At 36.0% G+C, this 72,089-nt stretch overlaps 2 protein-coding genes and 2 pseudogenes across 2 annotated transcripts; 3 read left to right on the top strand and 1 right to left on the bottom strand.

Moving 5' to 3' along the window:
• Nucleotides 1-10,257: 10,257 nt before the first annotated feature.
• LOC116135873 (probable glutathione S-transferase) lies at nt 10,258-11,820 on the top strand. The gene is made up of 2 exons (XM_031421580.1): nt 10,258-10,626; nt 11,304-11,820. The coding sequence occupies exons 1-2, from the start codon at nt 10,315-10,317 to the stop codon at nt 11,679-11,681; spliced, it is 690 nt and encodes a 229-aa protein (XP_031277440.1). The 5' UTR covers nt 10,258-10,314; the 3' UTR covers nt 11,682-11,820.
• Nucleotides 11,821-19,371: 7,551 nt separating this feature from the next.
• LOC116135858 lies at nt 19,372-23,316 on the bottom strand (annotated as a pseudogene).
• A 22,867-nt stretch (nt 23,317-46,183) lies between these two features.
• LOC116135857 lies at nt 46,184-47,504 on the top strand (annotated as a pseudogene).
• A 4,835-nt stretch (nt 47,505-52,339) lies between these two features.
• Nucleotides 52,340-53,766, top strand: LOC116135881 (probable glutathione S-transferase). Its single transcript, XM_031421589.1, has 2 exons — nt 52,340-52,700; nt 53,374-53,766. Exons 1-2 carry the CDS (start codon nt 52,389-52,391, stop codon nt 53,746-53,748), a joined length of 687 nt encoding a protein of 228 aa, XP_031277449.1. The 5' UTR covers nt 52,340-52,388; the 3' UTR covers nt 53,749-53,766.
• Nucleotides 53,767-72,089: the final 18,323 nt, after the last annotated feature.

The following is a 72,089-nucleotide window of genomic DNA, read 5'->3' as shown; positions in this document are numbered from 1 at the left end:
TTGTGGATGTACAAAGAAGAGTACGATGGTGCCTGCATTTCTTAAATACTTTCTGGGCAGGTATGTCTACTACCCAATTACTGAAAGTATGCTGCTTTTTTAATGGGTATGTAAATTCCAAAACTACTTTGAAACTTTTGTGGAACAATATGATAATGCATTGCGAGCTAAATGGAAAAAGAAAGGGGCTGATTTGGATCTTTCAAATATTGGATACCATGCATAACGAATTACCCCATTGAGAAACAATTTCAAAGTGCATACACAACTCGCAAGTTTAAAGAGTTTCAAGAAGAATTGAGGGAAGATTTTTGTGAGTTATCTTTTCTAAAAAAATGTGATTCATACGAGGAGTATCAAGTTTTGGAGATGTTTGTTTGGAGATAGTGTCGCCGTGTTTCGTATGCGTATACTTTGAAGAAAGTTCGTGTGATATTCATTGTACTGTCATTTGTTTGAGTTCAGGGGGATTTTATGCAGACATGCCATTATGGTGTTGATTCATAAGGGTTTCACACGTTTTAGAAAAAGTACATTTTATGGTGTGGAGGAAATGTGAACAATGTCATACAAAAATTAAGGTCAGTTATAATAGGTGGAGCACCACATTGAAGAATAACGTTTTGATAAGTTGTCTAATTTAATGCTGACAATAGCGGATATGGCATCAACAATGAGGAAGATTATAATATGATGACAGAGTTTATGATTAAGATGAGGAAAAGTTGGAGCAAAAGGAAAGTGAGGGGGCTTGGTACAAAGTGAACATCTCTTCCACAACGGTGTGACTAGTCAGATGGGACATCCTGTAAGAGGGACTAGTCTAATTATTAGTCCACAGGTAGCTCATAGCAAAGTTCTCCTCCATGTAGACGAAAGTAATCAAGGTTGAAGAAATTGTACATAGGGTCAAAAGAAAAAATTACAAAACAAAAATTGATGAGTTTATCCATTATTTGAGTATTTTTTTGAAACATTATTTACTTATTTGAAGTTTAGAATAAATCGACTTGATTTTAATGTTTTAGATACTTTTTAGGAAAAGGATCATCTGTAAACGACAAAAGGAACAGTTTATTTTATGTACTTTCGTGGCCGATGCGGAAACTTAAGTGTTGTCGAACGATGTTGTTACTACCCAGGTATGTGTATTTCTTGTATAATTGTAATTGCCTTAAGTTTTCTATAACGTGTGCTAAATTGTGGTTGTTAAACAATGACAAATGTCCACTGGTTTGGTTCCAAATCTTGCAAGACAAAGTAATTTCTATATTGGACAGGAGTTGTAAATGAGGAACATGTCTCGTTGAAGATGTTTGATATTGTTACCAGGTAAAGCTATAGAATTGTTTGGTAAAATTTTATGCTTTGGTTAATTTCTGCAATCAGTTGATTTGTATGCTTATTCAGTTGTTTTATTTTTGTATTTTCGTCATTGGTTGTGTAGGGTATGATTCAATATAATGACATTAATGTATTATTATGAATTTTTAAGTATATATATCGTCACAGGCAGAATCCGTTGTACATGGAATTTTCGATATGCATTTCATTTGAGATTTGAATTTTGATGTCTTTCGGTATGTCAGTATTACATATACATAGCATTCAAAAGAGTTGTTCACATAGGTATAACAAAGACAATCATTTATAACAAAAGACAATCTTTATAAAACATCCGTTGAAATCAATCTTTTTATAAACAAAGGCAAAAATAACTTCATACAAGCTAAGTATTTGAGTACATAATCATAATCTTCATAGTGCTTTTCCCAAGAATGTTGACAAGAGCTGTTGAAAAAATCTTCATCATGGTGCAAGGGGTAGGGTTGACTGAGGAGGAGGAGGCTGTTGAGAAGTTCTTCATCATGCTGAAAATCTTGTCATGTGTTCCCCAATGATGTCAACTGTTTCTTTTATCTGATGCAAACGTGTTGAAATCACTTTGCAATTGATCATGTTGTTCTTGCATTTGCCTCTCAATATGTGAAAAAAGCTCCTCTTGAAATTTTCATCCGCTCAAATCTGCTTTCTATTTCCTCTAAAGTATGAGAAGGCATATCTTCTACATTCTAGATGATCCAGGTTCAATCTCGTTCTTCTTCTTTTGCGCACATAGACTTGTCCTTCATTACCCCTTCTGGAACACTAACACCTTCCTAAACCGTTGCATCTCCCTCCATTTCATCCCTAATCACAAACCATTGTCCTGCCTATTCTTTTTAATCAAACCCATTTTATTCAATGTCACATACCCCAACACATTATTGTAGAAAACTTAATCTTATTTGTTGCCATCATCAGGGGTGATCTCAATATTCAACTTCTCACATATTAACGTAACCAAGCATCCCCAATATATTTCTCCTTTTTCTGCTTAAATCTCTCCCACTTCTTAATCAATAACTTCGCTGAATTAACTTGCCTCTGCTACTACTGCTTCCATGAACATTAAATCCTTAACCGTCACATTACCATTTGTCTCTTTCTACCGTTATTGTGAAAGTCAGGTATCTGTGAAATACTCTCATAGCAGATTCTTTAACTTTGTAGATTTACACCTATGTGGATGGTAGTCCCTATCCCCGAAACACAATCCAAGCTTTTTGTAATCCCAGTTCTAGATAAGTTTTCCAAACCTTCAAATCAAATCCTATCCAAGTTGCTAAATCTGTGTCTCACTACAAAGTTATGATTCTTTAATCTAAAAAACATTGTATACGCCGTAAATCATCACCTATTCTCCACAACTTCAAACTACCAAAAAACTCATATATCAAATGCTTATATCCATCATATTCATACTGACCAATTTCCCATCAAATTACTATCCAACCTTGTTTCATCACCTAAACCTAAACTTGTTAGAAGTCCTAAATCCAAACTTCTTCCAAGGCAAATATCTCTTTTCGACACACTCTCGTATTGTTTTTTATGTCGTAAGTCTCGAAATTGAATTGCAGATGAGGATGTGCCTTTGTAGGAATAGTTGTATTTTTTGCTCTCAATTTTCTGCTTTCTCTAAACCTGTATACATAAAAAAGCGTTATCATAATCTGCCAAAGACAAGAGCACAAGACAAAGAGCACCCCTTTTATTCAGTGATGTTTCTATGGCAACTATGTTTTCGTAAGTTCACCGAGCCAATCACTCTTAACATATACACTTTGAGATAAGAACTCAATTTATACAGCATAGAAAGGACTGTGTGAGTTTGTGCATATTTGACACTAGAAGTAGTTTTGAACTCAAAATGACCTACATTTTTCAGTGAACAAACTGTTTTGAGCTTAACTCTTGCCTCATAGTAATCATTAGAGTCAGGCATCAATAGTTACAAAGGATGTCACAACAATGAGATGGATCTGTCATGTAGTAAACTGTGGACTATGAAATTATTATAGTTGTAATGTTGGCAACTGTACCAGTTGATCCTATGACATTCTGAAAATGAAACATGAAATACTCATGCATTGTGGACAAGCCTAAATATCGTTTCCAAGCAAAAAACCAAAAAAATTAAAAAAATTAAAAAAAAAAAGAAAAGAAAATTAACATACAAGTTACAGTTTGTTCCCATCAACCAAAAAAAAAAAAAAAAAAAATGCGACAACTAAATAAAATTGTGAATGGTTTCCAGGATTTACTACCCTTAAACACTGAGTCCAACCATAGCTTATGTCACATATCCCTTTGTGAAATAGATGCCACATGATTTATTGCAAAACAAATTGATTCTAGTTGTTCACCAAAACAGCTTCCTTATGCTGGTCTTATATCGTCCTTAACAGCGTTTCAAAATCATATAATCAGGGTGACATGGGTACCAAATTCTGTAATACTTTCTTTTGGTGTTTATGTGTTTCTATTCTATGCTTGTGTCCATTTACTCATTTCTTCAGGTGTTTTAAGTTGGACAGAGGATGTTGAAGCTAAGTAAAGAATTCGGAGTCCTTTCAAATTTCCAGTTTTCAAACTTTGGGATTCTTGGATTACCTTATTGGCTCTCCTTCCCTTTGGAAAGGGTTTACTCTGTGTGAGTGTTTTCATTTTTAAAAATTGACATCATGTGCTCAACCAGATAAATCAAATGAATACTTCTATTTATCAATCACACAAACCAGCCAAGGGATTCTAAATGTCTGCTTAACCAGATAAATAAAATGAATAAATGAAATCTATATAAACTACATTAAGTGATATTGTCTAAAATAATAAAATGGCCATAGTAAATGAATCTCATTCTCTACTCTGATAGTATGTAAAAAGTAATAAATCTCTCCAAATAGATAATTAATCATTTAAACCTGATACTGAATACATAAGAGTTGATGCAAATTGAGCTTGTCCAAAGTAATATGATTTTATATATCATATTCACAAACTAAATGTCATTGGAAAAGTATTATAACTGCTTTGTGCATATCTATTGCATTATAAATTTTTTTTTTCATTGTAAGGAAAGGTCCATATATTGCCTTGAACATTGGACGACCAATTCAAATGCTGCCAAGACAATACAAGCACACTCTCTTGTCCCAAATCTATTACTTCCAACGGAGGTTTCAAAATAACTCCTTTTGATTGCAGTGAATGCAAAGAAAATACAATGTGAAATCTAATAAACTGTTGATTCAATGTATATTGAATTAATCTAAAGGCGACAGCTACAATAGTAACACTAACGAACCAAACCAGATAAAAAAACTTATTAACCTAAACACTAAAACTAATTACTTTATTTTGACTGATACTGTCTATAGCACAATAAACTTAAAACTATTTTTTTCTTTCCCTCTTCGTCTCTATAACAATGTGCATTTAAAATAAACTAGATTCGAAGTATTAACAATGGTAGAACACTTCTATTTATCAATCACACAAACCAGTCCCACCAAATTGACTGGATTTCTCTTTATTAGCTCAACTCCATTCAACACAAATGTAGAATCCAACACATTCATCCAACCAAAAAAAAAAAAAAAAAAAAAATTGAAAAACGAAAGTGTCTAATTACCAATGGCCAATGAGGAAGACGAAGAACAAGCGCAGATGAGGAAGACGAAGAACAAGAGGGCGAAGACGAAGAACAAACAATAACACAGATGGAAGACAAAGAAGATGCTAATGGCTGTGTGTTTTAATTTTAGAAACTTCCCCAAAATGTTTTAACCTAATACACGTGAACTTTTTTTTCTAAATTTTAATTAAAGTACGGACGGGCGTCCGTAAGTAATGGACGACCGTCCTTTACTTAAGGGACGGCCGTCCAATCCTTATGGACGTCCGTCCATACATAATGGACGGGCATCCATTCCTTACGGACGGCCGTCCAAAGTTTCTCTTTAGTTTTATAAAACCAAAATAATGGACGGCTGTCCATTCCTTATTGATGCATGTCCAAAAGTAAGGGACGACCATCCACAATTTGTGGACGGGCATCCCCAAAGTTTTTTTTTTTTAAATTTTCATATTTTGGTTAAGGACGGGCGTCCCTTTTTTGCGGGCGCCCGTCTATAACGGATGAACGGCCGTCCCTAAATGTTTTTTAATTTTTTAAAAAGAATTGTTAATGGACTGTCCAATATTTAGGGACAGCCATCCATAGCCTATGAACGGCCGTCCCTAATTTTGATAAAAAAAATTTATTCCATTTTACTTATGGACGGGCGTCCTTTAAATGGGGACGCCCGTCCGTAGTAACTGGACCCTCGTCCATTTAATATAAACAGTGGTCCATGTAAGTGAACGGCCGTCCATATTTGATGGACGACTGTTCACCATCCATATTTGATGGACGACCGTTCACCGTCCATATTTGATGGACGACCGTTCACTAGAAAAATATTTAATAACGCGTCTGGATTGCTAGTGTGAGTCAAGGGACACGTAAGCCGGTACACGTTTTCGGTGCAAAAATGCCGGTGTCCATAGCGTTATTGTTTGTTTATATATTAAATTTTAATATTTTAAAATTTTTTAAACTATAAAAAATACTCAAATGGGATAATCTCATAATTTTACTTTATTGTGGTGAGACTGTCTAACTAAACAAAGATACCTATTATTAAGTTTGAAAGCCACATTTTATAATGATATTTGTTAATGAATGATAATGAATAAATTATTTTATAGTGATAGTTGTTAATGAATGATAATTATAGTGATAAAAAAAATCAAAGAAAGAATTTTATAAATATATGACCACACGTCATTATGACATTGGAGAGTCTCAAATAGGCCTACAATCAGACCGAGCAATTTCCAAATAGTTCAAGCTCAGCTCGCCTGAAGTTCGTATTCGGCTCGAAATCTGTCAAATCAAACTCGAACTCGAACAGTTCGAGTAATGTTCGAATCGAGTATCAAACATGGTAGTACTTGGCTCAAAAGTTCGCAAATAGTTGAAAATTAGTTAACGAGTTTTTGAGCTCTTAGGCTCGCGAACAGTTCGAGCTCTACGGAACATTGAACGAGCTTTTGAGCTCTAAAGTTCGCAAACAGTTTAAAATTCGCGAGCCTTAACGAGCTTTCGAGCTTTGAGGCTCGTGAACAGTAAAATACATATTGATGATGTATATTAATTATATATTTATATATATTAATTGCCTCTTTAAGATTATTTCAAAAACTTTGATATTTATTTTTAAAAATTTACCCTCATTTTAAATAATACTGAAAAATACCATTGATTTGTCTGAAAATTTTAAAAATTTCCATTAGTCCATTATATATTTATTCATTATAATTTGTTCATTTATAAATACAACAAATTATAATAATAGTACTTATTAACTTTAGCCTTTAGCTATGTTATGTACATTAAAGAGAAAACAAATACATATATATGATGTACAATTGTACATATATTCTCAACACTCTTTTCTTAAGTATATGTATATAAAAATTCTTACTAGTAGTAATAAACTTGTAAAATAGATCTATTTATCATAATTCATAAAGAGATTCATTGCTCTTGATCTTGTTTCATCTTAATTGTTGAGTGGCATTTCACCCGTAATCACAACTCATCCACTGATTTTTCAGCATTAGTCTGGACTCGGATCAATCACATCTTACTTCATCTTAATTGTTGAGTGCTCGATAAAAATGTTAGACATTTGTGTCACATATTCATTTTTTTTTTTTTTTTTTTTTTTTATATAGGATTCCATAAATGTGTAGCATAGTTAAAATGCAATTCCAATTCGATCAAGTCAAATAATAATTTTAAATTGGGGTCTCTGAAATTCTGAATGCTTTTTTATCGGATATAAATTACATGTAGTTCTCATCTATATGTACAAATCACTGTAATTTTGTGAGTTGTATAGTTTTATGTACATAACTGTTCGCTTGGTTTAATTGATTCATATTGAGATGGATGAAAACTCGGATGTTGGCATTTCATTTTGTTTTTGGGGGATAAATGGTGGGATCTTGTCAATAATAGTATTTAGTTGCTGTAGGTTGAGGGGCAAACCGATGAAGTTATTTTTGGCCATTTGCAATTGCATGCAACTGCCTTCCAATTATACACTCCTTTAGATGAGACAATTGATGAAGTTTTGTTATTTTTGAGGTACTGAGCCATCTGATTTTGATATACACATGGAGGAGGGGGATACAACCGAAGTTCTACATGATGCAGGAAGTTTTACTTGTATAGTTGTGTAACTTGCGTTGTTTAAATTTGATCAAAAAAAGGCTACTGGGAGCAATTTTCAGCTTGTTTATGGTGCTGCTGACTACTTGATTATCATTGTTTAGTTTAGTTTGATGATGCCATTGCAATCAGGATCTATAATTTGATTTTAAATTTGATCATGCATTCTGGAACTTTAGAGTCTATGGAAATTTGATTTTAAAACTGAATATAAATAAACTGATGCAATTACAAGTTGAGATGGAATAAGAATTTGAGTAGTTATTCGAGCTCTAATTCAAACTTTGATGTGAGTACAAATTTGGGCTCCTCCTCGAACTCAAATTTGAGCCTTAGCTCGAACTCGAACACAACTCGGATAACAAACGAATTGAACTCGAACGAACTCGAACACCCATCAACTTACCAAACTCGAATACGAACATGGTTTTACTAGGCTCGACAAATTCGAACGTGAACTCTATCAAATTTTCATGAACCAAACTCGAACCCAACGGTGTTCAGCTCAGCTCGGCTCGGCTTGTTTGCAGGCCTAGTCTACATACATTTGGAAAACCTAATTGGTTTGTCGCATAAGACACTATGTGTTTGTTTTATTATTTTGAGTAGAATTTTTGAAAAAGTTGAGTTGGGTTGTTATTATGAGGTATGATCTAAAAATTAACAAAAATACCCCATAGGTTTGTTAATTTAGCTAAACACCCCCAACAAAAAAAGTTTAGAAATTGACAAAAACACCCCCACCCATACACATTTGCCAGATTTTGACCATCACCGTTGGAAGGTGGTCAGAATCTGCTGTAATGGCGTACGACCAGCTAGATCTGACCGATCGTGTGTTGATATTAGGGGTGGACGGGTCCGGGTACCTGCCCAAAATCAAAGGAACTGGAACCGGAACCGATCGGTTCCTTTGATTTGGAACCAAAACCAAAACAGTCGGTTTCGGTTCCTAAAACCTAGAACCGGAACCTATGTTACAGGCTCCGGTTCCGGGTACCTAGGAAAATATTACCCCCTATTTTAAAAAAATGACAAATAAACCCTTATAAAATTACAATTACACCCCTAACAATTTTATGAAATGACAAATACACCCTGCAGACTTTACAAAACCCTCCCAAAATTAAAATTACATAACACATTAAATTACACAATAGCATAACATAATAAGTTAATAACATATCAAGTTTCATTCTCCCAAAATTATATTTTGATATATGCTCACATGATGTTAACTGTATTATTATTAAATAATTTTTATGCCATACAATTTAAACAATGTTTTAAGTTTTTAAACTTAAATATAAGTATCAAGTTGAATTAAAATGTTCCATCGAAGAATATAATAGGCTAAATAGAGATTCTAAAGTGAAAAAGTATTGACACATGACATAAGTATCAAAAGAGTTATTTAATTGGACATATGGGTAATTGTCGCTACTAAATAATGATAATATTATCAAAATAATTTAAACAAATTATTCATACATTTTTTATCAAGTAAAAGGTAAAAAATAATTAACTTTCTTAATTCACTTAAGTGGCATTTGATAATTTATTTGACGATTGAATATGTCTAACTATTGGATAGGCCTAAGACTTAAGTGCAAAATATTAAATAATATATTTGTTTATATTTACTTGATGTTTGATTATAAGTATTTAATTATTTTTTTCACTAATAATCAATATTTAAAAGTTATTATTTAACATAAATGTCTTAATATATATTAGTTTCTTAATCAAATAATAAGTGAAATTTAAATATTTATAAAAATATTTTGAAGAACTGATTTTTTTAATGAAAATTAATAAGACTTTTGATACTAAGACAAACAAACCAAAAGTTTCTTATACATTTATTGATATGTAAAGTATAAAAAAAAACCCCTCACATGCAAAATATCCAAAACCCCCTATTCTTTAATATTATCTCAATTTAATCCCGGTTTCGGTTCCTTTGATTTGAAACCGGAACCGAAACTGCACAATATCAGTTCCAATTTTTTGGAACCGGAACCGACCCTGTTACAGATGGTTCTGGGTAGGAACCTGATTTGACACCTGGGTACTTGTCGGTTCTGGTTTTATCCTAAAATTTTGCTCACCCTTAGTTGACATGGCCTTTTCTGGCTAGATCTACAATGGATCTGGCCGGAAAAGGCTAGATTAGCGCACTATCGACCAAATCCAGTCGGTAGTACGTCATTATGTCAGATTTCGGCCACTTTCCAATGATAGTGGTTGGAAGTTAATAAATATGGGTAAGTGGAAGTGTTTTTGTCAATTTTTAAACTTTTTTTTTTTAAGGATATTTAGTTAAATTAACAAATTTAGAGAGTTTGAATATAGTCAAATATAATATAATACAGTAAACACGTTATGGGTGTTGTTTTGTGCGATTTTTAATTCCTAAGCATAACTTTTATTGACACTACTTGGCTCTGATAACATATATACCAGGATCTTTAAAACAAAGTGATTGAAGCAAAATAATGCAAAAGAAGTAATTAAAAGCAAAGTATATTGAAATAAAAAATTGACCTTAATACTCAATTAGTCAAAATTGCCGTCCGGTGACTTTTGTATGTAAGTATCTGGAAATAGGACTAGGCAACTCACTAACAGAAGCAGCAAAATTATAGATGGCAACACAAGTGAAACTCTTTGGATTCTGGTGCAGTCCCTTTTCGTTTCGAGTAGAATGGGCCTTGAAGCTGAAGGGTGTTGATTACGACTACATTGAAGAAGATATCTTTAACAAGAGCTCCACGCTACTGGAACTGAATCCAGTTCATAAGAAGGTTCCTGTGCTTGTTCATGATAACAAAGGCATCTCTGAGTCTTTTGTTATTCTTGAGTATGCCGATGAGACTTGGGAACAAAATCCATTGCTGCCTAAAGATCCTTATGTAAGAGCCACAGCACGTTTCTGGGCTAAATTTGCTGAAGAGAAGGTAACTATTCTATTCATTCGTCTTCTTGTTAATTTTACAACTCTTGTGCAGTTGAAATTTTCTTTAGATTAGAAGAAAAATTAGCCAAGATCTCTAAACGAATTCGTTTTAAAACTTGAAAATTTTATGAGATTAGAGTATCTTCAGAGAAAACATTGCAGTTAACCAGAAAATTTGCCCCATTATCTTTAGAAGAAGCTACTGCAACCTTATCTGGTTTCCTCTGTTACACTGCCCTTTGGCCCACTGTCTTCTTTTGTTTTTTTGTGTCTTTGCTTGCTCAATCACCAACAACACCTGTGAATTGCAAAAACGTATGGAGCTCGCGATTGTTATTATAGAATCACATGTATTTTATATATGGAATCTAGTTTCTATTAATTCAGATTTTAGATAATCCAGTTTGTAAGTTTCTGTTTTACTTTCTCAGCATAATTTATCTCTTCCAGATACTGTAGAATTGGAGAAGAGTTGGTGGCGAAGCATTAGTCCTGAATAGATTAATTTTAATGAATTTTTATTCACCTAGTTTTTCATCGCCTATTTGATTTTGCCCATCTTTCTGTTAATTTCTAACACGCTAAGGAATACAGCTCATCAAAATTGAATAAATAATTTTAAGAAATGATCCATCATCCGGATATAATTTTATGACCGTTCTGTTATGGTTGGTTTAGCTTTTGTATGCTGCATGCACTGCAATGTGCTCCAAAGGAGAGACAAAAGAGAAGGCAGTGAAAGAGTCAATAGAAGCATTGGAAAAGATAGAGGGAGAGTTCAAAGAAAAGAAGCATTTTGAAGGAGAGAGCATTGGGTATTTGGATTTGGCAGTTGGATGGATTGCTTACTGGCTACCCGTCTGGGAAGAAGTTGGGTCTATGCAGATTTTTAACCAGGAGAAATTTCCAGCCATTACAGCTTGGATAGCCAAGTTTCTCAGCCACCCAGTCATCAAAGACAATCTACCACCCACAGACAAGATGCATGTTTACTTCGAGGGGCGTAGGGATGAAATGTATAATAACTACTTCAAGCCAAAGCCAGAGGAGAATTAATGTTCAAATCAAGCTTGGAATGAAATAAATTTTTTCTTTAAAGTGTTATTTTTATGCTAAAAGTATTGAATTGTGTTATCGTGATGGCTTGAAGTGGTGATGTTTTATGATTAAATTAAGCAACGTCGTTTTGAGCAAATGAGGAGTTAATTCTGAGCGTTGATTAACTGAAGATCCAACTGTTGGAATGAGTTCCTTGGTCAATCATATAAAAGCATACCAACAGGGCAGATCGAGAGCTACAACGTTTTATATCTCTCTCTTCTTCATCGAGCAAAATTGGGTCTGTTAAGGTTTACTAATTTTGTGGATTGAATCTTGTAACTGGTGATTGAGTGGCCGGTTTCAGGTCATTCGGGTGTATTAGTATACATAGATCATTAGGGATTCCAAGGATAGGGTCTCTAGGGTGAGTTACAGATTTAGAGAAGGATTGAGGGGTTTGATATACTGCGTGTAATTTGAACTGAGTTCTCGGTAAATTTTAGTGCAGCGAGTTCGCTTGTGTCCCGAGCTCAACGTGAACGTTGCTTACTCGAACTGAGTAAGTGAACCAAAGTAAATCTTGGCGTTCTTGTGTGTGTGTGTGATCTGTTTGATTCTTTAATTTTTTGTTTGTTTTTGGTTTGTTTAAGGCGTGAGACATAACAATGGTATCAGAGCTTAGGTTACAAGATTTGGGGAAAAATCGAGTCTCAAATTCGATATGAAATTTCAGGGTTTTCTAGTGGCTGTCAAAAATTTGGGGCTTTCTCGATTTTAGGGTTTCAAAATCCAATTGGGAGTTTGTAGAGTCTAATCCTGATTGAATTAGCTCAGATTTTATAAAGGGTAGAAATCTAGGAACAGTCCTAAGTCCTTGAACTAGTAATCTCACCATACAAAACCAAACACTCTACCATGACAAACACCACCACCCAAATGAAAATCTCCCAATATGATGGGAAGATTGACTTCGGGAGCTGGAAATAAAAAATGAAAGCACTGCTTTCTCATAACAAGGTGGCTCTCGCACTGGAAAGTGACCACAAGAAGTGGTCGGAGGAAAAGTTAAAGAAGAAGGAGGAAATTGATGAAGAAGCCTACAACTTAATAGTCATGAACTTGTCAGACAACGTCCTCAGAAAGGTAGATGGAATCGAAACACCACTTGGCTTATGGGGTAGGCTTAATTCTTTATAGCACTACAATCAACCTCTAATTTGGCTTTTTCAAAAGGTGTTTTATTTTCTTATAAAATGGACAGTTCTAGGAGTATAGAAGAAAACCTAGATGAGTTCTTAAAAATGACTCTGATCCTGAAAGGGTTAGATCAAGAACTAAGAGAGACTAGCCTAGTGATGATTCTATTAAACTCCTTGAGAGATGACTACCAAGTAGTAAAAAATGCTTTACAATACTCTGGTACTATACCAAATCTAGACCTAATAATAGCAGGGCTCAAGGCTAGAGAATTAGAACTAAAAGTCCAGAAAAGAAATGGCACAAACTTGTTCGTTAAGAGCAGAGTAGAGTCTAGTAAGACAAGAAAAGGAAATCAGACAAATCAGGGGACTAGAAATAAGAAAAAATGGAAGGGAAATAATAAAAACAAAACAGAAACAAGAAAATGTTTCTTTTGCAACAAAAGTGGTCACATTAAAAAGAACTGTTTTGAATGGATCAAGAAGCAAAAACAGGGCAACACAGAAAGCAACATAGCCTCCACTAAAAACCTGTTAGATGAACCTGAGGTCCTTATAGTGTTAATGACTAACACTGTTAATGAGTGGGTGCTGGACTCAGGGTGTTCATTCCACATAAGTCCTAATAGGGACTGGTTCCAAGAGATTGAAAACACTGATCATGAAACTGTTTACATGGGAAACAACAATGCATGTAGGGTTGGAGGAATAGGCACTATAACACTAAAACTGAACACTGGGAAGTTGGTTAAACTAAGGTTAGATATATCCTAGAGCTTAAAAGAAATTTGATCTCTCTAGGTACCTTACATGAATAAGACTGCTACTATAGAGCAGAGAATGGATGTCAAATATTTACAGGAATCAAAATCTGATCCTAAAGAGAGAGAAAAGAAATGGCCTTTATATACTCCGTGGGAACCATCTCCCAAAATGTTTCAATCTTGTGCTTGTATCTAATAACTTGTCTACTATAGAGAAGTGGCATCTTAGATTGGGCCATATGAGTCAAAGAGGAATGGACATCTTGAACAACCAAGGGCTGTTTGGTAAGGATAATGTCTCATCACTGGATTTCTGTCAGAACTGCATTTTAGGTAAACAATATAGGAACAGTTTTCCTAAAGGGATACACCGAGCCACTAGTCAATTAGAATACATCCACTCTAACTTGTAAGGGTCTGGGAGAGTTAAGTCTTATGGGGGAAACTGCTATTTTATGTCTCTGGTGGATGATTACAGTCGAAAGGTGTGGGCTTACCTATTAAAATCCAAAGATCAAGCCTTAGCTAAGTTTAGGGATGAAAAACTCTTAGTAGAAAGCCAAATGAATAAAAGAGTTAAGGTTCTCAGAACTGACAATGGGTTGGAGTTCTGCAATCAAGAGTTTGATAAATTTTGTAGTGATCAAGGGGTTTTGAGGCATAGGACAGTGAAAACACCCTTTAGTAGAATAGGGTGGCTGAGAGGATGAATAAAACCTTATTTGAAAAGGTTAGATGCCTACTAATCACCTCCAATCTCCCCACCTCCTTTTGGGGAGAAGACCTAACCATTTCAACAGATCTAGTGAATAGAAGCCCTTTCATTGTGATAAACCTAAATTGTCTAGAAGAGATGTGGACTGATAGAAGGCCAGACTTGAGTCACTTGAGAGTATTTGGCTGTGTAGCCTATGCACATTCAATTGGAGAAAAGCTTGAACCAAGATCAACTAAGTGCATTCTCTTAGGGTATCAAGAATGGACTAAAGGTTACAGACTATGGGACAGGGAATCACCAGCGGTTAGGATTATTGTGAGCAAAGATGTAATATTCAATGAAGGGGTCTTTCCTTGTAAGGTTGCTAACAATTAATGATGCAGGCTTAACTTCAAGCACATAGGAGACTTCGAATCAGACAGAGGTTACACAAATTGAGGTGAAGCCTTCTGCCCTACCTCAACACTCATAAGAAACTGCAGCCACTCAAGAAGCTGAAGCTATTCTGGAACCAGAAGAAGAAACTAGACAATCTGATCCAAACCAAGAAGATGGAACTAAAACAGCAGCAAGTCTTGAGCCACAACTAAAGGACTTATAAGACTATCAATTTCTAAGAGATAGAACCAGAATACAGGTGAGGATCCCTACTAGGTATTCATATGCTGATCTCATTTACACTACTCTTCTTGCAGGTACTGAAGAGTAGAGAATAGAGCCTCAAACCTATGATGAAACCATGGGCTCAAAAGAAAGGAACAAATTGAGGATTGCTATGGAAGCTGAGATGAAGTCTTTAGAGGTAAGCAAGACCTGGACCCTTGTACCAAAGCCAAAGGATTAAAAGGTAATACAATACAAATGGTTGTTCAAATTAAAAGAAGGTATTACTGCTAAAGACCTCCTTAGGTACAAGGCTAGATTAGTAGCCAAAGGTTTTATCCAAAGGGAGGGAATAGACTTCAATGAAGTCTTTTCCCAAGTAGTCAAATATAAAACCATAAGACTGATGCTGTCCATAGTAGCCCACTAGATTTGCAGCTTGAACAGTTGGATGTTACAACTGCTTTCCTACATGGAGACCTTGAGGAATAGATCTACATGAGTTAGCCAGTAGGTTTCATAGATCAAAAGGCACCAAACCATGTCTATTTATTGCTTAAGTCTTTATATGGCCTGAAATGAATCCCCCAGGCAATGGTGTAAAAGGTTTGATACCTTTATTGTGAGTATAGGGTTTACAAGGAGTAAAGACGATAACTATTTCTATTTTGCACTTAGGGATAGCCTGTCAATTTACTTACTCTTGTATGTAGATGACATGCTACTAATAAGTAAATCCAAGCTCCTAATATGTGAGTTAAAGAATAAACTCAGGCTGAATTTGAAATGAAAGACTAAGGGGATGCAAAGAAGATTTTAGGTATGCAAATTGATAGGAATAGGAATAAGTGTGAGCAAGAGTCCACCAATGTTCTTACTTGCATAAGTTAGTGGAAAATTTTGGAATGGTAGGTTCTAAACCTGTCTCAATGCCATTGGCCAGTCATTTTATATTGAGTAAAGCTCAATGCCATAAAACGGATGCATAATTAATTAGAATGGAGCTGGTAACATGTCGAACGCTCCAAATTACTAACCTAACTACTAAATTGCATATAGGATGAGCAAGGGTCGATACCACAGGGAATGATTTGATTAAATCCTATATTCTAACCAATAACCACAACGAAAACAACAGAAAGATAAAATAAAACAAGATCCTAAACAGTAAACATGACAACAAAATAATGAAAGGGGTTGTAGACAATGCAATATAAAGTGAAACGAATAAATCTCCAATGGTAGAAAATATCAGATTAAAAACAACTAGTTCTCGGTTCAAATTCCATCTAAACATGCATTGGACACGAACTAATCGTAACATCATTCTATCTCATTATTATGGAATTATTGACCCTAGGAAACAACAAGCTTTGTTACCTAAATTTTCCTTTAATTGTCCTTACTGAAATAAGCTCTTCAATTAGATCCTAACCCTTGAACAACCTAGAATAAGCTCTCTAGGTTTAATACAATGGCAGCCTTAAGAATTAGGAAAATAGATCAATCCAAGTAACAGTCATGCAAGATCAGATTATTTAACTTAGGTTATGTAATTCAAGGTGACAAACTAAAAAGTTGTCTGTAATCATCTATCATCATGTGTTACTCATTGAATAGAAACAGGACAATTACGTATCACAATTCCTAATTCTAACAGATAAAATTCTGATTAAACAATTTAGCAAGCCATTACTAAATCACCCAAACAAGAATCATAAACAATTAAAACAGAATAACATGAACAATTCCAATAAGAACAAGATTAAGAACAATGTTATTGAAGTTAAGTTATACCAGTGACATGAATTCAAGCTTCAAAATCCCCTTGAACTGCAAAAAAAAGATCAGCCGCACATCTTGACGTAGAAAGTAAAAAAACTAAAACCTAAGCTCTACTGTTGTTCTCTCCTCGTTTAACCTAACAACTCCTAAATAAATAATGTGTTTTTTTCCTTAATTCTGCCCCATGAAAAACGAAAATTACTTTCCTAGACCTTTCCTAAATGATAGACTTCCAAAACTGTCAAAATCTTATCAGATATGGAAAATAGAATCTGTAATCCAGCTTGCACCAGGATTCTCACAATGTAAGAGAACTTTTCTGGGCTTGGTCACTTTATAAAACTTGTAGTCCTGGATGTGTAGATGAATTTGGGCTTTTGAATTGCCTACTTTCGATATCTGAAACTCCAGTTAGGCCCATTCAAAGACTCAATACTCACCAGGAAATCCTTCCGCGAACAGGATTCCAGGTCCGGTTTTGCAACAACTAATGAGGGCCCAAACGAACTCGGATTCTCGCCCATAATACCTTTCTGGAAGGCTTGATTCATCTACTTTACTTTTTTTGAAGAACACTTTTGCAATCGAGAAATCTGACTCCCTGAAAAACCTGAAAAACGCAGCACTGGTCAGAATAACAAAAATCTGGAAGTTCCTAATCTTTTCTCAATTATTTCATAAAGTCTATCCAAATATGCCAAACTTACAAAATAAACTCTAATAAACTCAACTAGGCATAAAACATAACAAAAACATAATATGGAAGGAATAAAAAATTATATAAATTACACTCTTATCAAGAGCCTATACCCTATGCAAATGTGATTGGATCCTTGATGTATGCTATGATTAGTACTAGGCTAGATTTATTTTTTGTGATATCTATGCTTAGTAGGTTCATGTCTAATCTTGGTATGGAACACTAGACAACCTTGAAGTGGGTCCTTAAATATGTTAATGGTTCATTGAATATTGGATTGGAGTATTGTAAAAGGACTACTTCACTTGAGTTGATTGGTTTTGTAGATTCAGATTTTGTAGGTGATAGTGACACCAGGAAGTCAACTACAACATACTACTTCACCCTGGGTGGAAATTGTATCAGTTGGAAGTCACAACTGCAGCCCATAGTTGCACTATCATCGACCGAAGCTGAATAGATGGCTGTAGCTAACGTATTTAAAGAAGAAATATGGCTTAAAGGGATCCTATGTGAAGCAAATCTGACAGATCAGAAGCCAATCATATTTTCAGACAGTCAAAGTCCGATCCACTTGAGTGAAAATCCGATGTACCACGAATGAACCAAACATATAGATGTGCACTACCACTTTGTTAGGGACCTAGTCACTAGAGAAGAAATTGCACTAAGAAAGGTACCTATTGAAGATAATCCGGCTGACAAGGGCATGAAGACTGTCACCCCTGCCAAGTTCAAGCATTGCTTGAACTTGCTGTTTATAAAGTAAGTAAGGGTGACAAGAGTGACAAGAGCCATGAAGGATTCAAAATGAGCAAGCTGCACTATAACTATGGTTCAATCCATCAAGGTGGAGATTGTTATTGTGATGGCTTGAAGAGGTAACGTTTTATGATTAAATAAAGCAACGTCGTTTTGAGCAAATGGGGAGTTGATTTTGAGCATTGATTAACTGAAGATCCGATGGTTGGAATGAGTTCCTTGGTCAACCATATTAAAGCATACCAACAGAGTAGATTGAGAGCTACAACGTTTTATATCTCTCTCTTCTTCATCGAGCAAAATTGGGTTTGTAAAGGTTTACTAATATTGGGGATTGAATCTTGTAACTGATGATTGAGTGGCCAGTTTCAGGCCATTCGGGTGTATTAGTATACATAGATCATTAGGGATTCCAAGGATAGGGTCTCTAGGATGAGTTACAGATTTAGAGAAGGATTGTGGGGTTTGATATGCTATGTGTAATCTAAACTGAGTTCTTGGTAAATTTTAGTGCAGCAAGCTCGCTTGTTTCCCGAGCTCAACGTGGACGTAGCTTACTTGAACTGAGTAAGTGAACCACGGTAAATCTTGGCATCCTTGTGTGTGTGTGTGTGTGATCTGTTTGATTCTTTAATTTGCTGTTTGTTTTTGGTTTGTTTAAGGTGTGAAACATAACAAATTGGTATTGAAATTAATGGATGCTGTACTTGTAAATTAATGTTATATATCTACTGTTTTCATCGTATCCTGTGGTTCATGTCCCATAAGTAATCTAGCATCAACTTTAGCTTCAATATTTAGTATATCAAACTAAATTTGCTTTACCATAAATATTTATTTTTAAAATTACAGTTACAGGATGATTAGATAGAACATTTTTCAAAGGTAGAGCTTATTAACAACCAATTTATGTCTTCATAACAGGGTTTTTAGTGGTGTGGCTTTTTCTTTGGGCCATGCTTTATTGTTGCAATGTTGCGCCTTGATTCTCAGCCTGTTTACTTGGGGCTCTTGTTGTCTCATTGACTTGTATTGAGCATATTGTATGGAAAACTTTTGCTCTCTTACAAATTTGTTGCATTGTATCATGTTAAGGAAGATTTTTTATATGAAGAGAATATTTTCTAAAATGAAAAGTAAAAATTATAGAACAAATTGGTGGCAAGATAGATAAACCATCATAGATGAAACATTTATTTTGATTGTTGCCATAAAACTTAGGAATGCGCTCTAGTAGTCTAGTCCTTCAACAACCCCATTCGTACTAAGGGCTTTATTTCTTAACCTCCACATACATAATCGTCCATACAGACGTATTTTGTTTACAATCATACAATTAGGGCTTAGCTCAGTGTCTCTGCCTTTCCTCCCTCTCCCTCTGCCTCTCCCTCTTGCTTTGACTCTCTCGTTGTGAGCTTGACCTTGGAGCGAAAATTGTCATCTCAAATATACTCTTTTTCAATCTCCACGCAGCTTCCCTGGATATACCAAACGAGTTCTTGATTACATCCAATGGTAGCGCTCTAAACACTGAGACACGTCTAGCCAGCTGGCTGGTCTGGGTGAGTCCATTAGTCTTGAATGATACCTACTCGAATCTATCGCAGCTTGCTCTCTTCACCACTGCAAAGTTTTGTGGAACAACCACAAGCTGACCCTCACGAATTTCCTCATCGAATACAGATTGTCCATTCTCTAAGACAATTTGAATCCTGCCATTGCCCCTTGTGATGTACACTATGCTGTGAGCATTCATGTTCCAGTGAGGTGCCAGGATAGCATTATGAAAACATGCATGTATATACGTAAACTAAGCTAAAGTCTGATGGATCTCTGCAGAAATACAAAGCTAGGCTGGTGGCAAAGGGTTTTCAGCAAACTCCCGGGATGTATTACTTTGATACTTTTTCTCTAGTTGTAAAAGCAGCCACAATCATAATCATATTCTCTTTAGCAGTCCATCATAGTTGGTAAATCCAGCAGCTAGATGTTAATAATGCATTTCTGAATGGGGACTTAACGGAGCAAGTTTTTATGAGTCCTCTTGAGGGGTTTTCTGTATTAGCTCATCCACATCAACCACAGCAGGTTTGTAAGCTCTGTAAAACTTTATATGGTCTCAAACAAGCTTCTAGAGCTTGGTTTGATAAACTAAAACATGCTTTTTTGAGTTGGGGTTTTCATAATAGTTTATCGGATGTCAGTTTATTTTTTTATAAAAAGGAATCTACTGTGATGTATTTGTTAGTGTATGTCGATGATATATTAGTCACAGGCAATGACTCTTCACTCATATCCAAAGTAGTTCAAGACTTGAATAATCAGTTTACATTGAAAGTCTTGGGAGCAGTCTATTATTTTTTGGGTTTCGAATTTCAAAGAAATGATTTAGGGTTGTTACTTACACAGGCAAAGTATGCCCAAGAACTCTTTGAAAAAGCTAGAATGGCAGATTGTAATCTGTGTACTACACCCATCGCAATTGGCACTAAGCTTGGAAGAGAAGAGGAGACTTATTTGAAGAACCAACTCTCTATCGAAGTATCATTGGTGGCCTACAATATTTGACCCTCTCTAGAAATGACTTAGCTTTTGCAGTGATTAAACTAAGTTAGTTTTCACAGTTTCCAACTAGTGTACATTGGACAGATTGCAAGAGAGTTTTGCAGTATATCAAAGGTACTAGTCATTTTGGCCTTCTATTTGGTAAACATGATCATTTACGTCTTGAAGCTTATGCTGATGCCGATTGGGCAAGTGATGTGAATGATCGGAGATCCACAAGTGGGTATGCAATTTTTCTTGCAAATAATCTCATCCAATGGAGTTCCAAGAAACAAAAAGTGGTGTCCTTGTCATCGACTGAAGCTGAATATCGCTCACTAAGTCAAACAGCCACTGAAATTGTTTGGGTACAGCATCTGTTCAAAGAATTAGGTCTTGAAATTAAACACATTCCTATAATATGGTGTGATAACACAAGTGCAAGGGCGTTATCTTCTAATCCTATATTTCATGCTCACACCAAACATATGAAGATTGATGTACACTATGAGGGAGAGTTGGTAGCAGGAAAGAATTTGGCTGTTCAATATGTTGCTTCCGAATACCAAAAAGCTGATATTTTAACCAAACCATTGTCAGGTTCTCGGTTTACAATGTTGAGGGATAAGTTGAATGTAACCTCTATACTTCCCTAACCAATGCAGAAGTGTGCTGGCTGTAATGATTGATTTTCTGATGTTAGCCAATGGATAAGTATTCTGATTATGCAGAAATATGCTGAGGTTTTAGTTCTGAGTTTTAATTCTGAAGTATGCTGATTATGCAGAAATGTGCATATGCAGATGTGGGCTGATTATGCAGAAGTGAATTAGCAGAAATGTGCAAATGCAGATATGGACTGATTATGCAGAAGTATGTGCAGAAGTGTGTCAATGCAGAATATATGCAGAAGTGTGCAAATGCAGAAGTATGTGCAGAAGTGTGTAAATACAGAATATGTGCAGAAGTATGAGTTTTTATTTCTTTAGCTTTAGCTTTAGCCGATGCAGTGTGTGTGTGTTTTGTTTTTTTTTTCTTTATGATGTTAGATGTTTGAACATGTTGAGATGAGATCAGTACTTAATCACAATGAAGTAGGCTGAGTTTATGGGAGAATGTTTGTATAAGAAGAGAGTTGAAGAAGTTTCAAACAGATGGAAGAAGGTTTAGTTTATGGGGGAATGTTAGTATAATAAGAGAGTTGGAGGATACCAAACGGTGTAGTTTTCAGCTCACATATTGTAAACCTCAAAACGACATAGTTTTGAGCTTTGTCACTTTACTCTTATGTATAAAAGAGCTCATCCTACCCTGTGAAGTACTCCTTTCTTAGCACTAAGTTGCAGTAATCTAAGGATGGGAAGGTTTAAGGCATTGACGCTAGAGACGCGTCCACCACGTGGGTTATAGACATCAGCGCGTGATGGGTCATTGATGTTGTATGTCAGCGTCATTGTGCAGAAGGTTTCCTCTAAACCATTTCTCTGTCTTCGCTCTCTTTCTTCTTCGTATTCTTGTTCTTGTTCTTGTTCTTGTCTGTGTGGTGTTAGTACCTCAAGGTCCTCCTGAACTCTGACACTAATGCCTCTCTGCCTCTTCTCTTTCTGCAGTCTTCTGGCTAGCTGAGTGTCTATGTTGAAAGATTGTGCAAGTATCTCCTCGTCGAAGGCGCTCAAGATATTGTTGCTTTGCTTCTCCTGCTGCTTTGGCTTTGGCTTCGGCTTCGGCTCCAGCTCTGACCACCACCTTGACTTTCTTGTTGTAGGCTTCCACCCAGGACGAATTTCTACAAAAAGAATAATTTACTGAATTATAGACAATATTGCTATATATACTAAGTAAATTCATTGAATTAATGTTACTTTTGTTACCCTAAGGTACTGGTCGAGCTGGTTCTCGGAATTGCCAACGTCTGCAAGTGCGACCAAAACAAGCTTGGACTGGCCATTGTTATAAATCTAGTGAGCTACTCCTGCAGGCAATGCAATGACATCACCCTCCCGGATATGCCTGAACTTTTGGTGCTGTTCTCCTGATTGCTGACTCCTTTCTGATCTTGAGTGCTGTGACCGTGACCGTGACTGTGATTCTTCTTGGAATGTCTCAGGACAACCTGGGAATACAGCTCCATGAATGCCACTACCTGAATTGACCATTATAAAAATGTTATTGTCATATGTTAGGATAATATCAAAATGTAATTACAGATGTATATCACATCTTAATGTTAGAAAAAATAAGCATTGAATTTGCCTTGAACAACGTAGACTAGCTCAGGAGCATTGTTGTATGAAGGGACTAAGAGGCCTCTGCTCTGGATAGTGTGGCGAAACACAGCGACATTAGCGCATTGTAGTTGTTCCTCATTCTGGTCCCAGAACCCGGTAACACCAGCCTCAGATTCAATCCTCCTCTTGGGCTCAAGAGCATTGAGGTTCTGGATTTGGCATTGAGTCTGGAAGCGTTGCTGCTGTTGCCGTTGCTGTGAATTTACAACCTGTTCTATCTGAGCGAAACTGCAATGAAATAGAAGAAGAAAGCCAAGACTAAAAGAGAGCAAAGAAGAGTAACCCCATGATTAGCTGGGTAGAGAGAATAGAACTAGAGATTGTTGTGAAGAAGATGATTACAGAGAGTGTTATTTATTGGTGAAAAAGTTAGTAGATGGTTAAGGAATTGGCGAATGGTTATGTTGAAGTATTTTTGGTTTTTATGCATGCAAAAGTATCATTAAGTCCTAGCTCGTTAAGACATAATAGATGCTTCAGGAGTACGTGGTGGTGTTGAACTCAGAATATTTCATGCAATAGGGAATGTTCTTTCGAATGAATTTAGATAGACTTCGAGCCTCTGGGGGCAATGGAACATCTTCGAATAATAATAGAGATCGCTCGATATGACGTGTTACATTTTTTCCTGATCTTGTCTCTATTTTTTTTTTTTTTAATGGAGTGTAGGGTTAGTTTGTACGTATCTTACCTAATCTTTGAAGTCTATTGAATACTTTATAAGCTCAAAAGACTAGATAAACCAGAATGTTATTGTAATAAGAATCCAAGAACTCAAGAGAAAGAAGCAAACCTCTTTGACCCCATGCCAAACCCTTGGGGTTATCTTGCCTCTATTTACATGTTGCAGTAACTTGAAAATTAGTTTTTAAGGTAACTTTTAAACTAGTAATGTTATGTATAAAATATAAAATTTTAAATAGTAATATAAAGTTTCTTGTATAAATTAATATGAAAATAATTAGATGACTTTAAATAAAAAAATTGATTAAGAAATTATTCTTATATTATTTCTTTTTACTTATTCAATAATAATACATTGTTTTTATACATATGTAATCATCCACTTATTTTGTATTATACAAACTTTTATATCTTTTAATATTATTCATTTTAGATAGAGATCATACAATGCACGAAGCTAATAAAATTTTGCTCTGTTGGCAATTATTTATAATTTATTTATCCCCTTGATAATTAGGAGAATAGGTTTGATGAGAGAAAAAAAGTTTTTATACATATATTGGGTGCCTTCACATAAAAATCTCATGTATGGCAGTCTCTTTTCGATTTAACTAAAGTTACGGGATGAGTGCTTTGCAACTTGCAGAAATATTAGAGGTTCGAAATATCAAATGTAAAACCTTGATTATGATTGTTATCGAATTAATAGAATCAATGAGAAAATGTTTATGAAATTAAAGTGGGCATTGTATTTCGCCTATTTTCTTCTGTTCAACATTTTTTGTCCATATTTGATGTTGATGCAAGTATTTACATCAACCAGAGATATGTGATTGACACTGTTAGAATCACATAGAATGTGTGCATAACACGAATGTGTCAACAATGACAGTGAATGTGCAATAATTAACATAAAATACTGAAGAACAAAAGGGTGAAAAGGAATTGAAAGAAAAGACGAAATTCTAGAATACTTTGGAGAGAATTTTTATTATTGAACTTAATTGAATGAGTTTACACGATTGGAAATTTATATACAAAGCTGGAGAGACTGAGTGAGCTAAGAGCTGGAAGACACAATTATTGAGTACACAAAAACGACATCGTTCTTTGTGAGAGAAATAGGAGAAATTACAGATTGGTCCCTCAATTTTTGATTATTGCTCTTTTCAGCTTCTTACCAACACTCCCCTTAAACTAAACTGCAGTTGTTTAGCTACAAAGTTCTTCCTTATATCTGTGGCCAATATGCTCTTATAGATTGGACTACTCTAAGCCAACTTGTCTATAAACCAAGCTGTATTAATGAAAGATAACTTGATCTGAGCTGGAATTCAGTACTAGCTAAATCAATGGAAAGACAACTAAAACTGAACTGCAATTGCAATACTAAAGCAAATAACTAAATTACGATTATGAGCTTCACTCCTAAACCAACTGAACCAACCGAATTTGAACTGCAAGCTAAACCAAACAACTGAATTCAGCAAACTAAAACTGATCTGCATCTGAATAGTGAACTACATCACTCTACATAACACTACTCTCTATAGCACTCCTCTGCACAACAATTGAACTCAGCCAACTAAAATTGAATCTTCATCTGAATAGTGAACTACATCACTCTACATAACACTACTCTGCATAACACTCCTCTACATAACAACTGAACTTAGCCAATTGAAATTGAATCAACATCTGAATAGTGAACCACATCACTTTGCATAACACTACTCTATATAACACTCCTTTGCATGACAACTGAACACAGCCAACTGAAATTGAATCTGCATCTACATAACACTACTCTATATAACACTCCCCTGCATAACAACTGAACACAGCCAACTGAAACTAAATCTACATATGAATAACACAGCCACCTAAATGCACTTGAATACCTAAATATAGCAAACTAAGTCTTCATTTTAATAGTGATCTACATCACTCTGTGTAACACTACTTTTCATAACACTCCTCTGCAGAACTCCTTCATTGAAAGATATCAATTCTGCACAATACCAGAAAAATACATGACAAGTGCAATTGTAAAACCAACACAGATTCTGGAAGAAATAGCAACTGCATCATGATAGGTTAAAAAGCTATGTTAAGTGGCCTTAACTTCAGTAACAGTGAGTTTTTATTTGAGTTCTTGAAATTGAGAAATAGAGAGAGCCTTGGTCAGTATATCCACAATTTGCAGCATGGAGGGGACATACTGTACAGTAAGCTTTTTGGCCAACACCTGATCCGTTATGTAGTGTGTGTCAATCTCAATATGTTTGGAGCACACATAAAAAACTAGATTAGCTGTTAATGCTCTAGCACTAATATTATCACACCAAATAATAGGAGAAGAGCTTAATTCCATACCCAATTCAGATAACAAACTTTCTAGCCAGGCCAATTCAGTGGCTATTTGAGCTAATATTCTATATTCAGCCTCTGTCAATGAAAGGGCAACTACCTTTTGTTTTCTAAAACTCCATTGAATTAAGTTGGAACCTAGATAGATGCAATAGCCACTTGTGGATCTCCTATCATCTAGATTACTACCCCAATCAGCATCAGCATAGCTTTCAACACACAAAGAGGCTACTGGCTTGAAGAGGAGAACATGAAATTGAGTCCCACATACATGCTTGCCACTAACGCTCAGTTAGAGCTTGAAGAAATTGGCTCAATTTGTTCATAGTAAAGCTGATGTCTAGCCTTGTTAATGTCAAATATTGGAGAGCCCCAATGGTGCTTCGATAAAGGCTAGGATCCTGAAACAACTCACTGTTTGAGGTAAAGAGTTTAGCGCCAGTAGTCATAGAGGTATGGCAAGAATGTGCATCCTGTAATTTGGTTTTGATAAGGAATCTGATATGTACTTTGTCTACTTTAGATGAAGACCTTCATCAGTTTGGGTGGCTTCTAAACTAAGAAAATATATGACAGACCCCAAAGTTTTCAAGGCAAATTGGTTGTTTAAGTCTTGAACCAACTAAAGTATAGCAGAATTGCTTGAACCAGGGAGTAATATGTCATCTACATAGATGAGTACATAAAACACTTGATAAGAATCTTTTAGAATAAAGAGACTTGAATCCGAAACTGAATTACATAATCCTTTATCAAGTAATGCTTGCTTGAGTTTATCAAACCAAGCTCGTGGTGCTTGCTTGAGTCCATAGAGTGCCTTATTGAGTTTACAAACATGAGAAGGATATTCAAAACTTTCAAATCCTTTAGGCTGCCTCAGATAAACTGTTTCACTTAAAGTGTCATTCAAGAAGGCATTGTTAATATCTATTTGCTGTATATCCCATCCATAGGTGACAGTGTAATATCTGCTTTCTAATCAAGTACTCATAAAATATACATAATGAAATTACATATAAGATAGTAAAAGAGTTGGGCCCAAATTTTTCTTTTATTAAACATATACATTCTTTATACAAAGTTTGGATTATGTACAAAAGTTATCAAAAACATGATGGACAGTGTAACCATTTCTCCTCGCGTGCCGACGCCCATCTGACCGCGTTCTCACCTAGATCCTGCAACCACAAAGGAAACAACGGGGCGAGCACAAAATAATGCTCAGTAAGTAAATCCTCTACTCGATTGTCCCCGTAATTCTTTCTCTTAATTCTTTCCTTACACTTTTTCTCATTTCATTTATTTTCTCTTTCACACAGCACCAGCCCACTCTTCGTGATTTTCGAGTGGAGATCACAAAGCACCAACCCGCTTTTCGTAACTATTGGATGGAGATCACAAAGCACCAACCCATTTTCATCACTATTGGGTGGAGATCACAAAGCACCAACCCGTTTTTCATATTTTCTCATTCTTTCTACTGTTAGAGTAGTTCATACACATAGTTCTCTACTCTTTTTCAAGCCACTTCTCAATGCACAATTAATCTTCTCCACTAATGCACTCATGAAATGCCAACATGCAATGTTGCAAGAATTAAGGTTTACTACTCGTGATTCTCTTAGGCATTTCATCAAACAACTAGTGTGAATGCATAAACTCTACTTTATCTATGGTTCCATCCCTCTCTTGAACCATCCAAAATGGGAGGAAACTCCCTCACATAACTATAATTCTAGTCATAAAAGAATACTCCCAAAGAAAATACTCAATCTCCTCCAACTTCATTTCAAACTACATCCTCTCATCACTGCATATTCATCACATATTAACACTTCTCATCAATGAAGTGTATTCAACAACCATACAACAAATACTCATCTCAACCCAATTTCTCAATAGCATAACATACACATGCATATATAAATCTCTACTTAATCTCTACTAAAAAGATTTCTCAATTTCAACTTGGGATGGATTTACTTACCTTGCAATGGAGAGATCACACTTGCAATTTCGCTTCCTTTAAAATGCTCGTCTCTTTTCTACAACTTTACACAATAAAACCATAAGCCTTCAATGTACAAATATATGCAAAACTTCACATCTAAAGCAAGAATCCTTACCTTAGGATGCCTAAGATTGATTCTCTACCAAGATCCAACTAAAAACCCTAAAAAATCCTTGAAAGCTTGAAGGAAAAGTTGAGAGGAAATGGAGAATGAAAGAGGCGGTGGAAGATGAAGAATGAAGGGTTTACTAAGCTTAACCCTTTTTGAGCTAAAATTATCTTCATTCATTCCCATATTGCCCTTGCTCTTCCTTGGAAATTTCATCCTTGTCCTTTAAATCATTACAATCTCACCCCCACTCTAACATATTCTCCATAAAATTCTCTTACATTTTACTCTCTACTTTTCCTGCTAATTAAGGGTAGAAAAGTCATTTGACCCATATGGAGAATTCTCTAGAAACCTCAAGAAACTTTTCTGTTGTCCCGTCGCCACGGCGAAGAAAGTTTCGTCGCCCCGACGAAAAATTACAGAGCTGACACCGCAAGTACAAAGCCAATGTCGCCGCGGCGAAGACTCTTCTTCGCCCTGGCGACGACCGAAACTCACACTTCGCCAAAACTCAACCAAAATCAGGGCAAACACTCAACCAAACCAACTAAGGGCCAACCAACTGAAAATAATGACATACAAGCTCAAATAAGAACAAAGCAAAAAACATTCAAACATACAACAGAATTTACTACATACCTCAAGTGGGGCGTTACAGACACCTAGGGTGAAAATAATTCTGATTGTACAAGGCTTAATAACGGGGTTAAATGTCTCAAAATAATCTACCTCGGGGTTTATTGAAAACCTTTTGCAACCAGCCTGGCCTTATATTTTTGGAGAGTTCCATCAGCATGAAATTTTGTTCTAAAAACCCATTTGTTACCCACCACATTCATATCAGCTTCCTTTGGAACAAGAGTCCAAGTACCATTCTTTATGAAGGCATTGAATTCGTCTTGCATTGCACTCTTCCATTCAACATTTGCAACACTTTAGAGACTAAATTAGGTTCATGATAGATAGGTTTGGAAATAGTTAAAGTAGTTGTGGTTGTAGAAGCAACAACTTTAGATTTGGTTGTCATTGGGTGAATGCTGGTGGTTGTGGTTGTGGTTGAATGTAGCTGATTATTTGTGTTGGTGGCTGATGTGGAAAGTAAACTGAAATTGGGTGGTTTGGAGAATTGTGAAGATGTTAAATCAACAACAAGTGGGCAAGTAGGCAATTGCTCTTTCATGTGATGGTGAGATGGCAGTTCTGATGGCTTGAGGGAAGTTGTGGCTGAGGAAACTAGGTGGTAGCAAGTGAGATCTATTTCAAGGGGACACAATGATGTATTTTGGAGCTGGTTGTAAGGAAGGGAAAGAAGTATGAATGGTTGTTAGGAAGGGCTGTGTTTGTGAACTAGTATGTGAAATAGTAGGAGGATTTTCAAGAGTGTTAAAGGTGTTGTGGGAATTGGTTTCAGAATTTTGATGGGAAGGATTAGTAATGTGTAGGTCAAGGTTGGACAGGTGATTATTGGTAGGATGAGTTTGATACTGCACTGTAGAAATTGAAGGAGAATCACCTGTAGAACAAGTTTTGCTCGAATAGATTTCCTTACTAGCAAAATCAGTTGTTGGTGGCATAACATTATAAGGAAAACTAGACACTAAAGAGTTATGATCTGTAGAGGTGAACATATTAGAAGGTACCGATGACTGATTTGCAGAATCAGGATAAAGACAAGACTCTTTAGAGAAAGGAAACTCTAACTCATTAAATTGAACATTAGGAGTGATAAATATATTTCCTTCAAAACTGAAACATTTATAACCTTTATGAATCAGGCTATATCCAACAAAGACGCATTTGGAAGAGTGAAAACTAAACTTATATTTGTTGTAATCCCTTAAATAAGGGAAACATGTGCACCCACAGACTTTCAGAGAAGAGTAGACTGGCGTTCTATTAAATAAGACTTGGTAAGGTGAGACAAAGTTCAGGACAGAGGTAGACATTCTGTTTATAAGAAAGATAGATGTGTCAAATTCAAGCCACCAAAAATGCAAGAGCATGGATGCATGAACTAATAGTGTAAGACTAGTTTCTATAATGTGTCTATGTTCTCTTTCGCCCCTCCTATTTTGTAGGTGGACATATGCACATGAGTGCCTAAATTGTATCCTTGCAGTTGCAAGATAGGAAATCAATCCCTTATATTCTACCCCTTGGTCAAATTGTAAACATAGGAGTTTACAATTGAATTGTCGTTCAACAAGATGGTGAAACTTAATGAACACAGATTGAACCTCTGCCTTGGTTCGCAAGGGAAACATCTAAGTGTATCGGCTATAATCATCTATAAAGTGAATATAATATCTATAAGCTTCTAGAGAGATAGTTGGGCTTGGTTGCCAAATATCACTGTGAACAAGTTCTAATCGTTTGGTTGCTCTAGATTGTGATATAGGAAAGTGATTCTTGTGAAGTTTGCCTAACTTACAGGCATCACAAAAAGGTTAAGAGGATAGTGATTCTGTTGAAACTGATTAAGTAGTACTTTTATGCAGATGAGTCAAAATTCTCTAAAGGGCATCAATATGAGGATGGCCTAATCTATTGTGCCAAAGAGATATCTTGTTCTCTTTGTTATTGCTAATATGAAGTGCAAATGGTGGATTGTTTTCATGATGATGACAGTTTGTACAATCATTGATTGATTGATAATGACGCAACCATGTTTTGTTGGTGGTGACATGTGATTCACAGCAAGAAGTATTAGACAATATTATGAACATGTTTATGAGATAGTAATGAGGTAGTTTTATTAGGTTGAAAGGAAGTACATAGGTTCAGGTCAGATGAGCCTGAAGTACAATTATTTTGATCAGGTTGAATAACCTGTTTGTTAGAGCAACTAAGTTGACCCAAAGGATTAATCTGCTCAGGTTGAACAACCTGCTTATTAGTACAACTGAACTGACTAGAATTAGTTTCAAACAACTCTAAAGGCTTGTGATCTAAAGTGACAGCAAAGGATTGAGACAAACTAGATTGATTGTGCACATCAACTGAACATGATGGTAGAGTAGGAGGGATGTGCAATTGATATAAACCATCTTTAAGTCCTCCCTTGAGCAACACTGTTCTGGTAGCTTTGTCCTTAATAGTGCAAGAATCAGAGTCAAACTCAACAACAACCTTATTATCTATAGTTAGTTTGGAAATGCCGAGTAAGTTTTTTGTAATTTTAGGCACACAAAGAACATCTTTCAGGTGAACACATTTTGATTGTAAAGAACTAGGTAACAACGTAAGACCAATATGAGATATGGAAAGAGACTCAGCATTGCCCACTTGCAATTGTTCATTACCTTCATAACTCATGTTGGCTGTTAATTATGTGGATCAAATGTGACATGATCAGTGGCTTCTGAATCCATGTACCAAGCTGGATCAAGAGGTGTGGTTGAAGTGATGTGTGATACTTGCATATGAGGAAGAGATGCAGTTATTGAATGAGAGGCAAGATAAACCTGATTAGGAGAGTGCAATTGTTGACTAGGAACTCTGAATCCTTGCTGCTTAGGAGGAAAGATTGAATGATGTTGCTGAGCAGGAAGCTGCTGAATTGGTTGCTGTATGACAGTATTCCCATCTCGGTGAGGACATGGGCCAAAATAGTTGGTAGATGGATAAAGTTGCTACTAACTACCACTAGATACTCCAATGTTCTGATGGCCAACAATGAAGAAGCTAGGATTCTATCCATTAGAGTTGTTACTACCATGACCCATACCGATCATGCTTTGTTGACCAGTACCAACCATATTTTGGTGACTGGTGTTAGCAAAACCAGAATTAAACATACCAGGACTAGTATCAACAATAGAAGGAGATCCAGAGAACTGAGGTGGTGCTCCATTGTAGTTAGCATTGTACCAATGGTAGCATTGAGGTGTCGTGTGTCCAATCTTGCAACATAATTGACAAATCGGTTTGCCTCCACCATTATTTCTGCCTCGACCTCTAACATTTCCAACAAACTAGGAGGTCGATAGGGAGAAAAGGTAGAGTTGAATGCACCAGGTTGATTTCCATAATCAAAGGGACAATATAGAACATTTTGGGAAGCTGATGAGTGGTAAATCTATGGTGATACTAGTAATGAGTTCTGTAGGGATGACAATTGATTAAAAGGACCAAGAGCTTCCTTAGATGCACCAGTAGGACCATATGGCAACAATATAGAATTAGGGAACACATATCTGTTATTAACACAACTAAGAGTAGCAACGTTGACTGAGTTATGAGGAAAGTCAATAAAGTTGAACTTCTCAAGCCTCAATTCATATTTTTGCAATAAGAGTTGTGCCTCCTGTAGTGAAATGGAATAAAACTTTGATTCAATTCTGGAAGTCAGGTTTACAAGTACTGTATCAAATTCTGGTCCCAATCTATCTAAAACGTATTGGAGCAAATCTTCATCTGAAATGACTTGACCACTTGCTGACAGACTCTGAGCAATTGCCTTCATCTTTTTAACATACGCATTCACATTCATATTACCTTTTTGAGTATTTTGTAGAAGGTTATTCAAATGTAAGGCTTTGGCCTTAGAGTCACTTAAAAATTCATTTTCAAGGGTAAACCAAATATTGGTAGCAAATCTACACTTGGACACATTACTAAACATACACTCAAAAATTGATGCTAAAAGCCATGTGACAAGAAACTTATCTGTCTTTTTCCAGGCTACATAACCCGGATTAATTCTTTCTTTTCCTAAGGTTTCTTTAGTTCCATCTTCACCTAATTCATTCTCAAGATTACTATCTGAAGAAATAAGAGGTTCAAGACATCGAACTTGACCTGTTAAGTGTTCTTTAAGGTCATGAGCTCCGACGGCTGACAAGACTTGTGATCTCCAGAAGCAATAATTGTCTCTATAATTATCTCTTGTTAGCTTTGGACTAATTACTTGAAGGCTAGACGAAAAGATTGAAGAGTAACCACTTGTTGAGATACCAAACATCTTCTCTGAGCTTATATTGAAGTTGTTGTTTCTAGAAATCTTTGCCATTGACATTAGTCTTTGGCTCTGATACCATGAAAAGGAATTGAAAGAAAAGACGAAATTCTAGAATACTTTGGAGAGAATTTTTATTATTGAACTTAACTGAATGAGTTTACACGATTGGGAATTTATATACAGAGTTGGAGAGACTGAGTGAGCTAAGAGCTGGAAGACACAATTACTGAGTACACAAAACCGACATCGTTCTTTGTGAGAGAAATATGAGAAACTACAAATTGGTCCCTCAATCTTTGAATATTGCTCTTTTCAGCCTCTTACCAACACGGTAAAATGGTTCAATTGCTTCTAATGCAAAACCTACGTCTAGTGTTATGTTATTGAGTGTATTTTAGATCAATGATCTGAGTTACAAAGAGTTATCCTAATGAGTTCTCTATTTCTCAGTCTCTATCTCTCAATCTCTATTTTCTTTGTCCTCTAGAAGTAAATTAGGGTTGGCTTTATATCACACTCGTTATAAGGTTGAGTTGGAAATAAACTCCAATTCAATAAAACAGGGAAGAGCGTCACCTTCAGCCTTGAATATAAGATGCATATCATGATATTTATATACCAATTGGGGATTTATCTGCTCCAGATTTCCTGCACAACATTTGGAAACAAAAACTATCGAGTTGTGACAATAATTGTTTTCAAATTAAACTATATTAACGTATTTAAAAAAACAAAACAAAAACAAAAATTGGGTGTGAAGAGTATTATTCTAAGTAGCAACAAGTTAGCTAATATAAGTTAGTTAATGTGGGTCTTCAGTGGTCTCCTTATAATTGGTGGGATTCTCTTTCTTAAGAGATTATCTGTATTTCCATCATCGGTATTCGCAAATGACTAATTTAGTTGATTTACATCAACTTGTATTTAATATTGTAGTTTCTTCTGCTTAAGCTAAAACAGATCGTGCATTTTGGTTTTGCTTCCTTTTATTTAGTTGATGTATGTTGTGTGTGATTTTGTCAGAAGTTTGGAGATCTCAGAAATTAGCAGAGTTGTAGTTCAACCTAGAATCAGCGCGATGCTCAACAAGTTCGACCTAGAATCAATTCGATCTAGAATAAGCTCGACTCAGCTAAACCTTGTTGCGGCAACAAATCTTAATAGTTGTTCGACAGATTAGAGGATAAGCATCAATCTCTGATACTTCGGAAGAGATAAGACCAACATCAACGGTAGCGTGATCTTTATAATCGCTGAAATCACAGGATTGCATACCAAGTTTGATCGCAATCCCAGATTTATCTCTCTTTCCTTACTAAAATCTTGTATAAATAACCCCTCAAACGATGAGAAAAGGGTTAGCAAATATTGTAGGATTGGGGAAGAGTTGGTGGTGAAGCATTATTCCTGAATACATTAATTTTAATGAATTTTTATTCACCTAGTTTTTCATCGCCTAATTGATTTTGCCCATCTTTCTGTTAATATCTAACACGATAAGGAATACATCTCATCAAAATTGAATAATAGTTTTAAGAAATAATCCATCATCTGTATATAATTTTATGACCGTTTTGTTATCGTTAGTTTAGCTTTTGAATGCTACATGGAGAGACAAAAGAGAAGGCAGTGAAAGAGTTAATAGAAGCATTGGAAAAAATAGAGGGAGAGTTCAAAGAAAAGAAGCATTTTGAAGGAGAGAGCATTGGGTATTTGGATTTGGTAGTTGAATCATTTGCTTACTGGCTACCTATCTAGGAAGAAGTTTGGTATGTGTAGATTTTCAACTAGGAGAAATTTCCAGCCATTACAGATTGGATGGCCAAGTTTCTCAACCACCTAGTTATCAAAGACAAACTACCACCCAAAGACAAGATGCATGCTTACTTCGAGGGCACAGGGAGGTCATATATAACTACTTCAACCCAAAGCCAGAGGATAATTAATGCTCAAATCAAGCTTGGAATGTATAAAATTGTTATTTAGAGTAACTGTTATTTTATGCTAAAAGTCTTGAATTGGTAATGAAAGAAATGGAGGTTGTTCTGGTAACTTAATGCTCTATATCTACTGTTTTCATCGTATCACGTGGTTCATGTCCCATAAGTAATCTAGCATCAACTTTAGTCAATATTAAGTATATCAATCTAAATTTGTTTTATCATATATATTCATTTTAAAAAATACAGTTATAGGATGATTAGATAGAACATTTTTTAAAGGTAGATCTAATGCTTGGAAACTCTGACCAGAGGAGAAGTCAGTTTCTAAGCTATAAGGATTGTCCACGGATTGTGAACGGGAATTGGGGATGTGGTGCTTTTGGAGGAGATCTTAGACTAAAGGCAATAGTTTAGTGGCTTTTGATGGATTATAGTAATTACGCCTTGATTTTAGAGTACTGTGATCATGGTATGATTTCTGAATTACTATGATTATGACTTGATTTGTGCAATTAAAGATTATCTGTTTTCCTGATTTCATGTAATTATGTATGCATTGTATTACCATACTTACATTTGTATCTTTGTCTAAATAGGACAAAGCCCATTACATAAAATAATATACAGAAGACTTTTTACATTTTCTTCTTTCTTTTAGGCATACTCTGACAACCTTTGTCTCTTCTCTTGCCACTTTTGCCACTCTTTTCCATCTCTGACATGGTATCAAAGCATCTCATCCTAATCCAGCTTCCGCTCTTCTAAATTTTTTTATGTCCCTGCAAAATCAAATAGATACTCAATTAGATTTCTTATCTAACCACTCTTTTTTGTCCCTGCAAAGACGCACAAATACTTGGTTAAAATTTATCAATCCTCTCAGAATCCAAATGACAACCAACCAAAACACAAACCCCACAACTCACAGATCAAAGCTCTCCCTTACAAGCCCAAAATGAACCCACTATTACTCCAGTGTTAGCCTCAAATCCCACATCTAGCCTCATTTCCACAAATGGCCCAAACCACACAACTGATCCAAACCAAACAATTGGCCCAAACACCATGACTAGCCCAAACATCACAATCATCTCAAATCCCACCTTTAGCCCAAACATCACAACTGGCCCAAAACCCATTTACAATTTCGAGCTACAATCTGAGACCATTCACCTTCCATATGCTTTCGGCCATTGCTCATCACTCTAAACAAGGGGATGTATTGTTTTTGGCAACCATAGATGGGTTAGAAATTGTTCTCATCAAGCAACAATTAACTGGATCTGAAAGTTATAGCACTTGGGCTTGCGATTTCAGATGAGCCCTCATGAACATAATAAAAAAAGGCTTTATATATGGCATTGTTCAAACACCAACTGAGATACATCTCCATCGTCACTGGAAGAGATGCAGCATGCTTGTTCACTCTTGGATAGGCAATTGCCCTTCCTCAAAAGTTGCGACCGGATTGCCACCCATAGAGATCGCAGTTGAAATGTGGAAGAACATACAAGAGATGTACGAGAAGCTATACTTGGTTAAGATTTTCACCATTCGGTAACTCGTCAAAATTAGCCAAGGCAACTTCACGGTTACAACTTATTTCAGCTAATTGTGTGCTGTGTGGAATGAACTAGATGCGGCTAAAGAAACCCTTGATAGGCCATTGGCGACTCTCTTTAAATATTAGCGAATTCGTGACTAACAACAACTGAGTTCTTTTCTTCTTGGCCTTAACGAGTCTTTTCTACCTTTTAGAATCCAAATCTTTGGCATCTCATCTCCACCTAGTCTTTGTCGCATTTTCCAGTTGGCCGTCCAAGAGGAGAGCCAACGAAAGGTTGCCATCGATAGTGCTCATTCTGGGAATGTTGTGGCTTTTACCAATGAATGAACGGTGTCCATCGTGCCGTCAATTGCTAAGAGAAATTTTTGGGTGAACGGCTAGGGTTATCCAATTTAGCTAAACACTCTTTTTTATATGACAACATGAAGGGTGGGGATCAAATCCCTTTATCCAACAGCCAGTAATTATAATCTCTCTTACAAAGATCTAATGGTCCATATGCTGCCACCTCACACATAGGTTTAACCAGGTCAAACAAGCCCAATGGGTCCAATGGGCTCAATTGGTCACATGGGCAATAGATCATCTAGGTCTAGATCCTTTAAAACTTGAAAAGGCAAAATGTATTGTGACTATTGCAAGAGACGAAATCATGCTTGAGAAAATTGCTAGAAATTACGTGGGGCTCCTAGTACTACCACCCAAGACAAAAGTGGAAATCCATTAGTTTATCAAGTTAACAATGTCTTTGCTAGAAACCAAATGACCACACCACTGATTAGCATGGAATAGTACAATCAACTGCTTCAGATGATGAATCAAATTCCACTAATGCCCTCGACTTCCTATGCAGGTACATCTTTCTATCTAAATTCTATTCAAGATGATATTTGAATTATTGATTCAAGGGCTAGTGATTATATCATTTCTAACGCAAATTTTTTCTCTCATTAATCCACTACATCGTCTATTTCCGTCCATTTGCCGAACAAAAATACTGCCCCAAGCACACGCATAGGAACTGTTCACCTCAATACAAAGTTAGTTCTTAAGGATGTACTTTTTGTTTCTACTTTCCATTTCAATCTTATTTATGTCTCCAAAATTTTCATTGATAATAACGGTCTCTTAAAATTCCTCCCTAACACATATGAATTTCATGACCCTTCGACTGGGACACTGATGGGCTTGAATAGAGTTAATAATGGTCTGTACTACTAAACCCCTGATGGTTTTAATGATTTTCAAAATTTACCCTCATGTATTACAAGTAATAAAATTGTTCATTGTAACACAAATATCAATAAAAATTTCTTCATTCTCTATCAAAGATGAGGTCACAATGCGTCTATTCTTCAACCAAAATGTCCAATTTGCCCTCTAACGAAACCGTCTCACATCACCTTTCCCCACAACACATCTACTACCACACAACCATTTGCCTTACTCCATCTTCATATCTGGGGCCTCTATCACATTCCTAATCATGATGGATAAAGATTTTTCGGTACAATTGTTGATAATTTCTCTTAGGGAACATGAGTTTTTCTAATATAGTAAAAAACACAAACTCTCACCCATTTTAGTAATTTTTTATCCATGGTCACAACTTAGTTCAAGAAATTAGTCCAACGGGCTGGGACTAATAATGCTCGTGAATTTTTTAATTATTAGTGTTCATCACTCTTTTTGTCCCTTGGGATCTTTCACGAAAGCTCATGTACCTATACTCCTCAGTAGAATGGGGTAGTGGAAAGAAAACACAAACATCTATTAGAAGTAGCCCAAGCCCTTAAACACCAAGTCAATATTCCAATTAAATTTTGGGGAGAATGTATGATCACAGCCACTTACTTGATCAATCGCATGCCAAATTGAGTTCTTGATGGTAAGACTCTTTATGAAATATTATTTGGCAAGAAACCCGACAACAACCATCTATGACTTTTGGCTGTCTCTGTTACTTTACTATTGTTAGGTCACGAGACAAATTCGGACTTTGAGCCACTTGGTTCTTTTTATGGGATACCCAATGTTGCAAAAGAGATATCGCCTATACGATCTAGTTGAAAACAAATTTCTCATATCTTGAGATGTTGTTTTCCATGAAGACAGTTTTCCCTTTATTCACAATGATGCCAGTTTAAGCTCCTCTCAACTGCCACTAGTATTTCTGGAAGATGACTCTCTAACATGACCTCTTATTACCATGCTACCTACTAGTGACACCAGTCTACCCTTAATATATTCTCAAACACCTCAAAATAGTGCACCTAACTCTCTACAAGCTAAGTCATTTCCTTCTATAGACATTCCATTTGACACTCTTCCAGAATCTCTAGTGCCACCTCCAATTCTTCCTCAACGGCGGTCCAACTGTGCCATTTTACCACCTATATGGACATCTGATTACATTTGTCCCACCATACTCAGTTCATCAGGTACACCTTATCCAACCTCAAATTATGTCACCTATGACCATCTCTCTTCTAAACACAAGGGATGTATCCATCAGATCTCTGTTGACCGTGAACCCACAAGCTATTCAAATGTTGTTCAACACACTCACTGGTAGCAAGCTATGGCAAATGAACTTATTGCTTTGGTTCATAATCATACATGGGATTTGGTACCTTACCCTTCTCATTGTAAACCCATTGGCTGCAAATGGGTATACAAAGTCAAATATCCTAATGATGGTTCCATCGAACTATATAAAGCTCGGTTAGTTGCAAAGAGTTTCACTCAACGGGAATGATTTGATTACGAAGAAACATTCTCACTTGTTGCCAAACATGTTACCGTAACTCAATTGCATCTGTTCGAGACTGGTCCCTACATCAAATGGATGTTCACAAAGCCTTCCTTGATGGTGATCTAAATGAAAAAATATATATAGACCCTTCCTCCCGGACTTTGCAGACCAGGGGGGGGGGGGGGGAATAGTATGTCGTCTATGCAAGCCTCTTTATGGTCTAAAACAAGCATTTAGATAGTGAAATGAAAAGTTTACAGAAGCTCTTACAAATATAGGATTTGTCCAATCCAAGCACGATTATGACTTTTGCTCTTGGTGTAAAGGTAAATCTTTCATTGCACTCATCATTTATGTCAGTGACATTTTAATCATAGGAAATGATGAAGTAGGCATCAAGAGGTTAAAAGAGCATCTCAATAGGCATTTTCGAATAAAAAATCTAGGCGAACCAAAATATTTTCTGAGAACTGAAATTGCAAGATCTTCAGCAATCATTTTCCCTAAGTCAATGAAAATATCTCCTAGAACTTATATCAGATTCTAGGCTAGCGGCATGCAAATAACCAAGTGTCATTTCGGTCAAGAGTATGATAATGGGATTTCATCTTCAGAAATGGATCCATCACTAGAGGGTCCTTCACATTATTAAGGACTCGTAGGGAAAATGATTTATCTCACAATGACACAACCAGACATCAACTATGTGATTCATATTCTCAGTGAATTCATGCATGGGCCGAAGCAATCTCACATGGATGAAGCGATAAAAGTACTGAAATACGTAAACGGGTGTCCTGGCCTGGGACTTCTTTTACGTTGGGATGGAAATTTGGATATCATGACATATTGTGATTTTGATTGGACCACATGTCCTATGACAAGAAAATCTCTCACTGACTTCTGTATAAAGCTTGGAGGAGCTCTAATCTCCTGGAAAACAAAGCAACAATCGATGATATCTCTTTCATCAGCAGAGGCTGAATATAGAGCCATGGCCAAAAGCACATGTAAAATCACCTAGATTCTTGGGTTACCAGGAGATTTGGAGGTTCAAGTAAAAAGGCCTGTTCACTTATACTATGATAACAAGGCTACAAACGACATTAGCAAATCCAGTGTTTCATGAGAGAGCAAAACACATAGAGATCAATTGTCACTTCATTAGAGGAAAAATTCAAGAAGGGATAATCAACACTCTGCACATTCGTACCTTAGAGCAATCGATGGATATCTTTACAAAACCGCTATGCAACAAACAACACTCTCATTTTCTTCACAAGCTTGGAGTTTATTACATATACAATCCACAAGCTAGAGGGGGAGTGATGGATTACTTGATTCCAGAGTGTTGTGGTCATGGTATGATTTCTGAATTACTATGATTATGGGTTGATTTGTGCAATTACGGATTATCTGTTTTCTTGATTTAATGTAATTATGTATCCATTGTATTACCATACTTACATTTGTATCTTTGAATAAATAGGATAAAGTCCATTACATAAAATGATATACCGAAAACTTCTTTACATTTTCTTCTTTCTTTTAGGCATACTCTGTCAGCCTTTTGTCTCTTCTCTTGCCGCTCTTTTCCAACTCTGACAGCTTGTTGCTTCACAGGTAATTATGCTTTATTAGAATGCTGCATAAGACAATGTTGTTGTTTGAGTATATTCTCGAGTTAGTAGAAATAAAATAAAGGGTGTTAGGGCCAAAAATTGTCTTGGGCTTGACGGGGCCCATTAACGAAATAAACATGTCACGGCTCAAAGCCTCAACCCAATCCTGATTGGGCCCACGCTTAAAATCACCTTGCGACCTACCCACTCTATGAGTTGGGCTATCCTATAAGTTAAGCTAAACTGGGTTTCAGCCCATTAGCCTGCAACAGAGTATAAATAGGAAATCAGAATCTCATTCTATTTCCTCTTCTACTAAGATTTCAAATCTCACTCAAACTATTAAACTTGATCTGATAAGGTCAAGAAATCATATCTCTTTCATGATAGGGATTATCTCCCAAAATAGGACTTAGTGTCCTACTAAGATTCCAACTCTTATTTAAACTATTAAACTTAATCTGATAAGGTTAAGAAATCATATCTCTTTTATGATAGGGATTATCTCCCAAAAGAGGACTCAATGTCCTACTAGGATTCCAACCCCTTAGGTTCACTATAAAAACAGAGGCTTGCCCTCTCATTAAGCTGCAACCTCTCTCTAGTCAATCTACACCACTCAAAACCATCTATTTGCTCATGAGTTCTTGCTCCCAAACCCACGCCTCCGCCGTAGTCCTAGCCCCGACAAGACTCCTGGTAATTCTCTTCTCCTTATTCTTATTAAATCTCTTTCAGCCTTGCTGACTTGAGCGTCGGAGTGCCTACGGCAAACCCCACCCTGGTGTTTTTTCGGAAGCTTCACGCTTGCCCTTTCATGTGTGCAGGTCAATGGATTGTCAGTGACCTCAATCTCACGGATCATACCCTATTTTCATGACGGTAGATTTTTTGCATCTAGTTTGGCGCCCACCGTGGGACCTGGCAATTATCTGCCAATGACAACTTGCAACATGAAGGAGCACAAAACTCATTTGACTGACATCGTTAATCAGAAATTTTAAATCATGATAAGAAAGTTTTATTTACTTTTCTCCATTTAAATTCTTGGAAGTATTTAGGAATCATTCACATATCATATTATATATCATATTATATTTTTTCAGTATGAAGCATAATTTTTGAAGCATTAGACGCATCTCCCATGTTATTATTTGTTCATGCACCGCTTTAAACATTGATCACGTTTTGGGACTTTGTACATCAGTGCATGTTTATTGCTTATTTGGAAGGTATATCATTGTTTTAATGTATCCTTGTATGTCTTGGGCATGTTTTAGATGTTTAAAACATCTTTCCACAACTGACTTCGAGCCAAAACCAAAACCCTTGTGTAGCTTCATTCGACTTTGCAATTTATTCTAAACCCATGGAGCCATGAAGGTATCGCATATCTTGAAACCCCCTTGCAAAAACAATTTTGCTTCTTTCCAAACACAAGAAAAAACAAAAAGAAATTCATAGCCAGTCCGTTTGTTCTTCAGAAGTGCACAATCACCCCATATTTCACCAACACAACTTGTCACTTTTCGAAATTCCTCCAAAATACAAATCCCAGCACAAACAACAACCAAGCAATTCCAAGCACTGGAAATCCTTCAAAAATTGCTCATCCCATCTTTTACAGAGACTGCCAAAAAAAAAAAAAAAAAGTCAAAGAATGTCAAACTCGCCTTCACAACCCGAAACCCATATTCCAGAGAAGCCCGCTCTTTCTTCCTTTGCAAATTACCAAAAATCGCCTCCTTCTTCTGTCAAACGAAGAAAATTCATGAAACCCATTCAGCCTCCTTCGAATCCAATATCAAAACTCCCCAGAATCGCTCGAACACTTCAACACCTTTTGGAATTCAAAAAGAGTCAGAGAAAAAGCAAAAGAATAGGAACTTTACCAGAAATCTCGAGATGCATCTAGGAAATCTTCAGCCAGAATTCTCTCTCAAATTTTCTTTCCAAAGAAAAATAAAGGAGCCCTCTTTCAAAGCAAAAAGAAACAAAGGAAAGAGAATGGTTTTGAAAGTCAAAGTTGAAACACCTTTTTATGCCATTCAATGCACACACATTTCAAAAATGCCACATGTCAAAACTTTGGAGCTTTTCATTCCCATCTCTTGCGCGATTAATCCAAATTCCCCGTGTCATGCCCACATGCTTTGATACTCTTTGACAAAGAGGCCAAATGAATCAAAGATTTACATGAAAATTGTTTTCCTTGCCCAAATTGAGACAGTCAACAGCACCCCTTAGTCCTGCCTGGCCAATAGTCGTTAAGTAACAGACTATACACCTCCCTTAGGTCACCACTCACTAGTCAATGTTAGCATCACCTGAAACTTGTTCGGCTCTTCCTCCACGAACACCTACTCATTGAGCTCCTTTGGCTTGGCCAGACGTAAAAGTTCCTTTCAGCCCCACATGTCAAATGGTGTTTTACACCAAACATTTGGCAGTCATGTATCAATCACGTAAATTAGAACATTCCAGATTTTTCTCCATTAGGTTCCATAAGCCACACTCGACCTTGTTCCCTCATTCCATTCATATACCTTCACTTCTCCATTTGGCTCAGCTCACATAACCAAGCCAGACCATAAAATGCCAGTATGGAGAGAATAAAGACGACATCCACTTGGTCTACTACGCACCAGCCACGTAGCGGGTTCTGAAATTGCTTGTTTCATCCCACACGCTCAATCGATCACCTCGTCCCATGTTGTCAAATGCTATCCTCGTTCAGCAAGCATGGTGGCAACACTTGAAGGGGGTATGTGTCATTATCTCCTTTTAACTACCACTCCATTTGGTTAAATATTTCTTTATTCGGCCCATTACTTAAATACATACAGCCTAGTTATCCATTTAGCTCACTCTTCATTCAATCCATAACACGTGCACATCATGCATATTGACTCTCAATTTGGCTCTTTGCTTAAAACATGCGCCATGCAAGTCACTGCTCCAGCTTCAATCAAAAGGTTTCAACTACAAGTCGGTCACGCGGACTTGACCGCAAGCTCCATACAAGCTCTACTTGGCATACACCTTTAAATCGGTATGCCCGATAACGTACGGACACCTTCAAATCGGCCTGCCCGATAAACTTACGGATACCTTCAAATCGGCCGCCCGATAACGTACGGAACCTTCAAATCGGCCTGCCCGATAACGTATGGATACCTTCAAATCGCGCTGCCCGATAGACGTACATACACCTTCAAATCGGCCTGCCCGATAAACGTACGGACACCTTCAATCAGCCGGCCCGATAAACGTATGGACACCTTCAATCGCCTGCCCAATAACGTACGGACACTTCAAATCGGCCTGCCCGATAAACGTACGGACACCTTCAATCGTCGCCCCGATAAACGTACGGACACCTTCAATCGGCCCCCGATAAACGTACGACACCTTCAAATCGCGCCCAAAGACACCTCAATCGGCTGCCAAAACGTAGGACAACCTTCAGATTGGCCTGCCCTAAAACGTACATACACTTTCAAATCGCCCTGCCGATAAACTTACGGACACCTTCAAATCGGCCGGCCCAATAAACGTACGGACACCTTCAAATCGGTCTACCCGATAAAGTATGGACACCTTCAATCGGCCTGCCCTATAAACTACGACACCTTCAAATCGCCACGCCGATAACGTACGACACCTTCAATCGGCCTGCCCGATAAACTTATGGACACCTTCAAATCGCCCGCCCGATAAATGTACGGACACTTTCAAATCGGCCCTTCAAATCGACCTGCCCGATAAACGTACGGACACCTTCAAATCGACCTGCCTGATAAATGTACGGACACACTTCAAATCGGCCTGCCCGATAAACATACGACACCTTCAAATCGGCCACGTCGATAACGTACGGACACCTTCAAATCAACTTCCCGATAAAACGTAGCGACACCTTCAAATCGACCACGCCGATAAACGTACGGACACCTTCAAATCAGCCTGCTTATAACGTACGTACACTTCGGATCGGCCTTGCCCGACCACAGTTTACACCTTCGGATCGACCCTGCTCGATCCACGGATTTACACCTTCTACGGATTTACACTTCGGATTGAGCTTGCTCGATCCATCGATTTCACCTTCGGATCGCCCTGCTCGATCCAGGATTTGCACCTTCGATTGCCCTGCCCTTCCATAAAGCTACACATTCAGTCAGCCAGACTGGTTGAAGGGTTCTTGCACCTCAAATCGCCAATTCATCGACCCAATCCACACAACGATCCATCCGACCTAACGAGCTGCTTCACTAATCCCTCAGTCTGCACTCATTCGATTTAATCTACTCTCTAAGCTAAATACTCTTTAACTTAGAGAGTGGGGGCTAACTGTTAGGGCCAAAAATCGTCTTAGGCTTGACGAGCCCCTTACCAATAAACATCACGGCTCAAAGCCTCAACCCAATCCTGATTGGGCCCCGCTTAAAATCACCTTGCGACCTACCCACTCTATGATTGGGCTATCCTATAAGTTAAGCTAAACTGGGTTTCAGCCCATTAGCCTGCAACAGAGTATAAATAGGAAATCAGAATCTCATTCTATTTCCTCTTCTACTAAGATTTCAAATCTCACTCAACTATTAAACTTGATCTGATAAGTCAAGAAATCATATCTCTTTCAGATAGGGATTATCTCCCAAAATAGGATTTAGTGTCCTACTAAGATTCCAACTCTTATTTAAACATTAAACTTAATCTGATAAGGTTAAGAAATCTATTTCTTTTATATAGGAGTATCTCCCAAAAGAGGACTCAATGTCCTACTAGGATTCCCCCCCTTAGGTTCACTATAAACAGAGGCTTGCCCTCTCATTAAGCATACATCTCTCATAGTCATCTACACCACTCAAAACCATCTATTTGCTCATGAGTTCTTGCTCCTAAGAACCCGCCCTCCGCCGTAGTCCTAGCCTCCTACAAGACTCCTGGTAATTCTTCTTCTCCTTAATTCTTATTAAATCTCTTTCAGCCTTGCTGACTTGAGCGTCAGAGTGCCTACGGCAAACACCACCTTGGTGTTTTCCGGAAGCTTCACGCTTGCCCTTTCATGTGTGCAGGTCTAACTGATTGTCAGTATCTCAACCTTACGGGATCACACCTATTTTCATGAGGTAATTTTTTGCATCTACAAAGGGACAGGTATTTGAGCCTTGCAATGTCAATCATTTTCATAACATAAAAAGCACTTTTTTGTGTGTTTATAAACATGAATAGGACGAGTGCGATTACGTCCATACACCTTGAAATTTGTTTAAAATGCTTAAAGCACAAAAGATTTTTATAATGGGGAATCACCTGATACATCACCTTCAAGTCAACTTAAAATTGCTATAATAAAAGTACCATCTTCAATCCCTTTGAAATCTTGTTAACATCTTTATACACCCTCTTCTTCAGAATTTTAAATTATAGAAGTGACTTGTGCTCGAAGTATAGATCATTCTTACTTTCCCAGTCAAAATTTGCTTCTGACTTTTTTTATATAATTTCTAAAGATGGATGATTATGTGTATAAAGCACTGGCACTCTCACGAACAGAAGCAGGAAAGTATGGCAAAAGGATGAAGCTTTGGGGTTTTGGGCTAGCCCATGTGTGTATAGGTAGAATGGGCACTGAAGCTAAAGGGTGTTGATTATGATTACTTAGAAAAGATATCTTTAACAAGAGCACGAGGCTCATGGAGCTGAACCCAGTCCACAAGAAGGTTCCTGTGCTTGTTCATGGAAGAAAGTAACCCCTGAGTCGTATGTTTTCTCGGTATATCGATGAGACTTGGGAACAAAATCCCCTGCTGCCTAAGATCCTCATGAAAGAGCCATGGCACGTTTCTGGCCAAATGGATGAGAAAAGTAAATATTTCTGTTCCTCTGTTTTTCTCTGTTTTACTGCATTTTGGCTCACTATTTTGTTTGTAACTTTGCGCGTTGGTGTAGCTTTTGAGAGCTTCATGGAAGGCAATGTGGTCGAAAGGAGAGGAAAAAGCGAAGGCAGTTGAAGAATCAATAGAAGCCTTGGAAAAGATCGAGGGAGAGCTCAAAGAAAAGAAGTACTTTGAAGCAGAGGGGATTGGGTATTTGGATCTGGCATTTGGGTGGATCGCTTACTGGCTACCCGTTTGGGAAAAAGTTGGGTCTATGCAGCTTATGAAGGAAGAGAAATTTCCAGCCATTACATCTTGGATCAGCAAATTTCTCAGCCACCCAGTGATTAAAGACAAGTTACCACCGAGGGACGAGATGGTCGTTTACTTTGAAGAGCGCAGGGAAGTCATTTATAACCGCTATTACCCAAAGCAAAAGGAGAATTAATTAATGTTTTCAGTCAATGAAATGGATTATATAAAGCTTGAAATGCAATAAAATTTCCGTTTGGGAATGTGAACTTGTATTATTATTGGAAGAAAGGGGTGTTGTATAATTATATGAATTTCAAGAAAGAATATGTTGTATTTAGAGGTGGGAATTTGGGCCCGGACTAAAAAAACCCTCTCAAAAAACTGGGCTGTCCCAAAACTAGACCAGACCCATGGAGGAGGGCCGGATCCCAGGTTCGGTCCCTCCTCCAAGGCCCGTGTTTAAATTTCCGATTTGCATCATTGTTCAGTATATTGCTCAACTTGCTTGATATTGCCAATTACTTAAATTTAAAACCAAAAAGTGCCCATCATTGGAGTTGTCCAGCCGAATTCCTATTTATCAACAAATGACGGCAATGGGTATTGGCTAAAAGTTCTAATGGGTATTTTGCTGAAAGGTAAACATTTTAATATTTGGTAAAGGATTGAGATTGACTAACCTTAATATTATAAATATTGCCATTTGCATATAAATACAAAATCAAGTGCGTAAATTAATTTCTTGTACTTATTCTAAAATATATTCCAAAAATTGCATCTCAAATGATGCATTATCATTTATGACATTGTCATATCTAACATATTATTAATTTAACATCATTTACAATGTGATTTTTTTAATATATTTTAAGATGAGTAAAATTATTCTAATTAAATAATAGCATGGATAATTACCCAACAACTACATAGTATTTGAAAAGGAGCATTGATTAAGGTCTAGATGAACAAGTTGCTATTTAAATCCTTTGTTGTTTAATCTTCCAAAGAAGTATGATTGACCAGGTTCGGGCCCAGGGTCTTAAATTATAATAATAAATAAATCAAAGAAAGAATTTTATAATACATATATCTACACGCGTCATTATCTCATTGGAGAGTCTAGTTACGTTACAAAATCTAATTGGTCCGTCGCATAAGAGTTAAGACATCATCTATGTAAGGTGTAATATTGTCCACACGCCGCCTCAACTTAACCTTAGTATTCAATTAGTCAAAATTGCCGTCCGGTGACTTTTGTATATATCTCGTCAGTTATAATTCTATCCTAAAATTTTGCTCACCGCTAGTTGATATGATTTTTTCCAACTAGATTTACGATAAATTTGGTCGAAAAAAGTTATATCAGCATATTATTTGTTAGATTCAATCAATAATACATCATTATGTTAGATTCTGATCACCTTTCAACGATGGTGGCTAAAATCTAGCAAATATAGATAGATAAGAGTATTTTTGTCAATTTTTAAACATTTTTTTTTTGTTAGGAATTTAGTTAAATTTACAAACTTAGAGAGTTTGAAAATAATTGAATAAAATTCAGGCCCGACTTAACCCTTAGGCAGGTAAGGCACCTGCCTAGGCCCCAAAAAAAAGGTGTTAAAAAGGGGGCCCTAATATTATATTTTAAAGTATTTTTTAATATATTTATAATTTTTTCAATTTTCATCGATCCCACCATTTACTCGTCTATGCCTACCTTTACCCAAAATGATTTTTTTAAGCGTTTTTTTAATATAATTATAATTTCTCAATTCCCATCAATTCCCCTATCCGTCCAATCAATCATGTCTATCTCTTAAACTTAAAACACAAATGACGGCTCACTTTTCCGTTGCAAATTGAAACACTTTCACGAAACTCTCTAACTCTCAAATGTCAAATCACATCTCCTCTCTGCCTCAAATCGGAATCACCATCTCTTATATAAACCTCATTTCATTCAAGGTTTTCTCATCTTTTACTCTTTTTATTCTACCTCATTTTAATCTCATCTCTCATTTCTCATCTATTTTACTCTCTTCTCTCTTCTCTCTTCTTTCTCATCTATTGTCTCTCTTTTTTCATCTTTATTACGTAAATTTATTAAGTAAATGTGATTTATATTATTAATTTTATGCAAGGTAATATTAAGAGTTTTAAATCATTTTACTCTTAGCATTATTAACTGATTTTACTTTATATTTGATCAAGTGATTTATATTATTATTTTTATGCAAGGTAATAATATAAGATTTTTTAGTATTAGCACAACAAAAAGCAAAATCAGGTGCTAAAATTCCTTCTTAATTTTTATAATTATTTTTATTTTAGCAAAATAATATTAAGAGCTCTAAATTATTTCTTCTTTGAATATAGATGTCTACTAAGAAGTATGAATCTGGATTTGAAAAACGTAAGAAAAAAAAAAATAGAAGAACTAATTCAATCCCAAAAAGGTGCACTTGATAAATTTGTTATTAATACAAAACACCAAATGCTAGAAAAACCAAATGAATATTTAAATGAAAAATCAATTGAAAATTGTGAAGAAATTTTTAAAGATAACAATTCAAATTCATCAAATACTAGTGAAGAGTCTCATGAAAATTTAGAAGAAGAAATTTCATTCGACAAAAATGAAAATATTAATGATGAAGATGAAACAACTATTAAAAATATTTATGACTTGGTACACTGGAATAATTTAGACATAAATTTATGTGATTTATTAGTTGAAAAGGTCCAATTATACAAGTTTTAGATTTTCTAAGAGATGAAAATTCCAGACGCTTTTTTACAATTCATTACATTCAAAATTACCAAATAGAGAAAAACATGATAGAAAATGGCTAGTATATTCAAAAGAATTAAATAAAGTATTTTGTTTTTGTTGTAAATTATTTAGTTTAAAAGCAAATACAATTCAATTAGCAAATGAAGGGTGTGGAGATTGGAAAAATCTTAGTGCCAAGCTTAAAAGTCACGAAATAAGCAATGAACACGCCATAAATATGAACATTTGGGTTGATGTTGAGATGAGACTGCTTAAAAACAAAACAATTGATAAATATTTACAAGAGAAAATAAATAAAGAGAAAGAGCATTGGAAGAATGTATTATTAAAAATTATAGCGGTCGTAAAAAATCTTTCAAAAAATAATTTGGCATTTCATGGTACAAATGAGAAGATTTATCAAGAAAATAATGGAAATTTTTTGAGTTTAGTTGAAATGATTGCTGAGTTTGATCCAATAATGCAAGAACACCTTAGACGTATTCAAAATGGAGAAATTCATACTCATTATCTTGGTTATAATATACAAAATGAGTTGATAAATATATTAGCATTAGAAATAAGAAATAAGAAATACCATTATTAAAAAAATCAAAGAATCAATATTTTTTAGTTATACTTGATTGTACCCCAGATACAAGTCATCAAGAACAAATGTCACTTATATTAAGATGTGTAGATATTTCAATAAGTCCAATAAAAATAGAAGAGTATTTTATAGATTTTATAAAAGTGGATGATACTTTTGGTCAAAGCTTTTTTAATGTTCTCACAAGTATATTAAAAAAATTTTGAACTTGATGTAAATAATGTGAGAGGACAAGAATATGATAATGGGTCAAATATGAAAGGTAAACATCAAGGTGTGCAAAAAAGATTATTAGATATAAATTCTAGAGCAATTTATACACCATGTGGTTGTCATAGTCTTAATTTAGTTCTTTGTGATATGGCTAATTCATGTGTTAATGCTATTACATTTTTTGGAGTGACACAATGTATATACTTATTATTTTCTTCTTCTACAAAACGATGGAAAATTTTTCAAGATCATGTTTCTAATTTGACACTTAAGCCATTATCACAAACACGCTAGGAAAGTCGTATTGAAAGTGTTAAAGCAATAAAATTTCAAGCTTCACAAATAAGAGATATTTTATATCAATTAGCATAAACTAGTGAAGATCCTAAAACAAAAAGTGAAGCTATTTCTTTAGTAACGTATGAGATTGAAAATTTTGAATTTCTATAGGCATGAATATTTGGTATGAAATGTTATTTGCTGTTAATGTGGTTAGTAAATATTTACAATCTAAAAATATGGACATTGTTGTTGCAACAGATCAGTTGAAAAATCTTGTTTCATTTTTTAAAAAATATAGAGAAAATGGGTTTACATCTTCTATGATTTCTATTAAAGAGATTGCAGAGCAAATGAATATAGAACCAAAATTTCATGAAAAACGTATAATAAAGAGAAAAAAAACAATTTAATGAGAATGAAAATGAAGAGATGAAACTGTCTGTTGAAGAATATTTTAGAATAAATTATTTCACATATTTAGTTGGTCATGTCATTTCCTCACTTCAAAGTAGGTTTGAACAATTTGAAATATATAGTAATAATTTTGGTTTCATTTATAATATAGAAACATTAAAATTGCTTGATGATGATAGTTTGCAGAAACATTGTTTAAATCTTAAAAACTTTTTAAAACATGACATGCTTTCTAATATTGATGGTTTAGATTTATATTCAAAATTAAAAGTTTTAAAAGAAATTATAAACGTGGAAATTAAAACACCACTTGAAATACTAGATTTTATAAAAAAAAGGTAAATTCTTTTTCAAATGCATGGATAGCTTATAGAATACTGTTAACTATTCTTGTTACTGTAGCTTCAGCAAAAAGAAGTTTTTCAAAATTAAAGTTAATAAAATCTTATTTGCGTTCAACTATGTCACAAGAAAGATTAGGTAATTTAGCTGTATTATCAATTGAAAAATATTTGGTTTTTAAACTTGAATATAAAAATTTAATTAATGATTTTGCATCTCAAAAGGCAAGAAAAATAAATTTGAAATAATTTTTTAATATATACTTATATTATTAGAAGGCTCCTAAAGCAACTCTTGTCTAGGGTCACAAATGTTCTTGAGACGGCCTTGATAAAATTGAATTGAATTTTCTTAGGAAAACAAATATATATTTTGGGTAGGATAGGGTTTAGGGTAATAAAACAAAGAAACTTATGTAATATTTTCCACACGCCGCCGGCCGCCAAAATTAACCTTAATATTCAATTAGTCAAATTGCCGTCCGGTGCCTTTTGTATTTAAGTATCTGGAAATAGGACTAGGCAAGTAGGAAACTCACTAACAGAAGCAGCAAAATTATAAATGGCAACACAAGTGAAGCTCTTGGGATTCTGGTGCAGCCCCTTTTCGTTTCGAGTAGAATGGGCTTTGAAGCTGAAGGGTGTTGATTACGACTACATTGAAGAAGATATCTTTAACAAGAGCTCCACGCTACTGGAACTGAATCCAGTTCATAAGAAGGTTCCTGTGCTTGTTCATGATAACAAAGGCATCTCTGAGTCTTTTGTTATTCTTGAGTATGTCGATGAGACTTGGGAACAAAATCCATTGCTGCCTAAAGATCCTTATGAAAGAGCCACAGCACGTTTCTGGGCAAAATTTGCTGAAGAGAAGGTAACTATTCTATTCATTCGTCTTGTTGTTAATTTTACAACTCTTTTGCAGTTGAAATTTTCTTTAGATTAGAAGAAAAATTAGCCAAGATCTCTAAACGAATTCGTTTTATAACTTGAAAATTTTATGAGATTAGAGTATCTTCAGAGCAAACGTTGCAGTTAACCAGAAAATTTACCCCATTATCTTTAGAAGAAGCTACTGCAACCTTATCTGGTTTCCTCTGTTACACTGCCCTTTGGCCCACTGTCTTCTTTTGTTTGTTGTGTCTTTGCTTTCTCATTCACCAACAACACCTGTGAATTGTAAAAAATGTATGGAGCTCGCTATTGTTATTATAGAATCACATGTATTTTATATATTGAATCTAGTTTCTATTAATTCAGATTTTAGATAATCCAGTTTGTAAGTTGCTGTTTTACTTTCTCTGCATAATTTATCTCTTCGAGATACTGTAGAATTGGAGAAGAGTTGGTGGCGAAGCATTATTCCTGAATAGATTAATTTTAATGAATTTTTATTCACCTAGTTTTTCATCGCCTATTTTTGCCCATGTTTCTGTTAATTTCTAACACGCTAAGGAATACATCTCATCAAAATTGAATAAATAATTTTAAGAAATGATCCATCATCCGTATATAACTTTATGACTGTTCTGTTATGGTTGGTTTAGCTTTTGGATGCTGCATGGACTGCAATGTGGTCCAAAGGAGAGACAAAAGAGAAGGCAGTGAAAGACTCAATAGAAGCATTGGAAAAGATAGAGGGAGAGTTCAAAGAAAAGAAGCATTTTGAAGGAGAGAGCATTGGGTATTTGGATTTGGCAGTTGGATGGATTGCTTACTGGCTACCCGTCTGGGAAGAAGTTGGGTCTGTGCAGATTTTTAACCGGGAGAAATTTCCAGCCATTACCGGTTGGATGGCTAAGTTTCTCAGCCACCCAGTCATCAAAGACAGCCTACCACCCAAAGACAAGATGCATGTTTACTTCGAGGGGCGCAGGGATCCCATATATAACTACTTCAATCCAAAGCCAGAGGATAATTAATGCTCAAATCAAGCTTGGAATGTAGTAAAAATATTACTTAGAGAAAGTGTTATTTTTATGCTAAAAGTCTTGAATTGGTAATGAAAGAAATGGAGGCTGTACTTATAACTTAATGCTATATATCTACTGTTTTCATCGTATCCTGTGGTTCATGTCCCATAAGTAATCTAGCATCAACTTTAGCTTCAATATCAAATATGTCAATCTAAATTTGTGTTATCATATATATTTATTTTTAAAATTACAGTTTTAGGATAATTAGATAGAACATTTTTCAAAGGCAGAGCTTATTAACAACCAATTTATGTCTTCATGACAAGGCTTCTAGCGGTGTGGCTTTTTCTTTGGGCCATGTTTTATTGTTGCAATGTTGCACCTTCGTTCTCAGCCTGTTTACGTGGGGCCTCTTGCTCTAATTAGCCTTTTGGGCTTTGCATTCTGTGACAGCTTGTCTCATTGACTTGTGTTGATCATATTGTATGGAAAACATTTTTTTTTTTTTTTTTTTTTGGGTTATTGGGGTGTCTAGACTAGCTTGTACGCACCTCAACTGATCTTTAAAGTCCATTGAACACCTTACAAGCTCAAAGGATTAGGGAAGTTATAATGTTATTGTGACAGGTGATCCCAAGATTTGAACCTAGGAATTCAAGGAAGGGAGCAAACCTCCTTGATTCCCAGGCCAACCCCTTGGGGTTGTATGTAAAACTTTTGCTCTCTTATAAATTTGTTGTATTGCATCATGTTAAGGAAGATTTTTCTATGAAGAGAATATTTTCTAAAATGAAAAGTAAAAATTATAGAACAAACTGGTGGCAAGACTAGATAAATCATCATAGATGAAACATTTGTTTTGATTGTTTAAGAAAATATTATTTCTTTATTGAACTCAGCCATAAAACTTAGAAACGCTCCCCGCCAGTCTAGTCCTTCAACCCCATTCGTATTAAGGGCTTTATTTCTTAACCTCTGCATGTATAGTCATCCATACAGATGTATTTTGTTTACAATCATACCCTTAGGGTGTGTTTGGTTAGGGGTAATGCTTTATTATTGAGGTAATGTCATCTTATATTACTTGATTACCACGTTTGGTTGTTAAGTACTATAAGATTCTGATAATCTTCCAAAGCCAATAGTAATTACTATTGGTAATATAGAAAGTAATCTTATTACCTCTATTTTCTTCGGTATTTTATGATTACTTGGTAATCTTTATTTTATTACAATTTTATCCTTCATTAATAAATTTTAGGATAATATTGCCCTTGTTTTAAAAACAATTTACAAAACTACTAATGAACTATTTTATCCTTAGATATAAAATTTTTAGGACATAAATACCTGTGGACTTTAAAAAAATTACCCAGACCATTGCCGGCAGCTAGCATTAGAATGGCATACAACTGACTAGATATGGCCGGCCGTGCGTCAATCTGGCCGAAAATGGTTAGATCTATTATGACCATTTTCGACCAGATCTATAGCTTTTGGCTATTAATGACCAGATAGATCTGGCCATAGATTTGGCCATTTCCTGCCAAATCCATGATGGATCTTGCCGGAAATGGCCATCGGTGCATGATAAGAGTGTAATTTATATATTTTTATTCCTTCCATATTATGTTTTTTGTCATGTTTTATGCCTATTTGAGTTGATTAGAGTTTATTTTGTGAGTTTGGCATAGTTGGATAGACTTTAGGAAATAATTAAGAAAAGATTAGGAAATTCCAGATTTTTCAGATTTTTCGTTATTCTGACCAGTGCTGCGTTTTTCAGGTTTTTCATGGAGTCAGATTTCTCTATTGTAAAAGTGTCCTTCAGAAGAAGTAAATTTGACAAATCAAGCTTTCCAGAAAGGTATTATGGGCGAAAATCCGAGTTCGTTTGGGTTCTCAGTAGTCGTTACAAAGCCGGACCTGGAATCCTAGTCGCGGTAGGATTTCCTGGCTGAGCATTGAATCTTCGAACTGGCCTAACTGGAGCGTCAGATATCGAAAGCGGGTCATTCAAAAGCCCAGATTCATCTACACATCCGAGACTACAATGTTTATGAAGTGACCGAGCCCAGAAAAGATCTTTTACATTGCGAGAATCCTGGTGCAAGCTGGAGACAAATTCTGGAATCCATATCTGATAAGATTTTGTCAAATCTGGAAGTCTATCTTTTAGGAAACGTCTAGGAAAGATTTTCCATGATTCCTGGGGTAGAATTAGGAGAAAAACATGTTATTTATTCATGGGTTATTAGGTTAAACGGGGGAGAACAGTAGTAGAGTATTTTTCTAAGTTTTATCTTCTACGTCAAGATGTGAGGCTGATTTTCTTCTTCAGTTCAAGGGGATTTTGAAGCCTAAATTCATGTCATGGTGTAGCCTAACTTCAGTAACTTGTTCTTAATCTTGTTTTTATTGGAATGTTTATGTTATCTGTTTTAATTGTTTATAATTTTCTGTTTGGTGATTTAGTAATGGCCTACTGAATTATTTCTCGGAATTTTATCTGTTAGAGTTAGAATTGTGATCCGTAATTGTCATTTTTCTATTCAACAAGTGAACATGATGATAGCTGATTATGGACAAGTTTTCGGTCTATTATCTTGAATAACTAACCTAAGTTAATAATCCGAGCTTGCGTGATTGTTACTTAGATTGATCTATTCTCCTAATTCTTAAGGCTGCCATTGAATTAAATTTAGAGAGCTTGTTCTAGGTTGTTCAAGGGTTAGTATCTACTCGAAGAGCTTATTTCAGTAGTGACAAACTAAAGGAGAATTCGGGTAACAGAGCTTGTTGTTTCCTAGGGTCAATAGTGCCACAACAACGAGATAGAACAGTGTTACGTTTACTTTATGTCCAATGCATGTTTAGGTGGATCTTGAACCGAGAACTAATTGTGTTTAATTTGATATTTCTACCATTTGAGATTGCTTTGTTTTACTTTAGTTTGCGTTGTCTACAACCCCCTTTCATTACCGTTGTCATGTTTACTGTTTAGGAGTTTATTTGTTTTGTTATTTTTGTTATGGTTATTGGATAGAACATAGGAATTATCGAACCATTCCTTGTGGGATCAGCCCCTTACTTACCCTATATATAATCAGTAGTTAGGTTAGAAAGGTTATTAATTTGGAGCATTCGGCACGCTCCCAGTGCACGACCGACCAAACCGACTAGTTTGTGTCATTCCAACCACTGCCGTCATCGTTGTCGATAGTGGTGACAGGCGATCGGCAGAGGCTTGGGGTGGATTTTTTTTTTTTTTTTTTTTTTTTTTTTTTTTTTTTTTTTTTTTTTTTTTTTAGTTTTAAACTTTTTTTGGTTGCTAGGGTGTTTTAGCTAAATCTGAAATATAGGGGGTTAAAAGAATTATTCAAAAAATAGTATTTTATTAATATTTAAAAAGAAGGGTAATTTAGTAAATTATAAAAATACCCACCAATTTATTCCTCCCAACCAAACATATTAATGTAACATACCCACCAAACACATTTCCCTAAACATTCCCAATAATCTTCAAGGTAATTTATTTTTCCATTAATATAACATTCCCTACAACATTCCTTGAACCAAACACACCTTAGGGCTTAGCTCAGTGTCTCTGTCTCTCCTCCCTTCACCTCTCTCTGTCTCTCTCTCGCTTTGACTCTCTCGCTATGAACTTGACCCTGGAGCGAAAATTGTCATCTTAGACCTACTCTCTTTCAATCTCCATGTATCTTCCCTGGATATATCAAACGAGTTCCTCATAACATCCAATGGTAGCACTCTAAACACTGAGACACGTCCAGCTAGCTGGCTAGTCTAGGTGAGTCCATTGGTCTTGAATGATTCCCACTCAAATCTATCGCTGCTTGCTCTCTTCACCACTACAAAGTTCTGTGGAACAACCACAAGCTGACCCTCACGAATTTCCTCACCGAATATAGATTCTCCAATGCCCTTTGAAAATCTTGTTAACATTCTTTATACAAACCTACACCATCTTCTTTAAGAATTTTAAAAGTATAGAAATGAATTGTGCTCCAAGTACTAGGGCTCCGTTTGGTACACTCTTTAAAATACTATTCTGGTTTTCCCAATAAAGTTAAACCCAAAAATGCATTTGTTTCAATATTTTCAAAATCCTATTCTACTTTATTCATCTCACAAAACATTAATAATTACTTTTCTCGTAAAGATAACCTAATTTTACTTTTTTCAAAATACTATTCTAAAAATTATCTAATAATGAACCAAATGAAGCCTAGATCATTCATTACTATCCCAGTCAAAATTTGCTTTTGGCTCTTGTTATATATAATTTTTAAAGACGGATGATTTATGTGCATAAATGTACAACAATAGCTCTGGCACCTCACCAATAGAAGCAAGAAGAGTACGGCAAAAGAAGTGAAGCTCTTGGGGTTTTGGGCTCGCCCATATGTGTATAGAGTAAAATGGGCACTATAGCTAAAGGGTGTTGATTATGAGTACTTAGAAGAAGATATCTTTAACAAGAGCATGAGGCTCCTGAAGCTGAACCCAATCTACAAGAAGGTTCTTGTGTGTTGTGTGTGAATTTTGCTGTAAGCTCGAAAAAACTTGACAGGCTATTCGCAAGTGTATGAAATCGTGCAAGTAATAAAGCTCGAGTAAACGAGTAACGAATCCCAAGAGAACTACCTACTAAGTACCAAATTAGTCTATTTTATTGCTATTTGACGAAACAGAATTTTATTAATGAGTTTAATGAAAAAGAAAACAAATTAAAAACTAAACAAAACCAGAATTTTATAAATACTTTGGTATAAAAATCAATATGGCTAAACCCTAGGGCACAGATTTCACACCAATTTAATCCTATGTATTGACGATCATTACTAACCTAATTAAGCTTATTCTAAAGGTCAAACTCCCTAATATTCCCCTAATTTTCTCTTGAACGATTAGTGAATTAACCCTTACACAACAACCCAAAATATCTCTAAGTTGGATTTAGAAGCTAAACGATCATTAAGTGCTATGGAATTTACCAGAGCCTCATAGATCGCGGTAACCTATCTCTAGCGTTCGCTCAATCTATGGTTTTATTACCTTAGACAAATCAGGTTTCATCTCTCGATCTCAACACAACCCATGATATCATACAACACTAAGATACATAAGAATTAAAAGCATTACACACAATAATAAAACTTAGAATTAATGCTCAATAAGAAATCAATAAAGATAGCGTCAACACATATTCATAAATTGGGCTACATCTTTAGCCCTAAAAAAGAGATTTAGTTCATAGTTACAATAATAAAAACCATCATTCTATTCAACAACATGAGTTCAAGAAAGAAAAATATAAACACTTCTCTAATTGGTGAACAAGAGCTTAAAGAATCCTGATCTCCAAACTAGTAGCCGTCCTCTTCTTTCTCTCCAAAAACTCCTTTAAAACTTCTTAAAGACCCTTATTTATAGTCCCAGGGTTTTGATCTTACTTAGGAAAAGAGTAAATGCCTTAGCCCATTCAGATTCGGATTAGGATAATGCATTAACCTAACAAGCCCGTGACCCATTGCTGCGGCGGTAAGAACAATCACTGCAACGATCGTTCTTTCTATCCAAGGCATCCGTAATCTTCAGAATATGGTAAAGTCATAAACACAAACTTTATAGGTCTCTGAATAAGATTTCCAACGCCACTAGAATCGTCAAATTCTGATTTCTACAGCTCAAGTTATGACAGAAAGATCTAAGCATGCTCATCTTGAAGGATTTTCAGATTTTACGTTATATCTTCGACGCGTCACAACTTTTTCGTTTCAACTTTGATTCTTGTACCATTTGTTCCTACGCGTCATGAATTCCATCGACATCATTATTTTCCCTTCAAATATCTGTTTGAGCCTGAAAACACTCAAAATACACCCGTGATCCCGTAAAAGGCATTTATTAAAGAATTAATTGAAATTCCATAATTTAAACACATTTTTCCATAAATAATCCAGTTACATCACTAACAAAATATAAACTTTCAAGCTGTTATCACTCGTGAAACATGAAGCTTGTTGCCATCTAGAGCTCGCTGCGATCTTAAGGTCGCAAGAAGACAAAGCTTGACTAAAGCAAAGTTCACTGTGACCTACTTAACAATTGTCCGATAGCTCAAAGGATAAGTCCAGATCTCTTGATATCTCGGAGAGGATATTGCCAATATCCTTTTAGCTCGACTTTGACGCACAATCACGAAAATCACGGGATATACATCAAGTGTGATTGCTATCCCGAATTTGACTCATTTACCATTTTGAAATTCATGTATAAATACACTCAAAAAATGATGTAGAAGTGGTTATCAATTATTATTCAGTAAAATGAGAAGCAATAAACACAATGGATGTAGGTTTGAAAAGAAACTTGCCGAACCAGTTTAAAAACACTTTTGTGTCATTTACATTGTACTCTTTGCTAATTTTAATTAATCACACACACATCCATTCTGATTCCATCATAGTCAATCAAATATCTCTAGTTGGTGCCTTTTTTGGTACCAACATTTTGGCCTTAGAAGGAGGGCCCTTGACAAGCTCTTTTATTCCTAGCAAAAGCAATCTCAATAGCAAATTCGATTACTGGAAATTCACTATGGCCCATACAAGACAATCCAGAGCAGTCACCAGAAGCCACGACAACGTGGATGCCGTTCACCAAGAAGTGAACCAGGCTGCCAATCAGAGCCACCTATCACTTGTGCCGTTGCAGCAAGTCACCAATCAGCCTGGGGCAGGAACTTCCAACAAGAAATAATTAAGAATAATAATGAAAGAAGAATTTTATTAAGGTATTTATGATTACATTGAACTTATTTTTCTGTATCTTCTCCCATAGAGACAGGTTATGATAAGGTTTATATAACACCCATTTATATGATAGAGTTGAGGTAAGATTCAAATTAATAGAATTAGGAAGTTGCATGATCTTCGGTTACCTTAGATGAGATTCAAGTCAATCTGAATATCTTCCTTCCAGAACGAGCCAATCTAAGTACCTTTTTTTTACTAACAGGGAATTATCGTCTCAGGATTTCTCGTATAATAATATAATTAGTGTTTGACATTGACTATATAAGAGATATTTTATCATGTAATGATTATCTCTGTCGTTTTTGGTTTTCTAGAGTTAATTACTTATAGGTCTTTATATCAGACTTTCTTATACACGGTAGGGCTCTGAGAATGAAAATGTCATCATGGTGACAACACTACACTTGTACATTTATACCCATTTATGAAATCTGATAGATTTCATGGGTATTCATTATTCAATAAGTGATTCAAAGGTGGTTTAGTTAGGCAAATTCAATTCAACAATTGTATAACTGTGTTTTCGGTGTGCTTTTATAATGAACTCATGCCCCAAATTTTGCTCTATAAATCACAAGGTTCTGTTCCAGTTTCCTTATTAAACTAGTCGGTTTGGTTTTCCAATGTTACTTGCAGATTTTATGTATTATATCGTGCATATTAAGTCATAAGTAATTATATCGTCATCTTAGTGACATCAGAAGGCTTGTACTTGAATACCCAATGTTCTTCAATGGTGGAACCAACATGAAAGTCGATTCCCCATTGTAGCTGAAATGTCACGTGACATTTTATCTGTGCCGGTTTCTACAATTGCATCCAAGTTAACATTTTCAACGAGTGGTCGGATTGTTGAAGACAAAAGATGTTCTTTAACTGATGAGATGATTGAGGTGATAACGTGTTTATGGGATTGGACTCATGCAGAAAGAAGACTATAACAACACCCTGAAGATCTCGAACTACTCGAACTCTTTAGGAATATAGATTTGAATAATGTAAATATTGTTGACAATGAAGATGAATAATTTAATTAAAAAAAATTATTTAATTGTTTATTTGTGAAGCGTGAATGTGTGAAATGTGAATATTACATTTATGTTAAAAATTAAAATTAACTATAAATTAATTTATTATTTTTAAAATTAATTAGATTTTTAGAAACTTACTAATCTACCTCTGAAAAATACTAAAAAACCCCTACAAAATTTCATTTCGCCCATAAAATATAAAAAAAGATTAGGGGGAGAAAATAATTTTTTCAGGCCCATAGGACCATTCATAGGGACCGGTCCGGGTCCTAATATTGCTTATGGGCTTGGGACCGGTCTTAGGCCCATGAGCGATTGGTCCCATTTGGGACCAGTCCCAAAAGGACCAATCCCAAACGGGCCCAGGCCCGGGCCTGTTTGGGACTGGTCCTTGACTAGCTCTACTCACAAGTGCACGAATCACTATTGTAGTCTAGTGTGCAAAAGTGAGGGTCGATCCCACAGGGATTTGTAAGCACTCAATTAATCCTAATGTACTATGCCTTAATTAAACAAATAAAATAAACAAAATTCTAAACAAAGAAATTAAACTAATTACTAAGGAAGCAAAATAAATTCTTAACCAACTGAATTAAATAACATAATTAAAATAAACTGAAAATCAATGCAAGAAAAACCTAGGTATCCGATTTCACCATAACAATCTGATTCTCCGCTTATAACTAATTTATTGTCATCTCAATCCAATTCCTAGGGTTCAATCTTCCATCATTATGATATTACCGTTTGATGTTTGGGTTTAACCAAGTATTCTTAACCATTAAAATCACTAGGATGTTTAGTAAAGCCTAACAATCAAGAACCCATTAAGAACAAGAAGTACTAAAAAATATGAACCAAACTGTATCTAGCCTGATGTTTGCCTCAACAGAATCCAATCATTCAAAAGAGCTATTCAAGGTTTGCATATGATGTTTACCTTACCTTGTCTCAAACAATCAATTTTTTTGTATTTTAAAGTTAGCATATGATGTTTACCATACTTATTTCATGCAAAACATCAAGATCGAATTAAGTGCAATGAATGAAACTAGAAATATATTGAATCAATAGAACAATAAAATTAATCAAAGCATAAAACCTTCGTGTTAGGTTACATGGGATCCCTAGAAAAGAAATTAGTTATACTTAAACATAGAGAAATCAAACTTCAAAACCTTCAAAAACATGAAGTACAAGAGAAAAGGTTAAAACCCTAGGTAAGATTTCCTCTCCTTGCTTCCAATTCTCTCCAAATGTTTTTTCCTCTCCAAAAAATACCTAAAGACATCCTTTTATAGTGCTAGGGTTGTGGGAAAGTAATGGGAAAAATCCTATACAAAATAGGAGAATAAAATTCGGATTAATCTTAACTTGAGTCCTTGTAGAATTAGGATTCCTATGCTGACTCTTTGGTACTAAAACAAGAATATCTTCCTCTAGAAATCTCAGAATAACAAACTGTAAAATTCTAGGTAAACTAGACTTCCAAAGCCTTACAACAATATGTGAAACAGGTTCCAGTTAGTTCTGAGGTATTTATGGTAGCTTGGCGAAGTTTTTGTGTTCTGTCCATTTCTCCTTAATAGCTGCTACTGAAAAATTGTACACCGAAAGACTTTCACTTTTTAGCATGAAAAATTCTGAATCTGACGAATCCATAGACATATTAACTATATATATTTGAATCATATTTGCAATGGTCCAAGAATCATCCAAATCTGAGGTCTTTAGCTCAAGTTATCGTAGCAATACTGAGGCATGTTCCAGAACCCGCGTCTGCTTGTCTTCTATGCACTGATGTAACTTTCAGATCAATTTTTAACCATCTTTCAGATTTAAATGGATCACGATAAAAGCAGAAATGTTATATAGACATCTCTTATATTTCAAACGCCACTGAAATCATGTCAATCGGAGTTGTGTAGCTAAAGTTACACCTATTTTAGTGTAGCGTGTTCACTCATGCCACGGCACAAAAATCCTCTGCTACGAACAATCTTAAAAAATCTATAACTTCTTCGTTTGTGCTCTGATTCTCAAACCGTATGTTCCTACATGATTTTGATTCTTTCTTCTTTAATGTCCATTCTTGAACTCCTCATTTTTCAGCACCTAAATACCTGAAAATTTACAAAACATACCCGTGATTCTACAAAACAAAAGAGAAACAGAAATTAAGTACAATTAACCAATTAAACCTAATTCCCTCACAAAATACCCTTAAAATAACTAAGTATGAGTGCAATTCCAAGAACTCATCAATATCCACTATCGAGAAATGGCAACGGCTAAGAACTATGGTGATAACAGAAGCTGGGCCACAGCTCAAACCACTTGAGGACACAATCGATCCTCACATTCATAAAGAGGAACCATCAGCTGGGCCAACAGAAGAATTGTGGGAGATTCCTGTCAACTTAAAAGTTCCAACTCGTGCCCTAAAAATTGGGAGTAGTTTGAGCAACAAGCTGTCAGGAAAATTGATCACTTTTTTGAAGCAAAACCTCGATGTGTTTGCCTAGGTCCATGCAGATATGGTGGAAATTAGTTTGGAAGTGATGTGCTACAGGTTAAATATCGATCCTGAAGCCTAACCAATCAAGCAGAAAAGAAGGTGAATGGATTTTGAGCGATCTTAAGTGCTCAAGGATGAGGTTAATAAGCTTCTCAACATCAACTTCATAAGAGAAGTAAAATATCCGGATTGGCTCGCCAACCCAGTCTTGGTGAAAAAAATCAAATGGCAAGTGATAACTTGCGTCGATTTTATCGACCTCAATAAAACATGTCCTAAAGACAGCTTTTCACTACCCTAAATAAATCAACTAGTAGATGCAACAACCGGGAGTGCACTACTTGGCTTCATGGATGCTTATTCGGGATACAACCAAACCCCGATGTACAAGCTCGACGAAGAAAACGCCTCATTTATTACTGATCGAGGTCTTTATTGTTACAAGGTTATGCCTTTTAGATTAAAGAACGTTGGGGTGACCTACCAATGTTTAGTTAATAAAATGTTTGTTGAACAGATAGGCCAGATTGTCGAGCTGTATATTGATTACATGCTCAAAGTCAAAGGTCGTAGAGAGCCACATCGATCATTTGAGCGAGATGTTCAACATCCTAAAAAAATTCCGAATGCGACTGAATCTCTTGAAGTGTGCCTCCGGAGTAAGCTTGGGAAAAGTCTTGGGATTATTGATGAACCAACGAGGTGTAAAGGCTAACCCAAACAAAATTCAGGCCTTATTGGACATGCAAAGCCTAACAAAAACAAAGCAAGTTCATAGCCTGATAGGGCGAGTTGCTGCACTCAACAAATTTGTTTCCCAAGCAACCAACAGATGTTTGCAGTTCTTTGAGACCCAAAAAGCTAACAAAGGGTTTAAACGGACCAAGAAGTGCGAGGAAGCTTTCCTAGAAATAAAAAAACACCTCGGGCAGCCACTATTGTTATCAAAGCCTATTCCAGACAACCTCTCCTCCTATATTTGTCAGTTTCTTTGTTCGCGATCAGCACGACTTTGATACGTGAAGAAAAGGGGATTTAGTGGCCCATTTATTATGTGAGTAAACGACTACTTGATGTTGAGACGAGGTACCAGGAGATGGAAAAGCTAGTTTTAGCTCTCCTCGTGGCAGCTAGAAAATTGCGGCCATATTTCCAAGCACATACCATCCACATGCATATGAATTTCCCACTTAAAAAGGTGATGCAGAAGCTCGAAGTATTAGTAGATTCATTCAGTGGGCAATGGAACTAAGCCAGCATGATATCAAGTAATTACCGAGGACGACGATCAAAGGTCAAGCACTGGAAAATTTCATTTTTTTAGAGTTTTCTTATCAGCCTAAAGGTGAATTGAGCTCACCTGAAGCAAGCAGTTCAGATAAGACCACCTTGGTAGAAAAAGAGCTTGAAGGCTTATGGCAGTGGACTATGCATGTAAATGGATTGTTTAATAAAAAAGGAGCGAGGCTAAGGCTCTCGCTCAAAAGCCTCGAGGGAGATCCAACTCAGGCTATAGTCAGATTTGGTTTCGCTACTTCCAATAATGAAGTAGAGTATGAGGCTATGCTCATAAGGATCCATTTGGCTAAAGACATGGGGGTAGAGTCGATCAAGATCTATAGCGACTCTTAGCTCATCGTGCACCAAATTTCTAGGGAATATCAGACCAAGGAAGAAAGAATAGCATCTTATCTCCGAAAGGCAAAATTTAAGCTCAAATTTTTTTAAAAGCTAAACAATGCAACAGATTCCCAAAGAGTAGAACTCGGTAACCGATGTTTTAGCTTGCTCGACCTCAACAATGAGTTAGGAGGCTACGAGCTCAATTCTAGTCAAATTCTTGCAAAGCCTTAGCATCCTCACATCAGAGTAGGCAGTAATGGCGACAAGCCAACAGTTNAAATAATCAAGTTCAACATAATGAAACTGAGATAAAAGATAAGAAATCTCCCCAAAAGATGAATCCCTTAGTTAGAATCGAATCTTCACCCTTGTTACAATCCAAAATCGCTCAAAAACTCCTCCTAAGAATATGTAAAAGCTGTTTAACCTAAAAACGAAGACCCTTGGACAAAAGGCTTAGTTTTTCTTTTATACCTTGCCCAAAAACACGCACAAAGTAAAACTGTGCGTTTAACAAAACTGCAAATAATGACCGTCGCCATGGCGAAGAAAGAAACAGATCTGGAGCGTGTCTGGCGTACTTCGCCGCGGCGAAGGACAAATCTTCGCCGGGGCAAAGCTACTTGACAAGTTCTGAATTTACAGAACTGCCACTCTGCTTGCTTCTTCGATTCCTTCTTCGATTCTCGATGCTCTCCCTTTGGAACAAGCCTCATCATGCTTTATCCTACTTCAGAACTCTCCTAACTTTTGAGATCCGCTAACTTTTGAGATCCGCTAGCTTTTGAGTCAAAAACTTCCAATTTTGTCCTTATTTGCATAAATTGTCCATTTTAACCTGAAACACAAAATGTAAAGAATTAAACAACAATTCAGGTCAAAATGCACCACAAAGTACTTGAAATCCGAATAAAAAGACTAAAGAAAATTGTATAATCCACGGATTATCATATAATCCTCGGATTATCATATAATCCTCGGATTATCAGTCATCACGAGCAAAGATCCTCTTATTCACTCAAAAGTTCTTGAGAAAGCTGACAGAAGCATAACTCAAGAGCAAATTCAAGCTCGCTATATTTTAGTTCGTTATCTAAGCTACTTTGACTTCGTAGAAAATCAACATACAACAATTTATAAGTAAGACTGATAAGATGACCAAAATTTATTTTTATTGATTGCATAATTCTTTACAGATGTCGAAAGGAAAAAAAAGAATATTGCAACACTTAAGCTGAAGGGAGATCTTTGGCTAGGTTATCCGAGGCAGTGTCATCCTTGGCAACCTTAGAAGCTTCAACTAGATCTTCCAAGGTAACCCCATCCTTAACCATCTTTAAGGCTTCTTTGTTGCCTTTTTACTCGTTGGAAACTACATCAAGAGCAGGCGAGCTAACATCCTCATTTGTTGGCTCTTCTTCTTCGCCTTAGGCATCGCCATCTGAGTCTTTGTTAGACTCAGTAAAGTCTAGGTAAATGAACTCCAGTCCTGTTTCCTCGGGCTTCATCCTTTCCACCTTGGTCTAATATTTTGCAGGAAGGAAGAAGAAGTCATGTGAGGGATCGCTCTCCCACATGAGCTTAACCAAGTTCACCGACAGCTCCCAGCTCATGTTCTCGCTGGCAGACTTTTCCTTTTTGAGCTCCTTAGTTTGATTGATGAGTTTGCCAAGGCCTCTTTCTAATCCTCGCGAGCATGCAGCAACTCAACCTCGTAAGATGATAGTTTGCTAGTCAAATCTCCGAGGTTGGCCTATGCAATTGAGAGCATGGATGTCAGTTTGTTGTTAAGGCTGTGCAGATGGTCTCACTTTGAAACCAACAAGTCTTTTGATTTTTCCACCTAAAAAAGCTTGTCAGCAAACTCTTTCTCTTTAAGAGCCAAGATTTTTGCTTAATCTATTTTCTGTTTAGATAGCTCGCTTTTCAGCGACTTGGCCTCTCCCTTTAGCTTGCAGACTTTGTCCAACTCTTTTTCCCTCCTCGTCCTTGCCTCGATGAGGACTTTGTCCGCATTCTCAAGTGTCTCGTACCTGTCATGATAAAGTTGTTGGATCAAAGTGGCAACTTGAAACAAAGGAAAAAATGGGTAACGAGTAAGGAAACTGTGGAGGACAGTACGAGAGAGGAAAAATCGAGCTAAACAAGCGAGCTAAAAGTTACCTTAGTTATTGTGCTCGTGGCACAACACAACCTTTTATGAAGAGCCATTGCTTTATACTCCTCAAATAGCTTATTGGGCAGAGCATCCTTCACAATGAGGGCCTTAAAGCAATGCGTTCAAGTAGCCACATTATTTGAGCCTTAAGCTCGTCAGCTTTTTTCTCGTCATCTCAATCTTTCAATGAGGCACTCTGATCAGCCATCGGGCCAGTGTGTTAGTGTTTTAATTGAAGAACAACGCAGCAAAAACAAAAATTTGCCGATTAAACACTATAAGCCACAAAATCCAAATATGAGTATAACAATGTTCATATGCTATAAATCCAATAAGACCCCACAACGCTCACGATCCAAGTGTAGGATTGAACCATCAATATTCACACAAAGACAAGACTCAACACAAGAGATTTACTAGATCTTTAGTGAAGTCTAAAGAAGATGAGTGAGATTAGGGTTGAGAGAAAAAATTCTCTTAATGAACCTATGCTCTCCATGGCCAAGAGAAGAGAAAATGAGAGGATATTTGATTTTTAGGGAAAAGTGCCCTTTTATAGGGTTGCCCTAAAAATTTCTTGAAGGCTTATTTACCATAATGCCCTTCCACTAATTAAATCATTAGTGTCCATGATTCTGAAACAAAATCATATCCTAAGTATTAAGCTGTTATTATTTTTATCCCTTAATAACGTTATTTCAATATTTAAAACATATATACACCAATATATATATATATATATATATATTGCTGGTTTATTTATTTACAATATATATATGACAATATAAATATTTAAATAAATAACCAATCTTACATATTAAATGCAATACGAGATTGGATCCAGGCAACAACCTTTCCAGCAAATTACCCCTTGGTCAATAAATGCCCCTCACATATTATCTTCATTAGATTGCCTTTTATGTGTGTGACTCTTAGACTTCTCATCATGCTAGTAGTGTGTAATATCGCAATTGACACCCAATTAATCGTCTCATTACACAGACCAAGATTGACCTCTAGTAATGCATCAGGGCCACCCGACAGATTCAGATTCAGATTCAACATAATTCACTACTTGTCAACAATGGTTACCATTCAATCAAATCTTTTCATAATCTATTATCTTATCAAGGTTTGAAGCATAGAAGTAATTTCGGCTTCAAATATAAACCACCTTGACCTATTTAGATTCGGTTATCAGACCAATCAACCAATCGAGCTTCAACTCAATTCCACTGTGGCCACAGATTCCAAGGTCATTGTCCTTTACTAGAATCTCTTTGAGATAATATCTCCTGTACATAAGAGTGATGAATCCTTTGTCAATCCACCATAGTCATGATGTACTTCTTGATGTAGCTAATCACTCATGTATTGATAACCCTCTCAGGAATACATTTGGTAAGGGTCAAACTACACCAATAGGTACCCATGGTGCTCTAATGATCTCAAGTCTAAGGACCATATGCACCACCATTTTTTAGAGGATGTATTCCATGGACATTGGTGTTCCATCTATATGGAATCCTATGATGGGTCAGTCCGATGAACTTGTGAATAACAAGCACCTATTTGCCGCACCAAGTTTTCACCAAACAACCTTGACATGTGAGATCAATCACTACCTTCTAGTAGGTTCGTTCAACGCTATGATAGCCTTACCTTATTATCTATGCCTTAGGTTAGGATAATACTCTGGCTGCAGACGTTTCTAGAATGGCCATTATAAGTGATCATAGGGATCTCACAATCAAGACTTATCATTGCTTGATTCCCTCGTCATGGTTCAATCACTCTAAGGGCATCTACTAATACATACATATGAAATATGCTTTACATAATATAATTAATGCCTTTTATATATTGAATATTCGTGATCCACAGAGTCAACATTCGATAATATGATTAGCTTAAGGGCACCTACACTAACAATCTCCCACTTGCACCTATATCCAATCATTTACATATTTAATACCAAATGATGCCAAGTATCTATCATGCTTCTGCTGTGATAAAGCTTTAGTAAGCTGATCCGGGATGTTTCGTTGCTAGGTACTCTGCTTATTTCCATATCTCCCTTCTCAACAATTTCCCTAATAAGGTGAAAATGTCTGAGAATGTGTTTGGATCTCTAATGAGGTCGTGATTCCCTAGCCTAAGAAATGGCCCCATTGTTATCGTAGAATATCTCTATTAGATGAACAATGCTTGGAACCACTCCAAGTTCAGTAATGAACTTCTTGAACCAAACTGCCTCTTTGGTAGCTTCCGATAGTGTAATGTATTCTGATTCCGTAGTAGAGTCACCAACAGTACTTTGCTTTAAGCTTTTCCAGCTCACTATAGCTCCATTAAGACAAAAGACAAAACCTGATTGCGATAAAAAATCATCCCTATCTGTTTGAAAACTAGCATCACTGTATCCTCTTAAAGTAAGTTCCTTCTCTCCTTCATAAACCAAGAACATATCTTTAGTCCTCTTCAAGTACTTAAGAATGTTTAAGAGGACTAAGGATTATTTTTTACCGCGATCCAGTGATACTCTCCTAGATCCAATTGATATCTGCTACAAATGCTCAGAGCATATGAGACATCAATTCGAGTACATAACATGGCATACATAATGGATCCAATAGCAGATGCATATGGTATCCTGTTCATCTTATCTCTCTCATCGGGTAATTTTGGACGCATGCCCTTAAAAAGATAAACACCATGTGACACTTGAGGCAATCCCTTCTTGGATTCTTCCATACCGAATCTCTTCAGTATCCTATCAATGTATGTACTTTGACTTAGGCCAAGAAACCCACAAGATCTATCATGATAGATCTTAATACCGAGGATGTAGGCTGTTTCCTCTAAATCTTTCATGGAAAAGCACTTGGATAATCAAGTCTTTACCATCTGCAAGTTTGGTATATCATCCCAATAAGTAATATGTCATCAACATACAATACTAGGAATGCCACTACGCTCCCACTGAACTTCTTATACATGTAGGGCTCATCTTTGTTTTTGATGAAACCAAATTCCTTAACGGCTTCGTCAAAATGAATGTTTCAACTCCTCGATTCTTGCTTAAGTCCATAAATGGACCTTTGCAAGTTGCATACCTTCCTTGCTTGACCTTCAAGAATGAAATCATCGGGCTGTGTCATATAGACATCCTCTTCAAGGTTTTCATTCAGAAAAGCAGTTTTTGTTAGAGCAAGTGCCTAAGAGCCAATCAATTATTGTAATATTGACTCTTTGTAATAATGTTTATTTACCAATAAAAGGTATTTTCTACTATATCGTGTAAATCATAGTTATATGTATTAATATATGTCTTTGGGATAGTAGAACCGTGACGAGGGTATCAAGTGTTTCAAATCTTGATGGTGAGAACCCTATAATCACATATGGTGGCCATTCTAGAAATCTCCGTAGCCCTAGTATTATTCTGACCAAGGACATAGATAATACAGTAAGGCTATCATAGTGTTGAATGATCTTTTCGAAAGACAGAGACTGATCTTACTTGTCAAGGTTGTTTGTTGACAACCTAGTACAATACATGGGTGCTTGCTGTAGGCAAGTTCATTAGATAGACCCACCAAAGGATTCCATATGGATGGTAACCCCAGTGTCTATGGAATAAATCCTCTAACAGATAGCGGTGCATGTGATCCTTAGACTTGAGATCATCAGAGCGCCTTGTGCATGAATTGGTGTAGTTTGACACTAGCCCAATGTAGTCCTATTTACGACTATCAGAACGGTAGTGATTGGCTACATTAAGAAGTGTATCAAGACTACGGTGGATCCATAAAGGATTCATCACTCCCGGGTACGAGAGAAGTTATCTCACTGTGCAATTTAGTAAATGGCAATGACACTAAATCTGTGGCCATAGTGGGATTGAGTTGTTGCTCAATCCAATTTATTATTGCAGTCATTGGTCCAATAACTGAATACAAAGATATCGAGGATATCTAAGGTTGGCACTATTTCTGTACCTTAGCCTTGATGGGAAAATGGATGATGAAAGGATTTGATTGCATGATAACCATATTGTTGATAGGTAGCTATTTCGCTGAATCCGAATGCATCGAGTGGTTATGATGCCTTGCTAGGGGCCAATCTTGGTCTATGTGTAGTGAGACGATTGATTGGTGTCAATTGCGAGA

The sequence above is a fragment of the Pistacia vera genome, unplaced genomic scaffold (genome assembly GCF_008641045.1).
Source record: "Pistacia vera cultivar Batoury unplaced genomic scaffold, PisVer_v2 Contig304, whole genome shotgun sequence".
Lineage (NCBI taxonomy): Eukaryota > Viridiplantae > Streptophyta > Magnoliopsida > Sapindales > Anacardiaceae > Pistacia > Pistacia vera.
This window is presented reverse-complemented; position numbering and strand designations above follow the sequence as displayed.

Excerpts from the sequence above, each read along its gene's own strand:
- LOC116135873 (XM_031421580.1), top strand. The coding sequence starts at position 10,315 with ATGGCAACACAAGTGAAACTCTTTGGATTCTGGTGCAGTCCCTTTTCG. Across the intron at positions 10,627-11,303 it reads CTAAATTTGCTGAAGAGAAG|CTTTTGTATGCTGCATGCAC; the intron begins GTAACTATTCTA and ends TGGTTGGTTTAG.
- LOC116135881 (XM_031421589.1), top strand. The coding sequence starts at position 52,389 with ATGGCAACACAAGTGAAGCTCTTGGGATTCTGGTGCAGCCCCTTTTCG. Across the intron at positions 52,701-53,373 it reads CAAAATTTGCTGAAGAGAAG|CTTTTGGATGCTGCATGGAC; the intron begins GTAACTATTCTA and ends TGGTTGGTTTAG.